Source organism: Phalacrocorax aristotelis, chromosome 3, assembly GCF_949628215.1.
Source record: "Phalacrocorax aristotelis chromosome 3, bGulAri2.1, whole genome shotgun sequence".
NCBI lineage: Eukaryota > Metazoa > Chordata > Aves > Suliformes > Phalacrocoracidae > Phalacrocorax > Phalacrocorax aristotelis.
The window spans coordinates 66,521,371-66,583,220 of record NC_134278.1 but is presented as its reverse complement, the minus strand read 5'-3'; the positions used below and the strand labels follow the sequence as shown (position 1 = coordinate 66,583,220).

The 61,850-nt window shown below is 39.8% G+C and overlaps 1 protein-coding gene across 1 annotated transcript; it reads left to right on the top strand.

Moving 5' to 3' along the window:
• The first annotated feature begins 6,317 nt into the window (after positions 1-6,317).
• Positions 6,318-29,167, top strand: NMBR (neuromedin B receptor). The gene is made up of 3 exons (XM_075087786.1): positions 6,318-7,169; positions 21,973-22,321; positions 25,363-29,167. Exons 1-3 carry the CDS (start codon positions 6,754-6,756, stop codon positions 25,762-25,764), a joined length of 1,167 nt encoding a protein of 388 aa, XP_074943887.1. The 5' UTR covers positions 6,318-6,753; the 3' UTR covers positions 25,765-29,167.
• The last annotated feature ends 32,683 nt before the right edge of the window (positions 29,168-61,850 follow it).

Here is a 61,850-nt window from a genome sequence, read left to right as displayed (position 1 = left end):
CATTGGTATTTCTTATGATCTCTTTAAGCAGAAATGTTTAAAAAAGCAATAATCAGAAAACTGAAAAACTCCTAGTTTCTAAATTGAGATAGATCTTTCAATGCTTTTTATTATGCTTGGTATAGTAATGATTATTTTGGCAGTAATGGATGAACATAAACCCACAATAATCATTCAGTTTGGTCAGGAAGCATTTGATTTCACTATATAGAGAAAAAATGTTTAAGAACACATTTTATGTAAAAAGCTGCACTATACTGATGCTACTTTGTATCTTTTTATTGTTAGGTGGGGATAACATGATTACTTACCTGACCAGATTGTCTAATCTAAGACAATCAAATCATTCTCTGTATGACCTCATTAACATTATGGAAACTTGAATTTCTGTCCTGTGATAAAGATGCTAAAAGAAGAGTTAGCTGGCAACACTCGGCTTTAGTTCTGGGAACACATAAGGAGTACAGCTGCGCTGAAATAAAAAATGAATTCTGGAGAGGTTGTCAAATAAACCCAGTACAAACCCCATGGATGCCTGCACTCAAACCCCACTGAATGTGATGAATGGGCCCACAATAAAACTGTCCGTTTCTTTGAAGTGGCTCAATACATGTCATCTGAGCCGAAGCACAGGAAGCCCATTATCTTCGCACTAGGAGGAGCTAATAGCAATGTTTTTCTTTTGTCACGTGTGTTCAATGATGTGCTTCGTAACACAGCATTAAGAGGATGACTTGAGATGGGAGTAGAGTGTGCTGACATTGTGCAGTCCTTTTGAATGCAGTCTGCCAAGGCAACTCAAGTCGTTCCTTGGGACTTTCTTGACAGAAAATCATTATTTGTTTTGAATCTGCAGGAGCAGCTGTCTGTTGGTTGTCTATCATGCACAAATGGGTTGGAAGATGTTGATATCACACTTGTTTCTAACTAGTCCTAAGCCTGGCTTTCAGCTCAAGGTTGCAACTCAGTAGTGTGCTCTTTAACCTTTTAATGAGTTGAAGTCCTACTGAATAATCACAGTTAAACAAGTGGAAATGAAATGCATGCATAAAGCTGCACTTGTGCTTAGAGGGATGAACTGCGTGTTTAATATTAAGCACCTAGTTCATTGCTTTATTAGTGTAGTTAAATGTAATGGAACCTATTATACTTGTGCCATGAAAAACTGGCACCGTGAAAATGGCACAAAATGAAATAGTGTCAGTAAGATAAGTTTGTGTCTGCCAAAAGAGATCTTGCATGCCTAAATCTTGAACAACAGCCCCTTCTGCCAGCTTGCCAGCTTAGCATAGTGCTGGAAGCACCTGAATTTCCATCTTGGTTTACAGAGTTCCCCTCATTGAAGGTTGGGCCCAGTGGAGGCCTCTACTAGCTGCAGACTGGTACCTCCACTGCAGTTCGGACCTGTGATGGAGGCTGCCTCACCTTCAGCTAGGGCAGGAGGCTTAGGAGGTAGGTGACTTCCTCAGATCCTCCTGACTGCCTGATGGTTTATGCTTAGCATGAAGAATAGTGAGTGGGATGCAAAGTCTGGGCATTGAGAAGGATGGACTAAAGAGAGTCTGGGTTTATTGCTCAGGGGTATGGACTCAGCCATGGCATTCAGTCTGGGGAGATGTGTGTCATACATAAAGCTTCTTAGTCAATTTTTCTTTAATTGATGGAAAGTCTGTTTAAACTAAAAAGCATATTTTGAAAAATTAAGAAATAGGCATGATGAATCACTCTAGCATTCTTTTCAACGGTCACTGTGTACAGTCATGCAAACTTAACAATGAGGAATTGCAGCCCAGTGCTCCAAGGACATAGTACTGCTGGTGACACAGCTTGGCTCTGGTCACAGAGTGTAGCTACTTCTTCTGTTATCTGGAGTCTTGAAAGGGAGAGGACTGCATGGCACACATCTGACATCTTTTCTATTAGTTAGCTGCTTCTTAGAGCTTACCCCTGAGCAGCCATAGTTGAACTCAGCATTTTTCTTTTGAACATACCTTGTTGCCTAGCTTATGCCATTTGTGACATTCTCTGCACAAATCCATAAAAATTCTTCCTTTTAGAGTAATTCTTCTCATACCCATTTCTCCCAGGGAATACACTGGCACTGCCTATGAGATCATTAACTTTCAGTGCTATTTTACTAGTAAAAAAGTCTGAAAGGTTTGATGTTGAGATGTCTAACCTTAGAGTTTGAGGTCTGGCCTGAGAGATGTGACCTTAGAAGCTAAATGTTTGTCCTCCTTGGAGGCTCCACAACACGGAGTGTTTCATACCCAGGTAAAGAGCCCTTGTCTCCATCCCCTCCTTTCTCCAACTCTGCCTACTCTTCCCAGCTGCTTCTTGGACCCACTTCCAGCGACCCACATAGCAGCAGTAGCAAACCCTGTTATCTATGCTGAAACCAGGGGATAGGGGAAGTGATCGGTTTCTGTATCCTCTTGTCCCTTAAATGGAGCCCTTGACTCAAGAATCATAGAATCATAGAATCATTAAGGTTGGAAAAGACCTCTAGGAACATCGAGTCCAACCGTCAACACAACACTACCACGCCTCCTAAACCATGCCCTGAAGTGCCACGTCTACATATCTTTTAAATACCCCCAGGGATGGCAGCTCTACCACCTCACTGGGCAGCCTGTGCCAATGCCTGACCACTCTTTCAGTGAAGAACCTTTTCCTAATATCCAATCTAAACCTCCCCTGATGCAGCTAGAAGCTGTTTCCTCTCGTTCTATCGCTAGGGACCTGGGAGAAGAGACCAACACCCACCTCACTACAACCTCCTTTCAGGTAGTTTTAGAGACCAATAAGGTCTCCTCTCAGCCTCCTCTTCTCCAGCCTAAACAAACCCAGTTCCCTCAATGTCTCCTCACAAGACCTGCTCTCCAGACCCTTCACCAGCTTCATTGCCCTTCTCTGGACACGCTTCAGCAACTCAATGACCTTCTTGTACTGAGGGGCCCAAAACTGAACACAATATTCAAGGTACGGCCTCACCAGTGCCAAGTACAGGGGCTGAAAGGTAATGGAAGTCTCTGCCAAAAATACCCTCCACCAAATTAAGAAAGCCTGTATTTAATTACCAAGAAAGAAGATGGGACTTACTTAAGGTTATTGTACATCTGACTGTCTGGGTGAAGTCACTGTCTGCTACAATACATGTCTACTTTTTCCAGCTGTATCTGCTGGTCTAATGCATGGTAGCACAAAAAATTTGCTGAGGTTTGGTTCCTAATTCTCAACGTTTAAAATAAAATAGTATTTGTTCCTTGTTTGTTGCCTTGTTTCTTATTAATGCATGACTGATAATCAGGGCTTCACATATCGTCACTTCCAGGGCTGCATTTGAACACAGTTCTTATTTAGTTTGCAGGCATGCATACTTAAAGGCTACTTACTGCAGGTAGTTTTGGTGGCAGATATGCCTGGCACTTCATGGGACTACACAAAGCTTGTTGCGATGCACAAATCTGGAATTATCCCTGGAATTATCGATGCCTTGAGCTGCACAAACACATGAAAGGAGCCTTTTTCCCTGTCAGAAGCAGTTCTTGATAGAGGGTGTTTGAGAGATGCGTGGAGTTCGTCATTCCTACACGGGCTGGTAGTGCATCCCTACAGTTGGGAATTACTGATGAAGCAGATTTGCCTCCCAAGTTTCCAGGTTGTTGCAGTCCCTGCCCTGTGGTGTTGCACTCTCAGATAGGGTCTGTCTGCACTGCCTGAACTCAGCCTATGCACAGTTTCTTTCCCGCTAAGGAGACTTACCTGCGCTGCTTGGTCTCTCTCCTTTGCTTTTGTGCTAAGTAGTGTGTCACAGCTGCATGATGACATTGTCTCTGGTCTATAATCTGAAATAACATCCAAAGAGTCAGATGTCTTCTTTTGTTTGAAAAGAAAATTATGAACAGTTTGTACGTGGGGATCTGAATTCCGGCTGGTTTATGTCAGGGTCTGTGGAACTTTTCCCACTCCTTTTCACCTCTGCAGGAAATTGTATTCGTGCTGTTTGAGTATATTTCCTTGTCATCCATTAAATGACAGTAGAAGCATAATCTAACTTTCTGTTTCCTTTGAGCTGGAGGCACTCACAGTCTCCAAAACCGTTTTCCTTGCTGTTCAGGGTTCTGAAAATAGAGAATAGATAAAACTGAGTAATGACAAAAATCAGGAACATAAATTCCCACTGAATATGTTCCTAATTCCTCAACCTTAGGAATTCCATCCTTTGGACTAAAGGACAGGTAAAAAATATTACGATAGAAGAAATTCTCCTGGAGGGCAGCAGTAGGAGTGGTGATGTGCAACAAAAAGCAAGAGGTCTTACCTCTCGCCACACAAACTGCAAGAAGTTCATGCCAATAGAAGCTTTTAAATTCTTCTGTTGATATTCATGCAAGAAGACTCAGCTTCTTGATGTGTCAGGTACATCAATATTAAAGACACGTTGATTTTAAACTATTCTCCCAATGGGAATCATAATAATTGTTCACATACAAACCCATTTTCAAATAAATTAGTGAAAGGACCATACTCTGAGCTCACAGTGTTAAAGACACATACTGGATCCAACCAGTGGGAACCAAAAAGACTGATTCAGATTGTTTGCAGAAACCCGAGTATTGATGGTCTTAGAAAAGTTTGTGTACACTCAGCAAAGTAGAGGGTACCAGCAATTGTGATAAATATCCAAGCTGACAGTCAGGCTGCCTCAGAGGGAGTGTGGTTGAATTTAACACTGTGTGGAGGAAACTTGATCTGTAACAAGAATCACTTACAGAGGAGCTCTGTGACAAATCCTATCAGCTGCCTAGTGGTAAAGGTGAAGTCTTTAGCCTGATCATTTCTGAGGGCTAGCACTGGCTGGGATTTCTAACAAACTAACCAGCATTATACAAATCAGTAACTTATACAACTGTAACACATTTATATATTTGGGGAAGTGAGAAGGGTCACAAAGGTCAATCAATAGATACAGAGAGGTAAGTTTTAAGAAGCAACTTTTAATAACCTTGTTTGATAATCTTAGTAAAAGGTTATTTAAGATAAATCACTGATGTCTTTTAAGTTTAATCCCTACACTGGACAGCATGCCATGGACAGGCTATTTGTTACTGCATACCTGACATGCTTTGCTTGTGGTACTTCAGCAGTCAGACTCTTTCTCCCACTTCAGCAAGTCCCCTGTGCGTTCATTTGCTTTCTCCATACACCTATCACAAACCCATAGGGCTTCAAGAGGTATGTTGTAAAGTATGAACAAGCAAGTTCACTGCAAGCTGCAAGCTCATACATCTTCCTTTCTGAGAAGAGGAAGAGGAAGAATCAGGCTGCAGAGAATGTTACTGGCAAATGCTGTTATTCCTCTGCCTTAGTCCTTTCTCTTGAAAACTTCAGTCCAGCAGGTCTGTCTCTCTTTCAGCATATTTGCACTGCTACCTACATTCATGGCTTCTGCTGGAAACAGATGTTTGGAAAGCCTATACATGTGCAGACACTAGGAAGTAAGCGATAACTACCTCACTGAAAAGCAAGAAACACTGGGGAGAAATGCTGCGCTTTGAAGAGGCAAACAACGTTTATTCTCCACTGTGTCATACCATTTGCATAGTAAGTCATGGATGAAACACATCACCTGCCTCCATTTCCACAGTCAAGACTAATGCGAAATGCAACTTTGCAAATCAGACCCTAAAACTTTGAAGGTGGTGGACGTCTTTGAGTAGGGTCTATTCTCAGAATCACAGGATCACAGAATCACAGGCTGGCAGGGGTTGGAAGGGACCTCTGGAGATCATGTTGTCCAACCCCCCTGCTTGAGCAGGCACACCTAGAGTAGGGGAGCTATTCAGAACCTAGAACGTATTCAGAACCTACGGCTGGATGACAGGAATAAAACCTCTTCGTCTCCAAGTCCCTCCCTCACTCCCCGTCACCCTGTATGTCAAAGCGCCGAGGTTTCACCTGAGTAAGAAGATGCTGGAAGACGGCTTTCCGTAGGCGATCCCGCCTTCCGCGCGACGTGGCGGACAGCTCTGCGGTTTGCCGGGAGTGCCTCTCGGGGGGCTGCTTGCGGAGGGCGGCGGAGGAGGGAGAGGACCCCCTCGTCCCCGCTCCCTCCCAACGGTCCCCATGGCGCTCAGGGACCGGGACCCCGCGGGACGGCGGCGGCCCCACGCTGCGCGTCTCCCCTCCTCCCGCCTCGCCGCCGGGGGGCTGGGGCGAGGGCACAGGCGCTTGCGGGAGGAGGGGCGGGGCGGCTCCTCCCAGCACCAGGTATAAATCGGGGCTCCGGCGCCAGCGGCCGCGGGGCGAGCAGCACCGGCGCCGCTGGACAGCGCCACCCGCGGGCCCGCCACCCGTGGGCGCGGGAGGCGGCCGGACCGTGCCTCCGCGGCGGCGGCGGCGGAGCCCCGAGGTCGCTCCCGAGGGCGAGGACGGGCTGCTGCCCTGATGGCGGTCGCCGCTCTCCAGGCTCAGGACGTCGCCCTCCCGCGCCCCCGGGAGAGGGTTTGCCCGAATTGCTGAAAGGGAGCGGCCGGGTTTTTTTTACACCCCCCCACCGCCACCCCTCCCCACCTGCGCCGGCGGACGGTGCTTCCTCGCATTCCTGCGGGAAGAAAACTCGGCTGAGAAAAAGGGGGAGGAAGAAAGGCAGGAGGGGAGAAAGTTTGTTGACTTGCAGAGAGGTGAAGCTTCCCAGTGATTCCCACCACACTTTGCACTGAAGACCTCCGGTCTGCCTGAAGGTGGAGGATGGAGGCAGAGCTGCCACCCGAGCTCACGGCAATGCCCCTCGGGGGGAATGGGAGCGCCCAGCTGGTGCCAGATACAGCCCTGCTGTCCCCATCTCAGGGCACAGCCATGTTCACCGTCCGCTGCGTGATCCCTTCGCTCTACCTGCTCATCATCACTGTGGGCTTGCTGGGCAACATCACCCTCATGAAGATCTTCATATCCAACAGTGCCATGAGGAGTGTGCCCAACATCTTCATCTCCAGCCTTGCTGCTGGTGATCTGCTGCTGCTGGTGACCTGTGTGCCTGTGGATGCCTCTCGGTACTTCTCTGAGGAGTGGCTCTTTGGGGAGGTGGGCTGCAAACTCATCCCTGCCATCCAGCTCACCTCCGTTGGCGTCTCTGTCTTCACCCTCACAGCCCTCAGTGCTGACAGGTAGGAAAGCTTGGCTGCCCCTTCTCAGCCCTCAGCAGCTTGGGCTAAGGCTAGCTGGAGCTGGTGTGAAAAATAAAGCACCCCTCTGATAAGGTATCCCTGGTTTGCAGTCCCGTCATTCCAACTTGTGAGGTGCCCATACTTCTTCCCTCACTGATGGCAAGGGTGGTACTAACTTAAGTTAGTAATAAGTACCTTAAGTACCAGGTTTCTGGAAATGGGTGCACCTGGGCCTCCAAATTCCAGGGTGCCAGCTGCAAGAACTGGTTTTAGTCCTGTCTTCTGCACCTCTGGGATGGTCCTGTAACAGCCCAGATATTAAAATCTTATTAATTATAGGAAGGTTTTAGACCCTAAGGATAATCCATGACAAGTCACAGTGATATGTTGACAGGCAGTGAGCGGCTCAAACCAAGTCAAGCACAGAAGTATTTTTAATAGACTTGTTTTTTTTCTGCTGAGAAAGTTTGTGTGTGTGTATTTGTGCCCTAACAGAAGAGCAAGTTACCAGAGGTGACTGCCAGAACTAGTTCAGCTCTGGGGATTTGGAGGCATCAAACTGTTCTATTGTAATTGTCAGTCTTAAACTTTTGGTTCAAACTATTAATTTTGGCTTCTTCTGAACTTATAGAAAAGGAAAAAAAAAGAAAGTCCTCCAAAAAAACCTAGAAAGTAACACTTCCATCTCCGGTACTTGTCAAATTAGGAAGAAACAAAGAGCTGGATCCCAAGTTTTTCCGCCCAGTTAATGTAAATGGATACTTCAGGGATTTATATCAACTGGGTGTCTGTTGGACTGTGCTTCAGGCTCTGAAAGACAAAATCTTGCAGTGTAATTGGCAATCTGAAATTAAATGAAACTATTGCTCTTTTTAGCCAGAAATGCAAATGTTTAATTTCTTCTCTGTGGGAATTACCCCATTTTCTTTTGTTAGATTTTAAGCTAAACAAATGCATTACATTGGTGCATGATGTAAAGCCTTGAGTTTAGTAGTCTGTCTTCACACTTAGAGTAAAGTTTCTTTAAAACTTGTAATCCTTTTTTTAATAGAGTATAACTCTAATTTATTTCTTGTATGTAGCCAGTTCAGTAAATCATTTGATTCCACCTGAGAGTAGCCTTCAATTTCAATGGTGTTTGAATCAGGATCTAAATAAAATACTTGTGTATAAAGACTTCGTAACTTATGAAAACTGATAATATTTTTTTGAAGAAGAGCTTGCAAAACATACCTTAAAGTGAACATCTCTAACTGTCTGATTATCTCAGTCAAAGAGTATGTCAAAAACTGTCCTCGGAGAGCCAAGCAAACCTTGCAGTTTTGCTGCTTTATTTCCACTCTATCTTATTTGAAAAGGGAGCAAGTTATTTGCAAAGGAGATCCTATCTTTAGTGAAATGTAATGTGAGGGAATGATCGTGTCTTCATGTTTAAGAATTCATGCATTTACTTTATATATTATCTTTGGAACATTCATTGTTTGCTTTTCCATATAACTTTATATCCTTCTTTTAATATCAGTAAAGATTGAAGAAGTAATAATGCCGAATCTGTTTACACTGAATACGTTTAGAGTTACGCATCCTAGAAACTGGCTACAGATGGTGTGTTGTGACCATATAAGCTCATAATAAACACGTTCATCCAGCATTTTGGAGTCCACAGTATGTACAGATATCAGAAATGTTTATGCTAAGAATTTAACAACCTTGTTTCTTTAACCTCTGCAGTTACATTTTCAGTTACTGTGAACAAAACCCATTTCTTTTTTCAGTCAGAAGAACAGCTACTGATTTCAGAAACTTATCTCCTAGGGGCCCAGGTCACCTCTGAGTGAAGCTGGCTGGACTGCCAATGGAGTTTGGGTTGGAATCAGGTCTACTTTTTTGTACGAAAGACACTTGTGTTGAACTAAAGGGGAGGCACTGGTGTGGAGCGGGGTTTTGTCGCCCCAGTTTGTAGCCAGATTCTAACGTCTGTCATCTTGACTAGATTTGGTTATGGGGAAACTGTGTGTATAATTATGTTGGCAGATCAGAAGTGGTGGCAGCATCCTGCACCAAAGAGGTGATGAGGAGGCGAGGCCTGGCTAGGGGCAGTGTTATCTCCAGATAAGCAAATCTATCATAGGGTATTAGCAGTTTGGAAGCCGTGATGTCACTAAAAAGGCTCCATTATAATCCAGTACATATTTGGTCTGGTATACAATGTCTTCTCAGTGACCCCTTCTTTCACAGATAATGCTCAAAGTACATTTTAATTTATGATCATTTAAGCCTTTCCTGCTTTTTATTCCCTATTACCACAGGACTGTTAGAACTGCAGACATTGATTACACTAGGAGCAGATTTATAAATATTTAGAGTTCTGTCACAGTGTGCCTGCGTGAATTAGGATAAGGGAGGTTGTCTTGGTTTCCACAGTGTGATTAGCACTTATTGTTTATGTGGAAATTCTGCATGGCAAATTGCATGTATGTGATACATTTAACAACAACAGCTACAGAAACAGTAAACTCTGAATGATCATTACCTACAAACTGAAGCTGTAAGGAAGAAAAAGTAGTATTCATTGCATATATATCTTTTCTAGACTTCCTTTATTTCATATGGCTTTTTGTCTCAGAAGTCTCTCTCAGGCTCACTTTGTGCTTTCAGTATGGCAAATGTGCACCTTCTATCTGGAAGCTTCATTATTTAGTAGTGAGATTATCTGAGGTTTGCTTTGGGGTTTTTTGTGTACAAACACGATATGTAATTTGTAACTGTGCTTCCCAGACTTCCCTAGAGCACACTTTCAGATTGAAATTGGCAGCATCCAGCTGATCTGCCCAAGGTTGCCCATCCCCATCCCAGGAATAACAGCTGGTCCCATCAACAGCCCTTCCCATCCTTGAGCTCCTGTGGGTCTGGCTGCCAGGGTGGGTGGTGGTGCCCTGCTGTGGCCCCACATATTTTGGGGTGGCGGGGTGTGGGAGGTCAGCAGCAGTGGTGGGGATGGTAGCAGCAGAGACAATGCAGTGGTGGCACTGGCAGTGGTGGTGCCAGAGGAGGGTGCAGTCTCCCTTTCCTCTGGGGTGCAGAAGGCAGCACAGAAGCAGTGCTGCTGAGCCAGCTCTCCCCTCTCACTTCTGCACAGGAGATGTGCAGGGACAGCACCCCTGCCCTGCATGGCCACTGCTCCTGTTGATTTTCCTCTATTGTGAAGAAACCAGACCACCTCTAGAAACCTTAATATTTCTCTGGTTAAAAAAAAAAAAACAACACCACAAAAAAACAACAACAAAAAAGAAAAAACCAGAGGGTGGATTACAGAAAGAGAAAACCTAATATAATTATAGTGGATGACAAATGGAAAAAAAGAAGGAAGGTGATTAAGGGACAATGTACAAACAAAAAAAAAAAAATAGGGAACTGAAGGGGCCATAGGGAAGACGACCTCCAATAGCACTCAGCATACCCTGAGAGTGCCCACAGAGATGGTACATGATGGCCAGGGGTCCATTTGCTAGAAATGTAGATGGACAAGGAAATAAAAATGGGTCCCCTGTCTAGCTTGCTTCTCCAGGGTCCATGGACTGCAGTTTTGGCCAGGGCTAATGGATGTTGATGCGAAAGTCCCAGGACTTGGTGTGGTCTTGGATGAGTAGGGTAAAAATAAAGAGGTGAGAGGTGTAGCCAGAGGGAATGCAGCATTGCACACATGAAGAAAAGTTGTGCCAGCATCTCCTGACTGCAAAAAAGACAAGCCAGGGATGAACCTGGCTTGACCTGTGGCTGACTTGAACCATCCCATGAACTTGTTCACTGCTTCAGGGAGTGCTTTTCAAATCTATGTCCATGGTGGGCCATGCAGTTGGCCCAGAGTGCAAACTGGGGCCATGGGGCTCCTTACTCTCTTCTCAGGGCTGTTTTGCGCCTGGGAAGGTCTCTAGGGTAAGGAAGCGGAGCACAAGTACAGAAAGATGTTTCCAGGATGCCTTTCAGAGCTAGAGAGCTGGGTGATGAGTAAGCCTCGGTGTGGAGAGGTGGCTGGAGAAACTCAGGGGCAGTGGATTAAGACTGAGTGCTACAGTGTGCACCTCTGGCCATCACTGCATTATTGTGTATGCTGATGAAAAGCAGTTGTATCCAAAAAATGCCAAGAGACCTGGGGTGAATAGACTTTGAAGGAATGAGTGGCAGCTCCTTACAACAGCTTTAGATTTGTCCCACATAGTCTTTCCTTTTCTCTTTGGCTGTCATTTATGCCTCATTTTTTATGTGATCTGTAAAAATAAGATCAAATTTAATTCTGCTACTTTTTCTAGATTGAATTTTCTTTCTAATGAAGGGTTTAAATGTGTTAGCTCAAATACAGTCCTGCTGCACTTTAATGAAGAGAGTGAAGCTGAACAGTGGAGCAACTGGCCCTACTGCAATTGAAATAGCATCTTCTTTGTAGTCTTCCTAAAAAATGTGACAGAAAGACACGTTTAATGAGACACATATTTGATTAGCCAGTTAACAAAGTTATTTTTCAATAGTGCCATGACTCCTTTCCCATATCTTAATTACAAAGGAGTTTGAAAATTTAAATTCACACATAAATAACAAAACAGTGCCTGACTGAGATGCTTAAAATGTATCCTATAGATTTGAATAGCTAAACTATTTGATCCTTTTTGTTTATTTGTTTTATTTCTTTATTTGTTTAATTTTTGGAAGACTGAAATCTGTATTTTTAAAAGTGTAGAGACTCAAAAATGTTTTGTGCAAGTTTAGTATCTTAGGTGCTGACTTCTGACAAAAGCCATTCTGGCTCAGTTTGCATGCCTACTGTCTCCTACTTTTTGGAGGACTCAGGCAATATTTTGAAGACATTCAGAAGTGTGAAAAGGTACCCTAGTAACTACTTTAGGATTTTTCATTAGTAAAATCATTCTTAATAAAAATTTATTTTTACTCTTCAGAATTTATTTGAAGTTTCTTCTTTTGTTATGTCAGGTGCTGGTTCAGGCTGAAATATAGTGATTTGAGACCTCTAAAATCCTCATTTCTTATTACATATAGTGAGCAGTTTTGAGCTCTAATAGTTGACATTCAGGGACAAAAGAGCCTTGACAAGGAAAGTATTAAATGACACCCTGAAAATTACCTATAATTAACCAAAGAATAAAGAAAAAATAATCAACTGTAAAATGAAAGCCTGTCTGTACAAGAGAAAAACAATGCCTTGACTGTATATAGTAGATGGGAAAACAAAACTATGTGGGACCAGTAGAACTATAAAATCTATAAGTACATCTTGTAGAAACCCTAAGACTTGAGGTAAATGTATTGAATGAATGACTTACTGAAGCACATTAAAAGAAATGATGGTCCAGATACTCCTCTCACTGTAGGCTGTAGCAGTGTGGTTATAATTATGTGATAACAGGCAAAGCAAAAGAAATTTAAGAGAGATTTGGCAAGCTTTGTCTCTCACATTGTTTCAGCTCACCATTTAGTTTATATGTGCAAACTTGACTGACAAAATAAAGCTCACCAGAACATCATTGAGGAAATTCTGACATTTTTTTGTCAAGTTAAACAGTGAAGCCCATCCTCACCTACCCCCACCTCAAAATGTTTTAGTTAATTGATATCCTTTCTGTACAGCTAAAGGGAATATGAAGAAAAATATTCCAGAAAGAAAAAAGGGATGGGGAAAAAAGTCCACACAACAATGCAGGAGAAATTTTATATCCGGAGTAGATTAGGGAATTACCTTTTTTAGGGTAAGTTTGTCCAAGTCAGGCAATTCAAGTCAGCTGTTGGAGAAGTTCCTCTTGTGACCATCTTTACACAACTGAAAAATCACTTCTCAGAAAATAATATTTTCCTCCCAAGTTATGCAATTTTTTCTCAAGCTTCATACAGACACACACATCTGTTAAACTTGTGCCTTTCTGCCTGTGTCCTGTGTGTGCTCTTCAGCTAATACGGAAACTGCTTAGTCCTGAGGATGGCAAAGTGAGAAACGGCTGTGGTGTTTACCCTTGTCACTGATCAATGCAGTGCCTGTGTTGTGCTGGCGGCAGCCAATTTTGCTTTGATTAATGCAAATGCCAGTGTCCGATAGCCTTTTGTACGTTGCAGCCTAAACCCTGAGAAGGTGTTACGAACCCATTGTTTAATGGTTTGACAGTTACAAAGCTGTTTCCTGTTTCTTCGATCAGTTCAGTAAAAGCCTGTGCCTTTGGCAGACAAAATAGCTGCTGAACGGCAGATCTAGCTGAATTCCTACCAAGCAGGCCTGAATGTAAATCTTCATACATTTATTTCATTGTCTCTCCCCATAACATGGTACACAATTCCCTTATATGTTACATTGCAATGGGTTTATCCGAATTGGACTGTTGGAATCCTCAAGTCTGCATTCAGCAGGTCCTCAGAAGTAATGTCAAAGGTCAAATACGCTCTACTAATGCTCTCTCTGGGGGAAAAGATTTCACGTTTTCTGTTATGATAATTTTGTTAGAGAATAAATAATAAGTATCTTTTATATATGTGCAGAGTGATGGATCTCTCAAATATTCTTCCTAAAAGGGACAATTTCATTGAATGCTGATTTTAAATAGTTTAATTATAGAAGAACTGGTATATTTCTCATATAGGTTTTGCTGCAGGACCATTCTTCCAGACTATATATTCCTAGCGCTAGGTTCTTTTTGTCTTTTTATATGTACTAATGAAACAAGGCATATGCAGTGACAATCTCTGTGTACCTCCACTAGTAACTACTAAACCCATGCCGAGATTCAGCTCAATTTGATAGTGTGATTACAAATAGCAGGTAAGTTCTGACAAGTTCATGAAATTTGTGGAAGGTAAGAGGAAACCTACTTTGGTGTCCATTGAAGAGAAGCGTGTTTTGGAATTAACTTGGCACAACTTGTTAGATGTCAGAGAGAACAATACGTACAAACCTTGGCATAATTAGATCAGCTGCATGTAGATTTAATTGTATATTTCCAGCTTTGTATGAGCATATGTACAAATAAAATTGTGGTCTGTGTATGAATATGAAAGAAATTAATTATTCTGATATGTTATCATTCTGTCTCATATGACTGTCTTTTGTCCTTCACATGACTATCCAAATATTGTTTCATTTTTTTCCAACTTATTTTCACAATATTTTTTTTAACATAGTGTCATGTTTGTGCTTTGGCTCTAAGTTTGTTTGATTGTTTGTATTTTAAGATGCTACATTAACTTTTTCCTCTATGGTTTTTTAATGTTTCTTTTTTTTACTGTGGTGAGTAATTGTTTCTTTTTCCATCTACATTGATTTACATGTAAAGTTACAACAGAAGTTGCAAATGAAATTTAACTGGAATCAAGTTTAAAAGTGACAGAGTGGAGCCTTCCAAATTATGATACTGGAGCAAATAAATTAAGTTGCAGCTTTCTGAATTTAGAAATTAGAGATTTGGGGTCTAGGTTCTCAACTGGTAAGATCTAAGTCTGTTCCAAATAAATTAATAGAGGTCTGGTTATTAATTCTTCCTGGCTTCTAACATTTCTGAAAATCATCTGACCGTGTAATGTTCTCCTCAATAGTTATGTTGTCTGCCATGGCATGGACTATTACTGAACTCATCATGGAAATGGGAGGAATGATTTTGTGACAGCAACAATTTTACGAAGGTAAACAGGCACTGAGCATATTTACACTAGGGATTTCTCCTTCCAGGCATTTTAGTTTCTGTAACTGATATTTTTATTGACCTTCTGCTCCAGCAGTGATGATGTTATGAGATCTTTATTCAAGTATGTGTGAATATCATTGATGGGAGTCATGCAGTAAGCATATGGTAGATATGCAGATAAACATGCATCTCATGTCATCAATCTAAAGGCAGGGGTAGCAATGGGGTTTGGGTGAAGCCCATTTGGCAAAATGTTTCTCTTTCCTCAAACTCCTTTGACCCTTCAGGATTCAGAATATAAATTCTGAAAGAATAAGACGAGGTTAGGTATGGTTTTCTAAGATTATTTTTTCTTACAATAGATTATATTGAGGAAAAATGTGATATGACTAGATGGAGAACAGAGCACTAGGGGACAAAGCCAATCAGTATGTAAGCTTGTCTGGGCTAATATTGCAATGCCTACTCTCTAACCTAACTGTTGATCTTCCCCTCCTCCTGTCCAACCCTTGTGAGCAGCATCCAAAATCCATAATTCCAAATTAGTGTTGGAATGAGGTAAATGCTCCAGAAAGTCACTAAATGCCAAGAGAATACACACGCTAAGCTGTCTTGTACTTCCCAGTCGGAAATGCTAAGTCCAGGGGTTTGTGTGATACAGCCTGGTAAGAATAAGGTTCTGTTGTCATTGGGAAAATGTTAATTTTGAGCCACTGTCTAGCAGGCCTGAGTAAAGACTCCTGGGCACCCTGGCTGAATGAATGCTCTATTTTGTTCTTGGAGAGGCAGGTACCAGAGCTGCCTTTGCCACAGCTATTTTGTGAAGCCTAATGACTTCAATGTACTCCAGCCATTATTTAGACCCAACTTTGAGATCAGACTCCTCAGCTTTACTGTGCTTAGTTTCAGGATCCTAATGAAGCTTAGATGCAAACCGAGTAGGTCTGGTCAGGGAAGTTCCTGGCACGCGCAGCAGGGGAAGTACAGCTACTTGCATAATTTGAAAGTCAAGAAAGGAGTGCCATGGCAGGCTGGAGCAGGCCAGCCATCATGCGAGGCTTCTGGGTGGTGTTCCTGGGACTAGGCACCTGAAAGTGTGTGTTTTCTCTATGTGCATATGTTTGTATGCAAAGATATATGTGTGTATATATTAATATATGTATATATATATGCACAAAAACATGTTCAACAGTGCCAAAACATAGGCCTGAGCACTGGAAGTCAACTGCTTGTCAAACTGCTAGAGTAGCCCATGGTGTGGTTTTGACCTGGGTCAATCAATATTCTCCTAAACATTTCCTAGGCACGATTCAGGATTAAACACAAGCCCAGGGGTCATTTCCAACAGAACTGTAAACTGCCTATCTTGTTTGGATGTGGTGGTCTCATATTGGGAGATTAAAGAGTTTAATGGAATGGTCACGTGTGTCCAGCCAATGCCACGTGGCCTCCGAGAATTGGCCCTGCCACTCTTTAGTTTGCTAATGTTGATGTAGCATAAGTTTTTGTTATATATGGCTTCTGGTTGCCCTCTCCTCTCCTCTCCTCTCCTCTCCTCTCCTCTCCTCTCCTCTCCTCTCCTCTCCTCTCCTCTCCTCTCCTCTCCTCTCCTCTCCTCTCCTCTCCTCTCCTCTCCTCTCCTCTCCTCTCCTCCCCTCTCCTCTCCTCTCCTCTCCTCTCCTCTCCTCTCCTCTCCTCTCCTCTCCTCTCCTCTCCTCTCCTCTCCTCTCCTCTCCTCTCCTCTCCTCTCTTTTTTCACAATAGAAACTTATAAAAACTGCAACTCTGCTGAAGAAGTATTTGTCTATCTTAAGATATGTAAAAATATATTCATCCGTGACTTAGCAGTATCAAACTTAAATATAATTCTATTGGGAATATAGACATATGTGACCTCTTCTGAATAATAGTCAGTGTAACAATTTACTATTACTGCTCTGGGGAGGGGACTTGAACAAATTACTAATGGTACTTTTAACTAGTGCAGTTATATGTAAATGGGCTTAGACAAGTAAGACCAAAAAGCCAGACTGCAGGCAGTGAGCTAGCATTGCAAGGTTTGTACTAGCTTGTAAGAAATGTATTTAGCTAATGTGAGGGGAATAACAAGAGAAAGAAGTTGCAAGAGAAGAAAAAATGAAAAGGAAAAAGAAAATTTATCCTCTGAAATGCTGGGTGGAAAGGACAGGTAATGTATTTCATGCAGAAAAAAAAAGCCCAACCTGGGAAACTTTTATTTTGATTCTTTTCAGGGTGGAGAAATCATCATCCAAAAGACTGAATCAGACTTTGTTGTTGAAGCAATATTGATAGTTTTTGGCTCAATAGAGCATATTTCTCTAGAGGGGAAAACTTTTTCCACTTAGGAAAATCTTGGGATTTTCCTCCTGAGAAACACAGAACACATGCCACTGACATTCATTTGAACTGTGTTTACACATGGTCTGCTAGTCTTCATGTCAAACACTATTCATTATATTCAGCTATCAGACCTCTGAGATCCTCATTGCTGGTCAATGCAATTCTCTGCACTTAGATAAGATCAGAACAAAAATATTAGCACTAACTATAAAAAACTTTAAGAAATCTACTTTAAATTGCAAGGTTTTAAGAGAATTAAATCACATAAATGCAAACCTCAGACTGTGCATTGTGAAAGAAGTTCCTATGACACTGGACTTCAAATGATTCCACATTATCTTTAGCTAGATAAATCATTCTCCTCTTAATGATGCAACTGGAGTTGAGACAACAGAACTTCCCACACAAGGAAAAGGGATTTGGCCTCATCTAAAATTTCATTCTACTTTAGTGGAGCGGACTACAACTGGACATGATGTTTTCAACAAATATTGAACTATTCAGATATATTTATATCCTTTTATATTGTTAGGCTAAATGCTGTCTTTTTGCATTTGAAATCTTCATGCAATGACACAATCAAATGCTAACTTAGAAAGGTTTTGGTAAACAACAAACAGTTTTCAGGAAATGCAATACTATGACACAGCAACATCACTTAAAACAGAAGCTATATAATAAAGCTGATGATACCAACCCCTCCAGCTCCAGGATTAAAATGGAAATTAAATCAAAGTAGTATGGATCTGCCCTGCCTGAATTAGGTTTCTGCTTGGTTTATGACACTTCATTATTAAATTTATTTATTTGCATTGGGATGGTTTGTAGGAAACTGCACGAAAAATTAGGGTCCTGTTTGTGGTAGGTGCTATATGAACAGGAACAAGAAGGAAGTCTCTGACTTGAAGGGGTTTTAAGTAGCGACAACACAAGATAGAGAAACAAAAGGGCAAGGAAATATTGAGGCATTTCTGGTTAGAATGGTAGGCTTTAATCACAGTCCCGTGGCTGCCTAAATATTGTCCTTTTTTTTTGTTTTTCTTTTTAATTTGTTTTTGAAGGGGATCACAACAAAACACTCTAGAAAGATGGGTAGCACTGCAATGGAGGGACAGTTTAGGACTAGTCATGAAGCAGCTTCTTTTGAAGTCAAATGTGTGGGAGGGGAATAGCATTGTGGACACAGCAGAGACAGGAATAGAGCTTCCCATACTAGTTGGGAGCTGAGAAATACCTTTGTGAAGGCCTTTGAAAACAAAAATGGGGAGGAATAGATAAGCTATGCTGGAGTTTAGAAGGTAGCAATATGTTTTAACTCTGGAGGAAGAGGTTATTCTTTCTTTCACCAATTTTTTGTGGGTTGTGTGGAAGGGAGGAGATTGCTTTATAATGAAAATAACACTATACAAACAAAACCAGTGTCTGCAGAATGGGCGAGTTAGTGCTTGTGTCTGTTGGCAGAAACCACAGCTCCAAAGAAAGGAAGCTTATTATAAAAGTATTTCCTGAGTTGGAATGCCTTTGTCAGCAGTGATAATGATAGAGGATGTAGGAAGACAGAATTTACATGACGGCTTTTAATTAAAACCAAATGCATATTTATAATTATTTCCTGATCTTTGTGGCAACCTATGATTTTCTTTTTTCATCAGTGAAGTAAAGGGAAAGATGGATTTTGCTTACTAATGTGACTAGATAATTGGCACCCTTACCCTGATTTACTAGTGTTGTTTTATCGATAGAAGATATGAACTTTGTAATTTGAATGGATGGTGGTATGTTTTAGACTTACACTGGTTTTACACAAAGGAAAAGGCTAGGTATTCATTTTGGGAACACTTCTAATTTCTCTCAGTTTATATTTGATTTTATCTGTAATCTGTCTCTTTCTACTCTATGTCTTTTCAGAGATATAAGCAAGATGACAGATTTTTTTAAAGCACTTAGTGCCTTTTCCTTCCCATTGACACTGACTAACTGCAGGGCTGAGTCCTGGGAAGAAGAGTGCCATCTTCAGCTGAAGTAGCAAGCAGAATTTTGATAGGATTAAAGAGGAAGCTTTCTGGGCTGAACCCAGCTGTTTTTGTGAAAAGCGGTGCTCTCCTCCAATGCCTTCCAACTTGGAGTCAGTTGTTCCTCAGGGAAAGGCATGCTATTTGCTGAAGCAGCAATATATGTCAAGGCACAAATATATGCCACATTTTCTGCTAATGTAAAGGCTCCCAAAGAGGTTTCCTGTTTAGATATTAACCAGACCAAATGCTGCTAAAACAATTAATTGTGCACGGTCACTGTCTTGGGGACAGGACTGTAGTCAAAATAGTTGCAATAGGAGAAGAGAGGAAAAAACCCCCTGCAGTATGAAACATGATTTTTATCCAACATCCTCCCCCCTACAAAGTCCCCAAGCTAGCTCTTCCCCAGCAATGTAAAATTTTAAAGAAATGAGCAGATGTAAAGACTTGACGTCACCTCAGTTGAATGAAATGAAACAGAAGGTCTGTCTTTATGTAATTAAATCAAGGCAAACAGCAAGAGGAAGGAAATTATTGAATAATAAGGTCACAATTTGTACTGGAGAGCATTAATGCTTTGTGCAGAAGCTTCTATCCTTCCCGTGGCAGTATAAAGGATTTCTTTACACCTTGGTGTCCAGGGAGTTTCTCATTGTGTGTTAGAAGAAATGGTAAACATGAATTAACAGACACAGTTTACCGAGTTTAATTTTCTATTCCATAATAAGGCTGAAGACATAGTAGAAATCAGCATTTTGAATTCAGAGAGGATACGAACATAAACAGCCGCTATTTGTGATCATTTAGTGATAAGTCAATTTATCACAGTCCTGAGAAAGAGGAATCCAAAGCACATTTTGACTCATATATTCTCTGAAGAAAAATTTGCTAGGGTACCAAGATAGTTCTCTGCTGCAGACATTTTCGTGGCATAGCCATTTCCACTGTTGGTTTCCAGCAAGATCACAGCTTGCTGCATGGGGATAACTTTTATCTGCAGTTCCTCAAACACCTGCTCAAGGTTTTGAGGGGTTATGACGTACCTGTCAGGACCTGCAAATCAGCCATAAAGGGTATTTGGGATCATAACTGCATTTCTCAGCATTCCCTTCAGCAACTGTTATATTTAGCCATAACCTGACCCAGGGTGTGTATTTAGACACCTGTTCCTACCCATACATATTTATATTTCTATATGCATGTATATATGTCTACATGCACAGATAAGGAGCTTTATCACCACGTAGAGATATCTAAGTTACAGTTCTTCTCACTCTTAGCTATAAAATGAGCTTGGAGGGAGAAGGTGATTCAATGCACCTAACCCTGATTCACCCTTTGAAAGTACATCTCCACTCACTAGAAAGACCTTAACATGAGTAAAGTTATGTACTTAGAGTATGAAGCTCTCCCGAGTTCCTTCTACCTGTTAAACTTTGATTTAGATGTTAAAGAAAAATAATTTTTCCATTTCTCAAAACACCTGCAATTTCAAAAATAACCCTCACCCATCCCAAATCAAATCAAAATGAGAAACAAAAAATTGAAGAAACAAACAAAAAAAATCAGATAAAGCAAGCTTCCAAACTACCACTGCTTAGACAAACTGAAATGTTTTGTTCAATGCTCAGTTTTTAATAAAAACATTAATCTATAATCTGCTTATATTTTGAAAAGATTTGTTTTCAAAATAAATGTTTGGAAAATAAATGTTTTCAAAATAAATTAAAAATCTGAGCAAAGCGTTAAGGTATCCTTGAAATATTTTCCTCAAAGTATATTTGGCCTTCTAAACCTGACCTTTTTTTGTGGTAAGTTTCAATCTATATCACCTTCAGCAACGAGTTTTTTTTAAGAAACGAATTCCTGACCAGAGTCTACTTCTATTCGTTTATTTTACTTTGCTGTAGTGTGATATTTTCATTCTCTGCAATAGTTTCTCTTTTCATTGTAATGTTTATGAAATTATCAATTCTGCAAAGGGTTATGTGTAATCATATATTGTGAGACAGTTTCCCAAAACGTGGTATAGAGCAACAGCCTCCAATTTTTTATGTGGAAATGTTTACTTTCTTCAAGAGTTTAATACTTCTGCACGGGCCGTTGGGAGTCATTCCTGCCTGACTTTATGAAGATGCTTATATTCCAGGCATTACAGTCAGGACAGTATATCTGTGTGCAGAAAGGTGCAGTGCTGGGGTGGAAAGGCGAGAGCCACCACAGCAGCGGTTGTTGCTGGTCTGGCAAGAGGTGGTGAACGCTGATTATTGTCCGGCGCTCTCAAGGGGGCTGGTGGAGTCCGAGAGTGGGAAAGCTGTGGTGGCAGACAGGAGGGAGTCCTGGGCTGCGGGAGCTGAGGAAGGAAACAAACTGCAGTGTGCATGAGCTGGTACAAGAGCGAGGTGGAAGTATGGAGGGAGGTAGGCTGTGCATTTGTGGGTTTGCTGAGAGGATGTGGCCAAAGAAAGAGCAGAGTCATGGCTGCTTCCGCGCTTTCACCAGGCTGGCACAGAATGGGCATCTACAGCCACAGGTTGTATCCAGGGGTCCTTTTGCCACTTCTGGTGGGCTTCTGATGAAGCTGGAGGTTTAGAGAATGCAAATTTAAGAAAGATTACAAACCCGTTGACATTATAAATAAGACCAAAACATAGCATTATTTTAATCAAAGGTATAAAGTAGCCTTATGAATCACACGTTGAATTTAAAACAATAACTTGTAATTTGCATCTGCATTTTGATCAATTTCAGGTACAAAGCAATTGTAAATCCCATGGACATCCAGACCTCCAGTGCAGTGCTATGGACCTGTGTTAAAGCCATTGCCATCTGGGTAATCTCCATGCTCCTAGCAGTTCCTGAAGTGGTGTTCTCTGAACTGGCCCACATCAATGACACGAATAATGCCACTTTCACAGCATGCATACCATACCCCATGACAGATGATACACACCCAAAGATCCATTCTGTGCTGATTTTCCTTGTGTATTTCCTTATCCCTCTTGCCATTATTAGTATCTACTACTATCATATTGCAAAGAGTTTAATAAAAAGTGCTCACAACATCCCTGGAGAATACAGTGAGCATTCCAAAAGACAGGTAAGCAATTTCCTTTTTACATCCCGATGAAAGATTTTTGTGCTGTATACACTTATAAATTAATGTACCGGAACTATAACATCCAAACTGTTGGATTTCACAGATTATTAGTTCAATTTCCACATGCAGGCACTCACTAAGCTGAGGATTATCTGAAAAATCTCCTTGTTTTTACAATGACTCAGTGTTAAGCCCAGTATATAAATGAATCTGAGCAAGGGAAAATATGAGTTCAATGTCATCAACGCATATTAATAACAAGAAATAGGATTCAGATACGTGTTTGTATGTGGTGTTAGTGTAACAGTTACTTGTGTCCATACTGAGGAACAATGTGTTTGTATTTAATGCTAGTGGCTTTGATATCCTGAAGAAAACGGAACTTTTGGAATTTTCCGCTAAGCCGTAACAATGAACTCCGCCAGCCTGGCAAAACAGAAGTTGAAGGCCAGAGCCAGGAACTGAGAGACAGGGAAGCACTTGTTCTATGATTCTATCCTTGGCGAGAGCTGAGAGACTGATCAAAGCAAACATCCCGCCTCAGGAGCCGCTGAGAACGGGGTGATAAAGTATAGAGTCAAGGAGAACAACTAATTGGGATGTTGATAAGAACTAAAACAAAGTGCCCAGTAGGGGAAATATCCTCATTAGAATATTAAAAATCAGGCCCATAGGCCAGGAACCACCCCCCCAGCAATAAGTCCTTTACTCTCTGAGCATGCATGGTAAATCAGAAGTGATCTGTACTGTTACATCCAAGTGAGAAAGAAATTAACCAATTATTAGCTGAGGCGTGTGAATATTAGCTGTGACTGACATGTTTAACTGTATAAATGCCTTGTAGTTTGTCAGTGCGGTGTGCTGGCTTTGTGGGTTTACCACCTAGCACCAGCCTTTGCACAAAAATGAATTAAATAAAATGCCTCCACTCTGTGTGCTGTTTGGCATTTTGCACACAGGGCGAATGAACCCACTTTTCAGGATAACAGCTTCACCTATTTCTATGGGCAGCCATTTTGGGAAAAAGTCTTATATGAACTTTTTGAAAATTCTCCCAGATTTATTTGTGCTTGGAAATGAAAAAACTGACATAGGTGGGGAAAATTTTTCTTAGGGGATCTAAGGTTCTTCTCAGTCCAAGGAGTGCTGAAAGTATGAACACAGGGAATGAACTGATCCTTTTTTGGCTTTCTTAGTAGATCTTTCTTGGATACAATCCTGAACCCGCACTTTTCTAATACCCTTTCTATTATAGATGCCATAAAATTTTCAGTATAGGTTCTTTATACCTTTGAGACAAAGCATTTTAAAATGCTGGACAAAGCCAACTTCCCTGTAAGTCACGGGAAGCAATAAGATAGCAACAGTCTGTTCATTAGGAGGAACATTTATATATACAAACAGCTTTTGCAGTGAAAATGCCTCAACCACTTTACAAAAGCATTAGTATTGATAGAGAAAAATACTTATGCCCATTAAAACAATTTGGATGGGTTTTCTCTGCCAATATTTTAGAAAATACCTTTATACTCACTGAAATATCTTTGCATATATAGCATATACATATTCTTTTTTAAAAAAAGACCACATTCCCTTATGCCCTTTTTGCTCAGCATTTCATTTCTACTATAGCCTGTTTCTTGTCAAAAATACATACATATTAGCACTTCATGTATTATTTTATTTCCCTGAGAAATGTAGAGAGCCTTTTGGCTGAACCCTCAGGATGGAAACAATATTTAATTTATATCACATTTCTGAACCCACATGTATTTTCAAAGTAAGAGCATATTTTTTCATTCTACTTAGGTTTTTTATTTTTCTGTTAATCTATGACACTCAGAAGAATTGAAAATTCTGGTGTACTTGCATATCTCCCAGCAAGAGGAAGTACATTCAGACTATTGCTATCAACTCACGTTTCTTTAGGCCATAACACAGAAATGTAATGTTCACCCTATACCTCTGTACCTTTTAGTCTGCCTTTGCAAGCTGTCTGAGTGCAAATCCTACCAAACTGGAATGGTAGACTTTTCCTATCTTTTGTGAATTCCCCACTGGTTTTGGTTTAGACAGAGCCAAGAATACTACTTAAAGATTTATTTCACAGATTTTGAAACACTGTTAAAATAAATTCACTTGAATTTTTCAGGTTGCAATTGATAGAAAATTGAGCAAAGCCAGAAAACTTTCCTGTCTCTGCAAAACTTTGGTATCTGGCATACATAATAGATCTTTTATGAGGAATATGTAGAAAGTTGCTGCCTCCCTTTGGTGCCTTTTACCTGGCCAGTTTCCGTCCCTCTCTTAGCTTGGAACCACTGTGTAGGCTCATTTTCTGTCAACTTTTCAGCCACTTTTAATATCTGTCTTGTAACCCAGTTATACTTCAGCACTGCAATTAAGGTACATTAAGGTACATTTCTTTCATGTTATTATTGAAGATTAACTGAACCTTTCACCTTACCCTAGAATTAAGGTGCTTCAGGCTGTGCAATGCAGTTTTGGTGGTTTGTCTAGGAGAGAGGTGCAAGCTGAGGCATTTCAGGCAAAATAATGGGATGCAAGTGCCATCATACAGTTAACAACCTAGCAATGTCTCTACGTTTAGTTCACAATGTCTCTACATTTCAAAGCCAATTGTTTCTAAATAACTTTTTAAGTAAAGCTAAGTTTCAAGCCAAGCACTGAGATCTCATCAGAAAAAGGTTATGTTTCATGACATCCTTTGGTGCGTGCTTTCAGTCTAAAAGCCAATGTTTACTTGGATCATGAATCACTCTTGCTGTGTGTATCATATAGAAAGAGCAACCTTCTGTAACAGCAAACAGCTCAGGTCTGTCACTGAAAGTAAACTGAAAGTGAAAAAGGAAAGTAAATGAGATAGAAAAAGTAAATCAGCCCCTGAAAGAAGCATTTTTACTGGCCTTATGATAATTGTTAAAGTTAATATAAAGCAAAATGCTACATGTTTTAATTAAGTTTGTTATGTGGAGTAGTTCTATTCGTTGTTGTTCATTGGGTTCTCTTCATCTTTTTAGATGGAAACTCGGAAACGTCTGGCAAAAATTGTCCTAGTTTTTGTTGGCTTCTTTGCTATCTGCTGGTTTCCTAACCACGTGCTATACATGTACCGATCTTTTAATTACAATGAGATTGATCCATCGACAGGACATATGGTTGTTACCTTAGTGGCCCGAGTGCTAAGCTTCTGCAACTCTTGTGTCAACCCATTTGCACTGTATTTTCTCAGTGAGAGCTTTAGAAGACATTTCAACAACCAGCTTCGCTGCAGGAGGAAAGATCAGCAAGAGAGATCCGCCAGCTACTTGCGCAACTCTTCTGCCATTCAAATGACTTCCCTGAAAAGCAATACCAGGAACACAGTGACTAGCATGACACAGTTGAATGGGCACAACTTGAAACAAGAAATGTCATTATGATTTAATAGGTGTGATTTTTGACTGTGGAACAAACTTGAACTTTTTCTTTGCAGTTTGTAACTTACTTTTGGCTCTCATGTGCTTAGACTGTCTGAGTCCTCAGCAGAGAGGATCTGCTGAAGTCTGGTCAACCTGAGGTTATTTCACACCTAGTCTTACTTTTAGATAGAAGTGAAGAGTATGTTTTATTGAGAAAACAAAACTGACTGGCTTCATATTGTACTTTAAAGGAGATGCTATTTGTTTAACCTGTAAGAAAAGAAAATAATATTAATGTAGCTGATCTAACATTGCTTTAAAAAGTATAGATTTTGTGATCTGAAAAGTATGTATTTTTAAATGAATATTGATCCAAGCTTATGTCTTACTGTAATAGTTTTTGCATGATTTTAGCTGTGCTGTGTGTACAAGCATTGCTCATTAAGACTGGTAGGCATTTTTTTTAACCAATTAAGGAGCCATTGCAATGCATAGGCTCTAGTTTCAGATTAAAAAAAATATTCAAGTATCTAGTGCCAGATCTTTATCTCATTTAAAACTGCCTTGTTTTTTCACTTTGGCAGACATAAAGATGAGAATTTACTTTTTTGGGGTTCTGTTTGCGGTTGAGGTTAGAAGTTGATCTGCTAAAATTACATTCCTTTTGCGATTTTCATCTCAAAAGAAAAATGTGTGTGCAACATGCAGATTTTCTAGAACTCAGTGTCTGAAAGCTCATTTCTCTGATTTGTTAAGTCATTGTTTTAGAGTGTCTACATGCGTTATATTTGCTACTACTAACTGATCTTGCTGATATCAGTACATAGCTAAGAAGGACACTAAGTGTAATGGGATGGCTGAACATTCAAAGAGGTAAAGTTCTGAGTGGGCTTTTCCAAGAGGGTCTGTGGCAAGGATTCCTACACCTCAGAGCAGTCTCAGAGTGCAGAACCCAGTTTACTAGCAGACAAAACCAAGCTGATATATGCCCTACAGGAACACACCTAACATACGCTGGTCACTAATGGTTGTCCAGCCCACGGGACCAGACAAGTTCTAGTCTGAAATAACCCCCAAGTGATGAAACATGGGTAGCTGGCATTGGTTTCTCAATACCAGCTGGTTGCTGTCTCCTCTTGCACACAGCTTACTAGTTTAAACATAGCCTAATTACTGTTGAAAATCTCAGCTTTAAAAGACACTTTTTCTTTTCCTGAAAGCCCTTGTGCATAAATTGTCAATGCACTTCTGAAAATCGTAGCAGGGCTGCCTAAAAGAAGGATTTTCAAGTGTTTTTTTGTGAGTCATCCCAGTGCCATGGACAGTGCACAGGTATTTGTCAGTATTCCCAGGAGGAAATATTCAAGGTACATGATCAGTGCAGATCTGGGATTAAACCAGCTGGAATGGTGGGTGAGGCTGTAGTTAGCAATTCAGGTCCTGTCCAGAATAAATTTGCTAGGAGGGCTTACTGCTCTCTCTCGTCATTCACACTCTTCTGCTGGGGATACCTTATGCAAGGCTTGCAAAGCTGCCCTTCAGACCACAAGAAAGCAAGTAGTTCAGCTTTAAAATGCGTCTTTTTATTTGTCTCTTTTTTTTTCTTTTTTTTTTTTCTTTTTTAAAATCGGTTCACATGTCAACACAAGTAGTTAAATAGACACAATGACTGAAGCTTGTTGCGGCAAAAATTCATGTAAGGCTACTCATGTAAAAGTTTTTAGTCTGTCTCAGGGCTGTACCAGCTCTTGCTGAAAGAGCTGGTGGAGTAGGAGCTGATTCCCCCATTATACAGCTGCATGCTGCTGGAGTAATGACCATTCCCCAAGCCAGGTGAGAGGTCTGGGGCATGGTCTGTTCTGTGCCTGAGCTGCAGAGAGGAGATGCTCACAATGTCCTTCTTAGGAGAAGAAGCAGTAGTGACAGATGATGACACCTTGTGGAAGTAGTTTTTATGGCCAGTTCATGAGCCAAATGTAATTTTAAATAGTGTTTTCTTTCAAATTGGGTGGAACTGCTCCAGGACAGATCTCTGTCACAACACTGTAGCCTGTACTTCTGCAGTGACTTCTCTAAGGTGAACAGTAGAAAGTACACTAGAAATTTAGATTGGATTTCAGAATTAGTTGCTAGTCTTATAATTTAAAAAGCTGAAGTGCTAATACAGTGTAGCAACTTATAGGTCCTTTTGTCCTTATTAATGCACTTGCTGTTAATTTACTTCTATTTGTAACTGTGCAACCAGCTGAGGTTCAAAATGTCTTTCCCAATTCCCGTAGCTTCAAGGCTAGTTATCCTCCTACCCCAATTACAAACTTGTGTGCAGCATTCAAAAGGCAAAATTTTATAAAGTTCGGTGTGGACCAGCTCCATACTGCCTGCCCTAGCTGACTGCAGTGGCCCTGTGGCTTCAGTGGCTCCTTGGAAGACTGTACATGAAGGAGCAGATTGACATGATCATGTAAATCTATCTATAATAGTTTAGGAAGTGTCATCCATAACTGCCTTAACACTGCCTCAACACTGCCTCATCCTCCTTTTTTTCCATTTCACCTCTACTCCTCTCTCTCCATGCCTTAATTCTGTGTGAGCACACATGTTCTCAGAACTCCTCTTTAATTTTATGCCACTAATTTTTCCTGGATGCCAGCCAGAGTTTTGAATCCCTCTGCTCTGATCAGTCTTGAATCATTTTTACTCCCGGATATTTTACACCCACAAAACACAAAAGCTTAAAACCTTCCTTTCTCAGTTCTGAATGGTGATCATTGACTCTGATCAATTTCCCTTTTGTTTCTGCAATTTTTTTTTCTGGTTCCCTGCTTCTCATTTTGTTTGGCAATCTCTCTACACAGCATAACATTTAATAGGACTTCTAAATCCATTGTGTTCTTTATTTCCTGAAGGCATTTGTCTGATGTGGACATTACCAGATGATACAGGTACCCTACAGGAAAAATAGTAATCTGATTTATAGCAGATTTGATGCTTATGTTTGATTTATACTCTTCACTCAGTGTCTTAAATTTCTATGTGTGTGGAATGGACAGCAGGAGTCTGCCTTCTAGCAGAACAGCAAGCTCTAGACTCTTGTTTTTCATTGTGCAGGGAAGGTATTCCCAGGTAGACTGTAACTTCTTCTTGTCAGGAAATCAGCACAATTTTCGTTCATTATTTCCCAGGCCTAATACTCAAAGCCTGTTTTGAGTAAGTAACCTAAATTGCATATGCCTCCCCTCAAATTCTTGTAGCGTGGTGTGGAGGAATTAGTTCTGGAGCTTTACTAGGCATATTGCTAACCCAATATGCATTTTGGAAGTGTCTGTTACAGTGCTTTTGTACGCATTGTATACAAGTACATCTGTACGTATGATGTTATTTCCAGACAACACTGCTTGCCAAGAATTAAAAAATTGTTTGTAGAGTGAATTATATGAAGTATTTCTTCTAACTCTGTAGTCAAAGAAACAAAGGAAATCTGTAAATGAGATGATGTCAACTTTTCAGATGCTACATTGAGATCTATGCCAAAATGCTTGTTAAAATACCATTTAATTCTTTTTTTTCTGTTGTGAAAACTTTCTTATTTCAGAAACATCAGTTAATTTCTATCTTCCTCTCCTGGATTTTGAGTTGGTTTCTTTCAATAATATTTTTGCAATGATTGAGAAAACTACCACCTATTCTCAGTCTCTGAAAAATGAGAGAATAAGGGTAATTACTGCTTCCTCTGTGTAAAGCTTTTTTCCCCTAGACTAGAACTAGCACCAAATAAGCCTGATAGCACCTTGTCACCCCACCCTGCCTGTAATAGAAACATTACAATGCTGAATCCTGAAGTGTCAGTACAGTTGGATTCTCAACAGACTTGAGGTACCTCGTTTAGTGTTACACTGTGAAGGGATAATTGTCTTCAACAAAGCCACTTTGGTTACCAAACAGAACAATGTCTACTTTTCACAACACACCTGCCCCACAGGTATTTTTCTTAAGTCAGTCAAAACAGATTCACAGAAATATAAACACAGGAAGAGTTAATCTGGGACTAAGAGAAAAAAATCCTTTGACGTAATTTAAACAGATCCATATTAAGCTGAAGATTTGCAGAGTTGATTTCCAGTAACATTTCTTTCTTCGCTTATTTCTAAAATATGAGTCTGTTGCACGATAGTCAGCCTTTCAATGAAATCGCAACTCAACCTCACAAAATCACTGGATACTTTTGAAAATCCACCTCCATATTTGTAGTACTTGTAACAATCACAGGGCTCTACATGGGGTGCTCAAAGTTACCTGCTACTGGCTTCTGCCTTCTTTCTGGTACCATGATGAGTCTTATCCTGCCCATGTAAGGCTACAGGGGCCCCATTCACTGTGCCAGAAGAAGGTATGAGAGGAGGAGGAACGAGAACGAGGATAGATCAAAAATATATGTCTTCAAATGGTCTTTGCTGGCTCAAAGATTGCCAGCATGGCTGCATTTTGTCAAACACAGTCTGAAAACATAAAAGTTTTAATAGGGGAAGGGTCCTTTGGGAACTGGATGGAAGAGAAAGACATCTGAAAATGTGCGTGCTATAGCTCAAGAGCTGTACCTTCCCAAAGAGGTTTTGTATTTCAAGCTACGGAAATATACGACAAAGTAGAACCAAGTACAATTCACGAGTACATTCAGACACTTGCGGGATTGGTCCTGGTCTAGCGGTGGGAAGGGGGAAATCTGACTGAAGAACTTGACTCCATGCTTTACATTCCAGCACATTGTGCAGCCACTAAACTGGTAGGTTGGGACCAGAAGTATATTGCTTAGCCAGATTTGCTTTTGATTTGCCATTTAATTTAGACAATTGTCTAATTCAGTTTTGAGAAGTTGCCTTAATTTCTCATTTTTTCTGACTTATTTCTGACTCCCAATACCACCACATTCTTGGTGACTAGCAACAATGTAAAAGAATTGAATTTGCTTTTAACAAACATCCATTAATGACTTTTATGACCTAAGTCAACAGGGAAATGACAATATGCTCATTTTTCATTTAGGGGGTATAGTTGAGGATTGTCAGTGTATAAGGTAAATTAAAGTTTTCATTTTGTATTACAACATGATACAGTTAGTAAATTTCTATAGCATTAATTTGGAACAGAAAAGGGATAATATGTGCCCATGCTTAACTAATCTGGTGAACTGTTTTAATCTATCAGGAGATGGATTTCATTACTTCATTTTTTAAACAAGGGGCGCAATTTGTGAGTCAGAAACTTTGTGTCATTGCTGGCTCTGTGCACTGCGGATTCACCTTGTAGTGCATATTTGATTCAGAAAAGACACTTCTATTGAGTGAACACAAGAAGATATCAATACCGTCTGTCTCCCAAGAGAGACGGTACCATAGTGTGGCTGTTTTTAACCCTTCCTGATTCTCAGCTGCTCCATGAACCAATCTGTATTACTGCTGCCCGATGCCTACAGACTGCTTTTCTCATGCATCTCCAGCAGCCTACCTCCAGCAGACCCACTGTGTGGAGGTGGGCTGCAACTTTCTACCTTAGCTCCCATAAAGCTGGAGGGTCCCATCTACATGGCATCTGAGACAAGATATCCTTGTTGACATTACCAATTTTTCAAGACCTTTCTCTATAGCAGACAGCACCTGCAGCATTCGTACCATGTGATACATGTAAGGTCCTTCTCATTTCAGTCCTCTCGGCATCTTCTCATTTCATGCCCAAGGGATGTAGCAGCCAGATTCTCACAGCAGCTGGGGATTGGAAAGGGAGAACAGGAAAAGGATGAGAAGGAGGTGTTTCAGATGTATTCTATACATGCTTGTCCCCTCCCTATATGCAAAGGGGAACACCTTTGGAAAACTAGCTCTGCTTAATGTAACTGACTGTGGTCCCTCTGAAAAAATATATATAATATATATACACACCATATATATTTTAGGCATAAAAGGCAAGTGCCTGAGAGCTCCGTGTGCCTTCTCTCTGTGCATTGTGAATGTCACTCCTCTCGCTGTAAATCCCAGACTTACGTGAAACCTATAAGCACGTCCCAGGATTTGTCTCCTGCTGCCAAAACTCTTGGCAGCACCTGGCCTGGATAACTAGCCCTTGTCTGAGTGCCATGACTGCTGTTGTCAGAGCACCCCTATTCCCAGTGGCACGTACTGCCTCTTCGCCTTTTTGTGGTGCTCTGCACATCTGTGAGCAGCCTTTTGCCTGGGCTGAGCTGGGGAGGGCATTCCAGCCTTAAGTTATGCACAGCCTAGGACTGTATATATTTCAAGAGTTAGAGTCTGGAGTTATACTTAGAGCTAAGGGTAGATGATCTCAAGACAATGAAATAAAATCAATATAATCCAAAAGCCCTGCCAGTTCTAAAATGACAAAGTACCCTTACCTTAGAGCATCCCAATGTCTGCAACAAAATGCTGCCAAGCCCCCACCAGCTTTGCTGGTCTGAGAGCAGAGTTACTTAACTTCTGTAACAGTGCAGCATTACAGAAAAGCACAGCACATCTTTGGGTGGGCTTGTGAGTTTACAGCAACTTCCCCAATCTGATCCTGTAGCTGCGGAGAATGGAGCTGTCAGCAGCAGGGAAAGCATCCATAGGAGAGAATGCCAGCAACAGCAAATGTTATAGGCTTTTACTGTGCACCAGCCTCAATTAAATGCTTCTCCCATGTCTAGACACTGTTTGCTTTCATTTCCTCTCTAGGCAAAGACAGATGTATTCGCCATGTTTCATCACCACTTTCCTACAGATTCAGTGAAGAAAATGGAAGGGCTGTAGCAGTGGTCACTCAGTGAAGGAATGCACTGTTTTAAACCACCTTTGTGGTGGAGCTGCATGGGCTCCTGTGCCTCAGTTTAACATTATGTCCATGGTGGCTCTAATGGCCTGGCTCAGGTGTTGGACCTGAGCATTGACAAAGAAGGAAAACCTAAAATCACTGGTGCCTCTTGCTTGTCTTTGAGGAAGACATCAGTGAGGTTGTTGTTGCTTCTAGGACCACAAACTCTTCCACTCCTGCAGGACTTCTCTTTATTCACTGCATAGGGCAGGAGCTGAAGATAGCAAGGGTCACTGTAAATCCAGCATTTCCTAATTTTGGAGAGCTTTGCTTTACTACTTAAATAGTGACATTTTACTATGATTTTCTTGAATGTTCTGTGTGACATTCACAGAACAAAACCGGTTTTGTGGGTTTGGCCTTTATTGAAACAAAGTGGCTGGATCACCCTGACAGTTTGTATCATAAGAAGTCAGGCTTCATTTTCCAGGATACCGGACAATATTAACAACAGGCTTCAGAACACATTTCAATTAAACATCAGAGCTTCAATCAGCTTGTACCTGAACAGGATTTATCAGTGCCTGACCGGAAAAGCAACTAATACAGATGTATTTCCAAATAATATTATTAAAACCTGAGCAGATGCAAATTCGCCATTTGACTCTTTTGCCTACAAATGCGATAGAGAACAGAGGCTAGGTGTAGAAGAGAGGAAATGGTTACCTTACACAGTATGTACGGCAGGGCCAGTGTGCGGATGGTCACATCCTGCGAGATTCCCAAATGAGCAAGTACGTGCTCGGAAGTTAACCCACTTCTCAACTGCTTTTCAAAGAAGAAAAGATGCTTTATGATGATTTTAGAATGACAGTAGCAGCCCGAATTGGGTTAAAAAAAAAAGGTATATTGCTATAGAGTTTTCTACCTGTTAACAGTGTGTAATCAAGCATTGAATGTTGCTTGATTGTTTTCATGGGAGATTGTAGAGTCCTGCCTCCTCTTTAGGAATACCCATTAGCTTTCTGTGGCAGTGCTTGGATGGTGGATGCAGGTGTGATCTGAGAAGTTACATGGCACTGTACAGTATCAGCATTCAGTAACATTTAGCGGCCAACAAGCAGAACTGTTGGCAATTGCCATGGTGTTGTCAGATCTGCAATCAGACTGAGTAGCTGACTGGGGAAAAACAGATACAATAAAAGTATTTTTAAGCCTCTTGTACATAAGAAAATGAGAGGAAGTAAGAGGATCTTTCTGTTACAGAAAAGAAAAGATTTTTTAGGTCTTAACAAAACACTTACTTAGTACACTAAGTTGGTATCTTAGTGCCATTTGGCTAGCCTGCAGAACCTGATCATCACATTGATCACATAGAAAACTGTTTTTTAAAACATAGCTTACTATCTTACAGAAGCCATTTTGAAAATACAAAATGATCTCTGGAGAAAATAATTTTAAAATAAAGTAATGGTTTTAAACTAAAGGAGAGTAGATTTAGACTGGATATAAGGGAAAAAATTTTTTACAGTGAGGCTGGTGAAACACTGCCACAGGTTGCCCAGAGGGGTGGTGGATGCCCCTGGAAACATTCAAGGTCAGGCTGGACGGGGCTCTGAGCAACCTGATCTAGCTGAAGATGTCCCTGCTCACTGCAGGGGGGTTGGATAGATGACCTCTAAAGGGCCCTTCCAACCCAAGCCATTCTATGATTCTATGAAAATAACTTGAGCTTAACAAGCTAGCCTAAGTCTACATCAAAATTATCTTGTGGGAAATGCCAACACTTTAAGTAACTGATTACCATTTAGTCATTAACATTCCCTGTTAGATATTAAAATGTAAGCAATTGCAGCTATTTCTGACTTGAAATGTGATCAAAAATTATTTAGTGCATGAGTCAAGAAGGGCCATTTCTGCAGACCAGCTGTTCCTTCACTGTTTTTTCCCCTGCCGATTCTCCATTGCCCTGTACCTTATGTTGTCCCTTATGTAGAGAGAGCATGAAGATGTTTTCTGCTCTAAGTTCTGATCATGTAATTAACTAGTAATCTCAGATACAAGCCCTTTAAAAGTGTCAGGAATTCCCTGAGATGGAGGGTAAGAAAATAGTCTGGCAAAATATCTCTGGGTGTTTTGGGATTTTTTTAAACTTTTATGTTATGTATCACCATATAGCTTAGAGACGTTCGTTAGACCTCATTTTAAGCCTGGAATAACTAGAAATCATGAGTTCAGAAACATTATTTTGGGCTCACAATGTTGTAAGTGGGTAAAAAATAGGACACCTTAGTCTGTATTTTCTAGGAAGGGTTTTCTGTACTAAAGAATTAAGGTGATACTGATGTTTCTAAAAGATTCACTTACTTTCCTCTTTACCATTGCAACAGAAATTTTAAGGTCCTAAAATTTAAGATTAATTTATCACAGAATCACAGAATGGTAGGGGTTGGAAGGCACCTCCGGAGATCATCTCATCCAGCCCCCTGCTTGAGCAGGGACACCCAGAGCAGCGGGCACAGGACCGTGTCCAGGTGGGGTTTGAATGTCTCCAGGGAAGGAGACTCCACAGTCTCCCTGGGCAGCCTGTGCCGCTGCTCTGTCACCCTCACAGGAAATAAGATTTTTCTCATGTTTAGGCAGAACTTCCCATGTTTCCGTTTGTGCCCATTGCCCCTTGTCTTGTCATTGGGCACCACTGAAAAGGGTCTGGCCCCATCCTCTTGACACCCGCCCTTCAGATATACATGTTTATTTTTGGCAGTGTTAAGCCATAGTAAATATATAGTAAAATAGATTCTTATATAACTTTGTTTAGAAATGTTCTCAGATATATACAAAGCAGCCATACGATTCTTATTGATATTAATAGGAAATTTATAAGAATATAGAAAGGATAATAAGGTAGTTCTTCAAAGTGCTTATGGATTATAAATCAGACCATATGGGACCGAGTATTCATTGCATTACCTCAGCAGTTACTTCAATTTCAGTATAATTGGGTTCTAATTAAATTTTACTTTTGAAGAAAGGCTGCTAAAAAATTAAATTTTAAATGCTTTATTTTTCAAGCTGAGAACATGTTGGCAAGTGTTCATTGTAATAAGCCTGTTAAAAATCCATTTAGTCATCTCATTTAGCCTCTATAATTCCCGTGGAAGCATAAAACTAACAAAGAACAACTGAAAACCAAACTCAGGTGTCCTGAGTGACAGTTTTCACTAGGATTGTCTGAAAATGGAAATTTTTCCCAAGAAAAGTAGTTATACAAAAAACCTCAACATTGTTTACTTTCAAGTGTCACATTTCATGTGAAAAAAAAGTAATTTCATATCTGTTAAGAAAAATGACAGTTCTGTTTGAATCTAAGCAAAAAGCAGAGAAAATTCGGATTTTATAGTTAACACCAGCGGTTTTCTGGTTTTGAGGAGCAGAAGAACCCAAACTGCCCAATTCAAACTCTCTGGCATTAGCTTTAAATCTAGGGACCTGTTTGACAGTCCCCATGCAGCAGTGATACGTGCAAGAGGTCAAGTTTTAAAGGACCTGTCCTGCCTACAGATAATTTTTACTAGGGAATCCCTTTTATATTTAGCTAAATTACATATGACTTTAATTTCCTGTGAAAGATATTGATATGAAAAAGCACAACATAGTGATTTGACTGAAAGGCAGAAAGTAAAAATGTCTATTCCATCAGTTTGTCAGGTGAAAATAAAGATATTTTCTGACAAAGTCTTATATCAGGCAACGCATAAGGGAAGCCATGGCACATCAGAACCCTTCAGCGTGTTCCCAGAGCTTGCACAATGGCAGAACCAAGATAAGGGTTTGATGCAAAAGCAGTTTCTCTTCTTACTGAAACAAAAATATGCACAGCAGATAGAGCCCTTGGGTACACCCTTGAGTCATGTCAAGTAGATTAAAATCTTTCCTTTTTTGTAAATTGTCTTTCATGAAATCTTGCTGGATCAATGACTGTGCACAATGCTTATAAAGAACAAGAGGAAATTTCAAGTCTATGACTTCTTAATTCTCCTGTGTTTTCAAAAATATGGTAAATAAAGTGTTACAAGTGAGCAGAAAATACTATGGGTGGTGTAAACAATGGGAATATGCTAATTTTGCAGTGCATTTGTTTTGTGCTTTCTTTGCTAAGAGGCAAATAGGTTTAGAAAGATACAAAACCATCACAAGCTGTAAATACCTAGCAGAGGACCAGAGTAATTCCCATAGCTGATACTGCTACACTCACATAGGCCTGCTGAGGGCTTCTGTACCCTTCAGAGATTGCGTTGCCTTATGGCATTGGTCAGAAGTGGGGATAGCTAACAGCACAGGACTCACTCATCAGGAAAATGGACTTGACAAAACCCCACAAAACCAGGACAAGATCAGTCTTTAGATAAATCAATGAATATATTAAATATTAATTTAATTTTAATAAAGTTAATGTAAATATTAAAGGTGCACTTCACCTGGGTGTAAGTATTTATCCAAATGTAGGCTAAACACATCTTCCAGAACTGTTGCTCATTTTAATTGCAATCCACTCCTCCTAACACAGCTGTGTAATTCACCTTCTACAGAGTGTGTTGCACTGTAGATGTCTCAGCTCTCATCCAGAGTAATGCACTGACTGAATGCCTGGATGTTAATACTGTCCTGCAACTAAAAAGAAGGTGTTTGCTGGGTAGTCACAAATGAGCACACTCTGGCTTATGTATGCAGTCCTCCTTTTTCATCATAATCATCATAACTGTTGCAAAAAAAAAAAAAAAAAGTGGAAATCCTTCCTGGTTTTCAAGACTTGATAACAGAAGAACGCCATAATATGCAAATAATGGTGTTCTGCCAGGAGAGAAAGGCATTACCTCTCTAAGGCCGGTGATGAAAGCAGTGGGTGAGTATCTCACAGAACACTGTACCATGACCATAGTGCCTGCTTCGCTGACTGGTCTAAACGGTAGCCCCACTTCTGTGGCTAGAAAAGATAGCTTGATCAGTCCTGCAGACTTTCCTGCACATTCAATAGCTACTTAGCACACAAGTTGGGCATTATTACACATACTCTTACCTGGGTGCTACGGTGGCAGGCTCACCCAGAAGGAGGAGTTCCTCTGGGGTGGGATGGGGAAATAACAGGGAAGACGACAATACGAAGGTACCAGAGAAGAAGCTCCTAAGGTTTCCCAAAACAGAAGACATTACTCTGGAAGCCTGACTTGGTTTCATCCTAGTCCAAGAGGAAGCGGACACGTAATTCAAGTACCTCATCGTATTTTCTCAGGGTATGGGGGACCAGAACAGGTCAATGCCATATAGGTATTTGTACATCTTCCTGGTAGGGGAGCCCTTGCTATAGGAAGATACATGGGTACAGTGTGGCATGAAGACAGAATAGAAATCTGGAAATACATCCGTTGTCAGGGATTTTGGACAGAGATGGAGCTTGTCTTGCTCTCTTTCACTGAGCACTTCTAATTGTGTATTACAATGTCATATACACACAAGGATTTTCCATTCTCTCAGGTATTCTGATAGTTCGCACCATGGGAAACATCTGGACAGTTTCATATGCTGCAGTTTCTGCTACAGCAGTTGAGAGATATTTTTTCTTTTCCTATTTAAATTCAGTGAGTTTTTCAGCTCCACAAGAGAAAGAAAAAACCCCAAAGCCAGAAATTAATCTTTCATATAGTAATATCATGATAGAAATGCCTTAAAAGAAAAAAAAAGGAGGAATATGATATTCTGAGTCTGTTTTTATGCCCCCAGGCTATGGTGATAAATAGCATTTTGCTTTTCTTCTCCTTCCCCATTCCTGTGGCAGTGTTAGTGTTGTTCCTTGTGGAAAAACTCCATGGTGCAAATAACAAGATAAAACCACTTTCTCCATGGTGGGAGTTGAAGATGGAACATTAACTTGAAAAATCAATGGTCCTCATAAGATTATAGTTTTATAGAGTGGGGAAAGGAGACATCTGAGACCAGCCTTTAAGTCTTAAAAGGTAATATATGAGTCTTCACAGACTATGCAGTACTAACTTTACCTACAGAAAGTTTATGGTGCTTAGGAAGGCAAATTACTGAAGCTGCCTACAGACCACTGCCTATGATGTGCCGGGGAATGTAGCATGTGCCAGGTCTTGTGTCGATATGAAGCGGGGATGTAGGTAAGGCATTCACCCAGACCTGAAAGCTGGAAAGTGTCTAGTAATACAGACTTATCCTTACAGAACCAGTATGCCTTTCAGGAAGAAAGAACGCAGCATTGCTGAGGTTAGTCTCTAAACCAATTACCACATATACAGAGTTTTAGTAAAAAGGAAACTTCTCTTTCTTGTGATTATCTTAAAAAAGAATGGTAGGTCTTTGTGGTAGGACCCTTACTGTGATTTGCGTGAGCACTTTATTAGAAGTACAGCAGAGAGAGAGGAAAATAGCTGAGAAGGTAGGTAAAAGGACCATAAAATACTATTATTTACTTTTAAAAGTAAATCCCAGCATCCTGTATCGACAGAAGAGATCTTGTGTTTGTTTTAAAAGCCTTACTGAAGGACACTGCTACCTCACCCCAAGCAGATAAAGGAAATTTCAAGGGGATCATGTCCGGGAATAATGCTCAAAATATTGTGGAGAGCAAAAGCTATCTCAATATCTTCTTTCCAGTCTGTACATTCAAAAACTGCCTGGTACTGAGGCCCCACAACAGACTGAGAAGCATCAGACTCCTGGTGTATGAATGTGTCTTTTGAGCTGACCAGCCTGACCTTGCTCTGAAAAAAACAGCCTTGGGAGCATCGGTAACCAGAGTATGTGCCCCATCGTGGCCACCAGCTGAGAACTCCAGCGTGAGGGGCAGCTTGTGCTCAGGACACTCCAGCATGCAAGATTTGAAGGCAGCAATGTGCTGGTTCTCTGGGCCCTCCAGGGCTGAGTGGGCAGGCTGAGTAGATCTTACACTCCCTACAAACTTCTTCTATATCTTGACTTATGCACAGATTGGAAACTGCTGATGGATATGCTACACCTCCCTTAAATCCCTTATAAATGGACACCTGACTGTGATGGGCTTCCTTTTCTATCTCTGCATGTAGAGCAGGAAAACAAAATCATGGTCCATGACAAGAATCTGAACACGCCTGTAACACACACATGCCCATGTATGCACACAAAAAAATACTCATAAGAGCTAATACTAAATGGATAGTCCTTGTGAAATTTATGATCACCAGCAAATCTAATAAGAGATGTTAATTTAAAATATTTTTACTTTGGTTCTATGTGCTTGTATAAGTGCACTCTCCTAGTCATTATCCAGTCTCAGGCAGGTTTAGGTGCATTACAGTGTAGGTCACCGCTAAGATGTTGCACTGGTCCAGCGTGATGAACACGGACATGACAATCACAGTGGTGAAGTCTTTTCCTGGCCACATTGTAAGATAAGTGGTCCTCCATTTAGTTTGCTCTTCTTTCACTGGCTTGTCTATTTATCCTGTAAACATGTGTATATACAGCACCTTTGAAGGTGCCCAGTCTTTATTGGTGTTTTAAGCATTAGCATAATGAAACCAATGCTAATAAAAATAATGTCGTGCTATCTGTTTCTGAAGTCTAGGTGTAATGTTAGACACATGTTTTCATTATATCCTACTCAAAATATCTACTTCACAACTCTTATTCTTCACTGTAAATGCTGATGTATAAAGTATTTGCTTTTTGTATACTCTGTGACACTCAGCAGTTTACCATTTGGGACAATAACAAGGCAAGCTTTGAGAGCCTGAATTTTACAGGTCTTATGGTTTATTTCTAAAAGAACATTTTATAAACTCAGACTTACTGTCTCCTGTACTCAGCAGACAAGTAGATGTATCATTAAATTATATAGACATTAGTTTACTTTTATTTTCTGGTGTGAAATATTTTCTTTTCTTCTTTTCCCTGTCTTGGCATGATAAATACAATCTCGCTTAGAATGGACAATGTTGGTCTGAACTATGCATCTTAGCTCTCATTTGAAAGTATTTTTCATAAAACTGACATAAAGTGTGTTGCTTGTTTCCTCATTCCCTCTCACTAACACTGTTTCATCCAGCTGTTAAAAAAGGTAAGAACAATATTGCACAAAGGTGGTTATTACGTGAAAAAGAAGGGGAAAAAGCAGAAGCCTAATCACTAGTCTCAGTCCAATACTGTGCCTCTCCGCTAATGAGAAGATTCACTACCTAGAACATATAATAAATATTTTGTCTCAGGTGGACCTCCTGTTTCCAAAAACTGTCAGCAGCTGCCTGGTTCCCAGACTTTGTGTTCATTCAGCTGTCGGCGTATCTGTAATGACTGCCAAGAAAAGGGTTGATTGGTACATACTGTGGTAGCTTTTCTAATTAAGGCTTTTCTCTCCAAGGGTGTGAATTTCACATTTTGGTAGTAAACCAGAATGGATTAGACTCCTTGTTGACATGGTTTGAATGGAAATTGAGGTTTCTTAATCCTGTAATGACTGGCCCCTCAAACTTTTGCCAGTTTGCTTCCCCAGAAGAGTATTTCATAATATGCAACCTCAAACCTCATTTGTTCAGAAGTTTTCAACATAGTACTTTTAAGCAGAGTTGTTACTTTGTACTAGTTCTTGGCAGATATTCTGTCTCTGCAGAAAATGTAATCTATTTTGATGCAGGGTTTCCAAAGGATTCATGTACTCAGAACTGGCCAAATAGGTATTCAAATATATATTTCTGCCTGAAATAGTTAATCCTCTAGCTGTTTGCTTAAAGCCAACTATTTTTTTTTTTTGTGCTGACGATGTTTCATCAATATAAACATAGAGAAGACTTAAGCTTCTTAGGAGGTAAAAAATGAAGCCGAAGAGTCAAACTTGCAAAAAGAGAAAATTATCTCCTTGGGCAAAGGGATGCTCTTTTGGTGTGTCCACAGCAACATGACTGAGTGTAAGTAGCAATGGATCAGTCTACCACTCATGAAGTGGCTGCAATTCTGGAATCCACACACAAAAGCATGGCCTTACTTGAGAGGAATTGTTCACTGAATGCCATATTTGGGGTTTTAAAAATCAGGAAACCATCAGAATGAGTACTAATGAGGTAAGTAGATGAGGAGTTGAAACCTATGAGGTGAGTTTCAACATCTAAACATTGTTCACTAGTATACCCTACCAACCCACCACTTTCTCTGGGGATTCACAATGAGTTTAAGTCTGGTAATTCTCCAGTTAGATTTCTGATTGACATGCATAGGATATACAAGTATCCTATCTTCCATCTGAGTCCCATCTGGTTTACCTTTTCTAAGGCATGTGTTCCAGTAAGACTGCCAGGGAAGCCAGTAATCCTAGCACAGGGTGGGCCACTGGCAGTTTCCACACACTACTGAATGGTGGATCCTAAATCTGAAATGAGGCTTATCTGCTGGAATGAAGACGACGATCTGCTCATGCGCACCTTGGCCTTTGAGTAAATGACAGGAGCAAATGGGAGGAGAAGGAGAGGGAGAAAGTGATTAATTTGCCAGTGTTACCCAGAGCAGAGCAGTTGTTAGAAGACAGGCTAGCTGTGGAGAGTAGGGAGATGCCAAGAGACTGTCATACAGTAATGTGGATGTGACAGGACACGCAGGAAAGGCTGATGTAGGCACACTAGACCAAGTGGTGGCTCGGGATCAGTTAGCTTGGAGGTAAGGCACTGCAGGGGGAGGAGGCAGCAGGGAGCTGGGAAGCAGCGAGCTGGGTTAGGGGAAGCTGAAGCTACTCAGTGTGTTTGCCAGTAGGCTGCTGTCACACATGCCTTTGGCCGTGCAGAAGCTCTCAATGCTTCAAGGAAGACAGCTGCACTAAGAGATCACGGCTCAGTGATAAAACCGTGCAGCACGTGTGGGACTTCTGGCAGCTGCTGTAACAGCTTGATTTGTTTCCAGTTCACTGTATGTTTTCTGCGAAAAAGGTCTAGCTGAGCAGCAAGGAGGAAGGTTGCTTATTTCTGGGTGATGCTGTCTGGCTCCTGTGGCACTCTCTGGAGGCTTCCTCTCCTGAAAGCCACTGGATAACATGAGGAAATAAAATGTTTTGCGTGATGGGATGCGTCAGTCAAGCAGCCTGCAGTTAGAAAGTAACTCTTGGTGGGAGTGAGGGGAGCTTTTATGGTAGAAAGACACATAAGTGTCAAAGAGAAAGAAATCCAAGCGACCAGAGGGAAATGATGGAAATTACTGGATAAAAGATCTTGTCCTTTAAGGAAAGAGTAGGAATGGAGGAAACTTGCAGGTTGAGCCCAAATCACATGATTCCTTAATTACTCTAAGGTAACTAAGAATGTTGATTCTAACGTCAGGGATGTTGGCTTCTCTCAGTACGTGGCCAATGAAAACCAGCCAGTCCAAATCCTCCAAGATCCATACTCCAGGGACCGTTCAGGTATTTTCTGCAACAGCTTCCATGGCACAGACAGAGGAAAGTACACCTGAGAATACCCTTTGGAGAGGCAGGTTCAAATAGCAAATTGGAAGGAAGCCTTTGCTGAAAGCTCCAGATCCTGGCTCGCTGGCAGCTACTCACTATCTCTGCAAGTTGCAAAGTCACTAGTTATTTAGATAGAACAAAGTGTTTGGACTTGTACATGTGTCTACCTAAAAAACACTTGCCAGGCAGCTAGCTAATAGCTAGCTAATAATCTTTGGACAGTATGTTGCAGGGTCTCTTTTCCATTTCAGCTCATTTTTTGAGGCAGTCCAAGTTAACAGAAAGCTGCTTCAAATTAAAAACTAGTTTAAAGCCACTCTGGGTAGCATCCCTGTCATTGTCAGTTGCAGTGAAGGAAGGGTCTGGCACAGAAAGGCAGTGTAGTTGTGTCCTCCCAGTTCTTACCTGGTATAGCCTTAAGGACAGCAGAGATCAGCTCACAGCAGCAAGGAAGCCATAAATGATACCTTATAGTTTCTAGTCACCCTTCCCTGAATAAACACTTTTCTGTGCAAAAGGAAAAAATCGTGCTAAACGTAAGTGTCAGGAAATGATTATGACTAAATTATGTAGCACATACTAGCAACAACGCAGCCACAGTTGTTTCCTGTTGCCTAAGCTAAGAGTACGATAAGGACAGCATTATTTTTTAAAGTTCAGCAAAATTCAGTTGACTAATTAAATGCCAGGTTACACAAATGACGGTATAAATATGTGATAATGAAAGTTTCTAGCTACCAGATTCCTAAGTGTCAATAGGAGATTGTTTTCTGTGTATCCACTGTGTTGAAATAATTCAGTCCAAAGCTGGTGGGTGGTGTCATCTGTGACCGTGACAGTCTCATAAAGACAATATGGGGTACAAAATGATCTAACAAGTTAGTTTAATTGTCAGTGCATTGATGTTGATATCTCAGACTTCATTATTTCAGTTTTGAAATTGTAACACTTCAGACAAAGCTTCAAATGAAAAAAAAAATCACAGTATCAAAACTTAGAGAAGCAGTGTGAAGAGAAGATAGGTAGCTTGTTGACAGAAATAAGGCCACTTATTTACTCATCCCAGAGGTGTATTAATGATTTTGCAAGGAAGTCTTTCTGCCTTCATGGGAGATGGACTACATTTTTGAGTAACAGAAAAAATACATTTTCTTGCTCTATTTCACTCTTGCTATTTTATTTATTTATTACGGCAGACACTTAGTTGTGACCTAAGGCAAAACCTCCAGTTAATGATGGCCACTGAAAAACGTGGGATAATATAGGTGTAACATGAGTAGTTCTTACCAGGATATCAGCTCAGGGTATATGCTTAGTTTCCTATCAGTCTTTACTACAGTCTGCTAACTCACATGACAGCTACAAGGCCACTTTTCCTTCACTAGGATTAGTTGCTGTATTTCAGCTGCCACACTGTGAAAATGCCTTTTTCTCTTCATGAAAACAAAGCTCAAGGAACCAGTAAGACAAACAAGAGAACTTAGGTGTTCTCTCCTCCCCGAATTGCTGCAAATAATGATAGAAAGGTGGACAAACTCATTTTCAGTAATGTGATAAGAAAGAGCTAAATTAATGGATATGCAATTAGAGAAAAAAGAGGATGATTATAAATGAAATATCTTTAATTTAGATCTGAATATATAGGTCCGCTTTGATCGGCTAACAAAATGTATTGCCTTTTCAACACAATATTGGTTCTTAATTGTATTAAAGGCATTTGATGTCTTTGACTGGGAAGAAGGCCAGTCCTAATCGCAGGCATCATAAATACTTGTCTAATCCCTTTCTCTGTTTCATCTCCCACATATTAGTTCAACAATATTTTTGCATGTCTGGTCATTTATTTGCGTTGCTAATACAACACAGTGTTCTCGAAGGTATGCTATTTCGTTCTACAAATGCTCAAAAAAGGTTGCTGCAATCACCTTATTAATCGCATGGACACCACGGGGTTTCTGAAAGAGCATGAGTTACTATTATTCACTACAATTATTGTAACCAAGAGTGAACAGAAAAAGAAGGGGAAGAATAGCCAGAAAAAGGATAGAAAGTGACATAGAGAATCATCATAATAAAAGGAAAACAAAATAAATTTTTAAAATTTGTTTTATCTATTTTATTTATTCACCATGTATTCACAGGTAATCGACTTACATAATTTTATGGGAATTCAGGCATAAGGTTAAATCATAAGGAAGAATGGTTTGCTAAAAATACATTTAATGAACTTTGCTAACTTGCAGAATGATTTGTACTATCAGAAAACCTCAAATGCAGATTTCTCCGAGGCTGAAATAATGCTGTTTATCTTTCGGGGTGAAAGGAGAGGTGGATAGAAGAAGCCTGAAATAACATGAATTTAAAAGAATTTTAAAGGCCTGCTCAGCCGGTTCTCTATAACAGCAAGTTTAACCACTGATATTTTGTCTCCAATAAAGAGATATGAAGTGTAGCTTGAAATAAAAGGATAATTACAGTCGCTGTGGTTCCATAGCCTGCCTTACCAATGAGCACCTTTGACCTGATGTTTGATACACTGGCATTATCGAGCGTCCCTTCTAATATTTAATCTTAATATTTCTTCTGTATATTTAAGAGGACAGTAACTTATTTTCTCCTCTGAAGTGACTAGAGTAGCTCATTCCTGTCCTACAGTGCTGATTTACATGACCTTTGTCAGAACTGTTTCTCATTCCCTTTTTTCTCTAATCAAGTATTAAGTCAGAGAAGTGTCACTAAAAAGCCCTCTGATCCCTTTGTCACTGTTGTGGTTTAACCCCAGCCGGCAACTCAGCACCACACAGCCACTCACTCACTCCCTCCAGTAGGATCAGAGAGAGAATCGAAAGGGTTAAAGAGAAAACTAATGGTTTGAGATAAAGACAGTTTAACAGGTATAGCAAAAGCCGCGCACACAAGCAAAGCAAAACAAGGAATTCATTCACCACTTCCCATGGGCAGGCAGGTGTTCAGCCATCTCCAGGAAAGCAGGGCTCCATCACACGTAACGGTTACTTGGGAAGACAAACACCATCACTCCAAACGTCCCCCTCCCTTCCTTCTTCTTCCCCCAGCTTCATATGCTGAGCATGATGCCATATGGTGTGGGATGTCCCTTGGGTCAGCTGTCCCAGCCGTGTCCCCTCCCAGCTTCTTGTGCACCCCCAGCCTGCTCGCTGGTGGGGTGGGGTGAGAGGCAGAAACGGCCTTGATGCTTTGTAAGCACTGCTCAGCAGTAACGAAAACATCCCTGTATTATCACCAGTGTTTTCAGCACAAACCCAAAACACAGCCCCATACTGGCTACTATGAAGAAAATTTACTCTCTCCCAGCCAAAACCAGCACAGTCACTCCTTAGGAAATTATTCTTAACCTTCTGAATTCATTAGTGAAAAAGTTGGCTTAGACAACTCCTCTGTCTTATTGAATTTAACTTAAAAAAAAGAAGGCAGTTCAGAGGAAATTAAAAAAATAATCTTATCATGATATAGTTTGGCTTTCACACTAGAAGATCCCAAAGTGGTTTTCATTTTAATTTCCTAGAAGTCACTCTTATGAGTAGCTGAAGTGCTGCTAGGAGCACAGTCTAAGCCATTAAACATTTCTACACGCCATGGAAAATGCATCACCCCGTGCCACAGCCTCAGCAGGTCTACCAGAGGAGATATACCTTAGCAACGAAAAAAGCTTTAAACTGGAAACACCTTACTGCGCTGACAGAGGAGTGTCTTTTTTAATGTCCTTCTATTCCCCAGGGCTTCTTTCACTGTAGTTACAGATACACTTGTATCCTGTAAAACCTTATATCATCTTGTACAAATCTGCTGCTGGCTGTTTGTGCAAGAAATACAAAATCATGAAAATGGGATACTAAGGAGCTGCATGTTCAGGAGGAAGTAAAATTAAGGCACAGGAAGTTACCTGAGTTAATAATTATTTTATGTCTCTTGGACAGTAAAAGGGAAGTCATCATGGACTTAACACACATTTGTCATCTCATGTTAAACCTAAACAACATTTGGGAGGATCCAAACGGTAACTGCACAGGAAATAACTGCATCCGGTGATGCCCATCCATGATGGCACACATCTAATACCACCCAAATGAGATGGGAAATGAAGGTTTTTGTACTAGTACTTACATTATATTAAAACAAAATATAAATATTCTGCCTGCTTAGCTAGGAAAGGGAAAACTATTTACCATGGTTTTTTTAAGGGATATGGCTTATCTTCTTTTATTCTGAAGGTTTGTTGACTTTTAAAAAGCAAGCTTTGCTCATATCACCATGTTAAATACAAAGACAGAACAAATTATTTAGGTGCTTTTTCTGCTCTGATCTTAAAACCTGTGACTTTCTGAGACGCATGCTAGAATATGGTGCAAAGGAAATAGACTAACTTTTCTTACACCAATACATTCAGCATTTGTGTTTTTCTTTGTAATGAAAACAACTGTTTTTTATCTCACTAGGGGTCAGCACCTCCAGCAGTGAAACACCTTCTAATCTTTTTTAGAAAATACATTTGCGTGGAGCTTCTTACAAAATGAAACTGTGAATAATACCTAATGCCAACCAGTCTGCAAGTCTGAATGCTGGATTACACTTAATTACATTAATCAATGCAGTTCTATTACTGTCTCCACTAACAACAAAATCTTGACTTATCTGCTTGAATAATTGATGGCTGTGATCAGGCATCTGGCTGAGCTTTTGAAGAAGAATGCCCTTTTACAAGAAGCTAAAGTGGATGTTTGCTCTTACTGATGCTTGTGTAAAGTTCAGCTCATGAACACATGCTCTCTGATTTGCTTCCTGAGAATTAGTCTTATGCACAGTCTAGCAATGCTTTCTAATACTGTAGGGCTTGCAGGTGTTATGAGTCTAAGTCTAGCACTGGAAATTAATTTCAGTACCTCACATGGCTGATTTAGTTATCAGCTGTTCTCATTTTGTGTCTGAAGATAGCACCATCTTCTGATGGCTAGGTCTGAAATAATAAGCAGGCTAGGCAGATACTATAAAGGATTATTTTAAACCTTTTGAACATTTTGGAATGCACTATTATCTCCCAAATTATGTTTAGATTTGGTTCATTTATCCCTAGGTAATAGTAATCTCCCTTAGAAATATAGTCCTTCCTTTCTGGAGATCCCTGCGGCATCCTGTCTACTTTCTTCTGCATGGTGGCCTGTAGGAAATAACTTTTCTCTCCTCTTCTGACAAAAGTTGCAGCTCCGCATGCTAGCATTAGGACTTGTTATCACCAGCAACAGCACTAACATTTTACCTTGTGAGTACTCATCCGGTCCTTGCTTCACTCCCCCCAGGGAGGAAGGAGGAGGGCAGGGAAGTGCAGTGGAACTGGGCTCCTATCCTTCCAAAGTCCATGTTTCATTAAGACAGGGAGTTTAAACTCTTCCCTTCTGCTTTGAAAAGCAAAAGAGACTGGTTATCTCATGTTTTCTTCCTCCTACTGTTACTCGCAGTACTTTTAGGTGCAATTGCAGTATGTGCTAGTGCATTTGAGGGATTAAAGTGTGAATGGAAAAAACACAGCTTGAAATCTGTAGTTTTAAAGGTGTGCTTCATTTATGGGGCCAGTGTTCCAGGCCAATACAGTAGTGGAGCTGTATATGTATGAAACATACTAACAAAATGTTCCCTGCAGTATCATTTTTGACAAATGTAATTCCTTCTTTGAGAGTAAGTTGTTACAAACTAAACCTAATATTTGCTAGAGTGCAGGTGTATTAATTTGCACAGTCAAAATATGATTAAACATCAAAAAGTGAATGCAACCCCTTAGTGTGTGTCAATCAATGCTTTTATTTCCATGTCTGAATATCTATAAATCTATAGTTGGCTCTTGTCTTAGATCGCACAAAAAGGAGAAGCTGTCCTTTTATTCAACGTGTACACACAGCCACAGTTATTTCCTATTTATGACTAAGTTCCCATATGATGAAAGGCCCCAAAACTGAAGACAGTATTTGAGGTGTGGCCTTGCCAGTGTCAAGTACAGGGGCACGATCACGGCCCTGCTCCTGCTGGCCACACTATTCCTGATACAAGCCAGGATGCTGTTGGCCTTCTTGGCCACCTGGGCACACTGCTGGCTCATGTTCAGCCGGCTGCCAACCAGCACGCCCAGGTCCTTCTCCACTGGGCACCTTTCCAGCCACCCTTCCCCAAGCCTGTAGCATTGCATGGGGTTGTTGTGACCCAAGTGCAGGATCTGACACTTGTTGAACCTCATACAGTTGGCCTCGGTCCATCGATCCAGCCTGTCCAAATCCCTCTGCAAATCACACTGGCCCAACTTGGTGTTGTCTGCAAACTTACTGAGGGCGCACTCGATCCCCTCATCCAGATCATTGGTAAAGATATTAAACAGAACTGGCCCCAGTACTGAGCCCTGGCTAACCCCGCTTGTGACTGGCCGACAGCTGGATTTAACTGCATTCACCACCTCTCTTTGGGCCTGGCCATCCAGCCAGCTTTTTACCCAGCGAAGCATACGCCCATCCAAGATATGAGCAGCCAAATAATGGTACATCCATTGATTAACAGGAATGAATCCTGAACAATGTAAAGCTCAACGCTGGTCCAGCTCAAAGACATTTAGTCCCATTTGCATCTCTACCATTACTGGAATTATTAGCATATCAAGCTGACATTTGCCATAGCTTTGTGTCTGTAAATTGCCTTAAGTTATGCTAGCAACAGCACTCAAATATGTGGGGCTGGATGAATAGAAACCCCGGAACTGGAGTCCAGTTCCAGATTTCCTCATCTCTCCACCAGCTGAAAGAAGGAACAAATGATATACCCTCAACATATATAGATGCTTATGCATCTTCACCTGGATTCTGTCAATGAGCATAATTTAGACTCCTGGGGTATAGCCTTTTTATTCTAGGCTGATGCACAGTGGTCTGTAGCAAAATAGTATCCCTGTATTTTTAATGGAACAACAACTTTTTGCAATTGCAGTATTTTTGTTTAAATGCTATCAATTCAGGAGATGTAGATATTTTGTAAGTGTTATTCCCTAATCCATGAATTAAGTACTTTGGTTATATCAGATTATATCAGTATTAAGTACATCAGACAGTAATGCAGTGTTGGCTTACAAAATTTCTGTAGAAACAATAGCCTATTTTTGCTTTTTGCTCAGTTATGGGGTGGAAACCTAGAATATTTGAAGGTTTTCTTTGATATCTGACTGTTATGTTTTTTTTCTAATAGTGAAATATGAAAATAAAAGCAATTAAAATGTTACTGTATTTTACTGCACCTACTCCAATACCTTAGTTCTTTTCTTCTTGGTTCTATCTGCAAAGAAAATAAAAGGAGAAAACTAAGTTTGAGGTGTTCTTTTCATATGCACCTTTATAATAAACTGTTAAGTACAGTGTCCTGAGTTCTGTTTGATTCTTCTTGTTTTTCTTAACTTGATGAAATAATCTTTGTTACATTCCAACACAGCATTTTGATAAAGAATAGTACTTGTTTTAAGGATAACCACACGTATTTGTAGTTATCATCACCACACATAAAGCTATAATTCTCTGCGATTTTAAGGCAATATGTTCTCAGCAAGAGACTGAAATATCGCAAAGAATAATCTCCTGGTGAGAAGCAGCAAAAGACAGATTTCTCTCAGCAAAATGCAAATTCTTTTAATGGGGCTTTGCTCAGCATAACAAAGGGAACCATAGCAACATAAGTAAGCATATACATACAAAAGCTGTAATTGACTGATAGGGTCGAGACAAAATTAAAGAGCAGAATGACTAGTGTTCAAAGTTTGCAAGCAAAGATGCAATGATACTTTAAGTTTTGTGTTTGGATTCAGAGTTCATACAAATTCAGGGATAAAGATCACGTATAAGTAAATTTGAAATCTCTGGGTTGCATTTCTACTGACGTAACAAATTTTAGTAACTAGAAGGTTGCCTTGTGAAATGCAAGGGTTTGTGCAGTGTGTAGGATGCTTGGTGATAACCTTCCCAGTTACTGGAGGTTCAGTGAATCAGAAAGATAATCTGCCATGCTGACTCCTATTGCTTGTATTACATCGACCAACAATCCTGATTTTTTTCTGTAGACAGTCTCTCATGACTCCAGCACCAAATGCTGTTTTACTCCTGCAGATTAGGTATTATTTTGCTTGGAGATTCATAGTCTTCTTGGGAGCAATAACAGAAAAAACCAAACTGGATTGAATCCATAAAGAAGTAGAGAGAATATTATTAATGGCAGCCACTGTAGCTTCCTGTGGGGGGTAAAAACCCAACAACCCCACCCTCCCCAAAACTGAAAAAACCCGCAACAACACAGAGCACAGCTGTTTTACAATATATATCATCATATTAAATTGAGATAATGACGTTGACTGATGAAGGCTCTGTAAAACGTAATGTCTTTGGTAAGCAGTTTGATTTGTACTTTATGACCTTCAGATGGAAAACTGGTATTTATGCACCTGATAAGGAGATGATAGCCAACCTGGAGCTCTTAAGCCTTGTCATTAATAAAAAATAACAGATGAATGGAGTTTCTAGTGCTGAAGTTTCCACTGAGGATTTTTCAAGGAGTGACCCAATATTTTCATCAGTAATCAAGAACTAGATTAAAAAATATTAATACCAATGTACACATTAAACAAAGATGCCACTGATTGGCAAATAATGAAGGGCAGGTAGTCATACTTACAAGTTTTGTTAAATAATTTCCAAAGAAAAGGATGCATGAACATCACCAGACCCAAATATAGAAGTTGCTGCTACACTTCTGTAATGGCAGAATGCATTTTCCAAAGAGCTACATAACTAAGGATAAAATCACAATGTTGCATTGTAGCAAAAAGTCTAGCGTAACCTTTATAGAGGGAGGGAATTAGCAAATAGAAACATGGCTTTACCTCTGTAAATGGATTTTTTCCTATGGAAAAAACATACTGAATCCCGTGGCTCTCCACATTTTTAAAAGGATGATGAAAAATTGCACATAGGGAATTGCAAAGACTAGAAGTGATGAAAGTTCTGTAACATGTGGATTTCTTTTAAAGAATAAAAGGATTCACTTTGTTTAGTATAGCAAAAGGAAGAGACACAGGCAATGTGAATCAGTTATGGGAGCACCTTCAGGAGGAGAAAAGGCTAGGTTTATTAAAAATTTTTTCAGCTCTCTAGAAAGTAAAATGTGATGAAAGTCAATGATCTGGAATTAAAGCTGAATAATTTAGATAAGAAATTAAGTACATTTTTACAAAAGCCATAATCACTCAATTATTCAAACTACCAAGATAAGCAGTAAATATTATAACAAGAACAGTATTTTTATTATCACAGTTATTATTAAGTTCTTCAAATGAAGTTTGAATTATTTCTGGAAAACATGTTGACCACATTAAAATTACTGAGGATAATATGAGAATAACTGAGAGAAATTCAAGGCACACCAGCAGTCAAAGAAATTGCTAGTTCTTCCCAGCTTTCAGGTTTTGCACCAGCATTTCCAGGTATATCTTTTAAACCAACATACTGTGTATATGGTAGCAATGCACAGAACAGACATAAGGGGGGTGTGTGTGGAGAGGAGTAGTGGCGGGGAAGGGAAATCTACTTCTGTACATTTCCTGCAATACTTTGCTTTCTCCATCTCTTTCTCCCAATCTCTCAGGGTAGTTTCCTAACAGTAAGCTTGCATAGAGAAGGATTTATCTTAGGATAAGAAAGCTCCATGGAGATAATACTTAGCAAAACACTTTTATGTCAGAACTGCCAATAGCACTTGCCAGTACAGCTGATAAATTCATAAAACATATTGGAGGAGATGGGGCGAGGCTGATTCACATATCCATTCAAAACCAGCTGAGATAACGAATATAATCTGGAGAGTGGTAATAAACCTCACTACTTCTAATATGTGCTCCAAAGTGCAGTAAAATGTAATTTTTAGAACCCAAAATTGAGCAGATGGATAGTCAGAACATCACTGTAACTGACATCAGGACCTTGCTTATAGCACCAGAACTCTGTGACCGTGACTTGCTAATCAAAATATTTGCAATGCAGAGTTAGCCTCTATTCCCACAGATAATGCTTCTAGATCAGCCTTGACATTTTTTCTTTTTTTTTTTTAACCAAAATTGCAGCATTCTAAGGTGCTGATTTTCAGAACAACAGCCTAGGTTTAGAAAACAATCCTAGTCAACCAAATACTACTTCATGTAGAAAGTTACCTAATTCCTTTAGTTAGGGAGGAAGAAGGCTTAGCCCAAGGAGAAGGGCAGTCATTTTGCAATGGGCAAGCCTCCTCAGCAGACTGGGAGCAGATGGAGACGCTTGGCACGTTTGTGTGGTTGTGATGAAACCTTCTGATTAATTTAACATCTTCAGAAGCAGCAGATATCATGGGATATTGATGTTTGGGATGCCTGAGAGCATGCTCGCAGTACAAATGGAGGCCATGGCAGAGACCCTATAATTTGACACTGGACACCAGTTCACACTGTGTGGCAGAAATGCCTTGCAGGTGTAGCAGGTCAGATCCAGGTATGGTCAGGAGGTGCTCCTTCCAGGCAGGGCGTGTTAGCTTAGAGGCAGTCTTAGGTGAACACAGCTTCCAGGATTAGCTTTGGTGCATTGAGTAATAATAGCAATAGTCTGAGGGGTCTGTTGGCACTGAAGTCTTTGGGAAAATTTTACCTCAGCAGTGTACTACACCGAAGCATCAGCTTCAGTAACATACTACCTACAATCTTAATAATTATGCTGAAATTTCCCTCTTAAATGCCCATGCACGTAAAATGGATTTTTTATGGTGCATGAGAATGCCTTGTCTTTATCACAAACTGTGTAATATATATGTTTTTTCTTTTTAGATCAGTACCAACATTATTTTTGTAACCTAGTTTTCCTTGCTCACCTTATTTTTCCTCCTTGTTTTTCCATGACAGAGCCAATCCCAGGCTGTTTGAAGTCAGCAGAGGGACAACTACAGACTTCAAAGGAACCTGAATGTATTTAAGTACATTTCAGAATGAGCCTTCTCCTGTGCTGAAGGATCATTTAACTAAGAGGATGTGAAGGGCAAGCAGAGCCAGTACCAGGCTCTGTCATACCCCATAGAAAAGGATAGTTCTTCTAAGAAGAGCAGCTCATTTGTGCAGATTACCTGTCATGTTTGGGGAGATATGTTGAGGACGGTATTGAGCAGTCTAAGAAGACAGAAACCATTTTCATTTGTGACTGGTGACAAGGCAAGAACAGTTTATGAAATTAAAAATCGGCTGGTGGAAATGCCTATGCATCTTGTTCCTAACACACCTTTGCAATAAAAGGTGTCCTGGTTTAAATCTGATTTGATCTGATTTCAGCAAATCTGATAGTGTTAACTTGCTTATTCCAGAGCCCCACACTTCCTCCCATACAGCCTGGCTGATTTCTAAGGCAAACATAATGCATTTCTCTTTCCCACTGACCCATTTCGTATGCCAACATGATGTCTTAAACAACGTGAAATTTTTACTAAGCAGAGGTTCTGATTGCCACATCTGGAATGGAAGGAATCATTGCCAAACCAGGTTTACTCTTTTCTTTTAAATTTACCATACCATGAATGATGGCTACTTATGTTTATTTGCTTTATGTTTTGCTAAAGTGTCCAGATATATCAGCTATTTTTCTCTTGTACAAGGGAAAATGCTCTATCAGTCTGCTCTGCAAAATGCATATAGATTAATCTTCCCTGCAAGGCTAAAATTGATGAACTTATTGGTTTTGGTTGATTGTCAGCAAAACCAACTAAATGTATCCATGCTTCTTCTGTTCTTATTGTCCTATCAGTTGTGACTCATATAATTATCTTTGCACTTTTTGCACTGCAACTGCCTTATCACTTGCCATTTATCCTGTCTCATGCAGTAGAATACATTTGCTGCTTAGATTTGCAAATGGTTTATGAAGCAAGATCCCATTAAATCTGTGTGCATACTGGTGTCCTCCTTCATTCTTATCATGCCTCCATCTCATGATAAAAGGGCACAGACACTGCTGAGGGGATGACCGCTGCAATTACAGACACCTGAAGATAAATAAAACCTTTCTTTAACCACATGGGAGAAACTTCCCTCTTTTAAGTGTGCATAGGAACTTCTGCTGAAAGGATAGCTTAGGCCAAGTTAGTAATTATTTATGTTGTGAGCTGAAATAGGATCCAAATGATACATTGCAGAAGTACAACTATTTGCTTGAGCAATTAGCCTGAGGCTAACGTGTTTCCCTGACTGGTGATGTGACTCCATAATCTCTGTGTTTTAAATAATGTTATCCATATAATTAATATATATTGAGGAGATGTCCAGAATTCTAATTAATATGGTAACTCTTGAGCTAAGCAGATAATTATATCAGAAGGAAAGAATTAGCCAAATTGTGCTGGGTTTTGGCAGACACTAACATTGGATAACTGTATTCAGCTTCATCTGTCCCCAGCTGATACAGGCAATCCAGTCTCCAGAGATGAACAGATGTACACAGTTCACTCTGTCACCTGTTCACCATCTTATGTGTTGTGTTCTCTCTATGGCAACAAGCTGCTGCTGGTAGAAATTTGGCACAGAGACTTGGGAGTGAAGCATTTATGCATCTATCTGAACACAGAGAAAGCTTTTGAATTACTGCAATATTTTTCAAAGTTCCTTTTTTTTGCCCCTTACTTTATGTGTTTTAATAAATCAAAGGACTCTGAAGTCAAAGGCTTAAGGCTCAGTGGAAGCTCATTATTCTGGATTCAGCTACAATTTTAGCCTCTTGGAAACAGTTAAAATTACTGTAAGTGCTCTTAATTTGGAAGCCTTTTGATGCCAGTAGTCTGCCTGGTGTCTCTCACTTTGGTCTTGGCAGTTTCAAAGTACACACCAGTTTAGTACTTGCTTGTAGTGCACACCAAGTAACTAAAGATTATCACCAGCAATAATGTTAGTTAAAATTATTTTTTAAAACTTTGCCAAAAATATTCCTTATTTGGCAAAGACAATGTGCATACATTTTATGAAAATATAAAGGTCTCTTCCAATATTTTAAAATCCCCAGAAACAGGGACTTCCACAGAGGCAAGTCTTTTCTAAAGAAAAGTCTTTGATCAAAATTTCATAGATGCTCAAACCAAAATGAAGGCCAAGATGTCAAATGTTACAAATGCAGTATATATATATGTGTGTCTCTCTCTCTTTCTCTTCCTGTATATTATAGCATATTATTTTTTTTGTGGTTTGTTAGAGATCATGTAATATAATCAAATTATATGTGTATGTCTGTATAAACATGTACATGCTTGTCTATGTTATATGTGTACACTTTATGTATAAAAATATAATATGTATAATATAGAAAAATACAAATATACCCATGTATAATATTATGAACAAAGCACTAGGCCCTGAATATTTTTAAGATTTCCTAAGTTTATTGACTGCTTACTTCTTACTTCTATTGTTTCCTACCTTTATTCAGAATCACCTATGAAGCTACTTGTTCCACGAAACCTAATGAACATCTATTTTATTGTCATTACTGCCACTACATGACCTCTTCAGGTACTTGTGCATTTCAAAAAAAGATGTTGATTTTGGGCTGCAAATACAGGCTTGGAAAAAATATTTGTGTTCTATTTACCTTAGTTTTCTCCTGTTTCTACTTTCACACCTTGTTTGGTAAATTAAAGGACAACTTTCATGGTGCTAATTTTCCCATAAGTGCTTTTGTATCTTCCCTTGTAATGACTCACAACTTTCTTTGTAGTGTGAGATGAAATGTCCTACAACTTCCTCACTCCAGGGAATTGCTTTTTTTTGTGGATTCATAGAACTCACCCCAGTAGTGCCTAACTAAAAAGGGCAGAGATACTATGACTGAAAATAAAAACAAAAGTAAAAGAATTTTGCATTTGGTGTGTGCAGAGTCATTCTTCCTTGGCAGTTGTTAATAGGATATGTATGATACAGACCTTAAACATGAGCCTCCCTTCTGGCATCTTCTGTTTTTGTCAGGTTTCTATCAAGTGGTGTATATTTACTTTCTGTAGCAGAAACAATGTGAACTCTACTTTTTCCTGAAGAGTCTTCATTTTATTAAAGTTATGCAAAGAGAAAAAAGAGACAGTTTTCAGTCTTTTCATATTCAAGGAATATTAGGAGTTATTCAGAACAATAAATAAAGATTTATTCAACCTTTTTTCTCAACTAAAATTACTTCATCAAGTTATCAACACTTTTTATATTTAATACTGTTCTGACATCTCTCACTTTTATTTTCTGACTAGCATTCCAAGTAAGGGAGAGTCGTGATTTAAACCACCACGTAGGCCAAAGAGTACTCTCTTTTAGGAAAGTACTACAGGGCTCTTACTGAGCATTAATGCTACTGAACGTTGTGTCTTAGGGATTTAAATTCTGTGCTTTCAGATAATCTATGTGATCCAGGTAACAAAAGGTTCAATTTTGCTTTTTAAATGGAAAGCACCTGTGTATAAATGATGCTTGCTAGGTATAATTCAGTAGTTAGGAATTTTCTGCAACATGAACGTAGATAATACCATGAAGTCATAGACGGGTCATTCAATTTTTATTTTCCATTTTATTACGTGGGTAATATATTATATGACATTAACCACATAAAACAGATTTTATAATAATAATTTTTTAAATTTGTAGAACAAAATACTCTATTCCTTACTGCTCATAAAAAGGATCTTTTATATGTCACAAACTTTGAAGTGAAGTCTTGTAAATTATACTTACCTTTCTCATATGAATATCTTTTCTATTGCTGAGAAATGGTATCACTTTTCTGTTTACAGTAACTGTATAATCAATATAAAGAAGTAGATGTCAAGTCCAGACTGAATATACATTTACAAAAATCTGTAAAGCAGTTGTCTATATCCTCAGATTTAATCTGCTTACTTAGATGATGTAAGAGTTCCGGTTTTCTTTATACAGAACAGTATTTAATAAGTAACAGTTATAATTTTTTATGAACTGTCATCAGGCATAACATGTTCAAGTGCACACCTCAAGTTTCATGTCTGATATTCAGATAAAAATTCCCAGCACAGAAATTATTAAAAAGAAATTCTTGGGTTGACCACAGTTCTTCGGCAATTCTAGGCACCATGAACACAGCTTAACTACATAGTTAAAGTGAGTTTGCATCATCGATAGATCATAATGGAGCATGAGTAGATAGAATTTAATCTACAGTGAGTCTTTGTCTATTAAGAAAGGCATGAACCTTAATCAAAATGTAGGAGTACTGCGTTCAGACACACTCATGAAGATATTGTTTTTTTGCAGTCTTTACAAACACACTTAGCATGAAAAGTGTGAGAAAAGGATGGTTTCTAAAAAAATAATTTGTGCAATAGAGATCGTGTCTGCACAGGACTGAAAACTAGTTTGATTGTTTCCAAATCACACTTTTTCAAATTTAACAATGGAAGATCTAAAAGTATATGCATTTAAAACTAAAGACAGGAAGGGGATTGAACATTGTGATTCAGGTTCTCAATACTAGGAAAATATTTGAACCCACCACAGAGATCGGAAAATTTGTAACACTCATATTTCTATTAATATGTTTTATGTCCTTAAACCTGAACACCTTTGAATCAAAGGTTAGCTCTAGTCTCTTTCAGCAGCTTGTGGCATGGTGGGGTCTACTACACTAACTCCCACTTTGACTTCCCTCCTGGACAGCACTGACTCTCCCACAGAACAGGGAAGTTGGGGAATTGAAACAATTGCATATATTCGGTGGTTTGGTACCCAAATCCATTTAACCTTCATACTGTCACTTGCTCTTAAACCATGACACCCATGAAAGCTTTCTACTGATTTTAATGACATTTGAGTCAAACCCCTGGAGTTCTACTGGCTTTGAATTTGATTCACTACCACTGTTTCAGAGTCTTTTTGGCAAACAAAACCAAACCCTCAAAGACACAGGAAATTCCCAGTAAGGTTCTCCATTAGGAGGTGAAATTTATATATAGTCTACCAGTTTAACAACTCCATGACTCATGGAATGACATGCATGATGAGTTTATAAAATTAAACTTGTAGCAAAGAGGCCAAATGGGAGGTTTAATTAGTAAGCCAAATAACTGTAATCCCTACACATCGTTCTGTCTGTGCAAAGTATTTGTGTCATCTTTCCATTACATAATTATGCTAAGCAGAATTTTTAGCTTAATGAACTCCCAGAGTATCTCATTGACTTCCAATGGCTTTCACTACTGGCGATGTTCAAATATCCTCAGAGATGGTAGTTAAATAAATATTGCAAAAACCTAGAAACTTTGCAGTTACATCAATAAAAACCTTTAGCGGATACAGTGTTCTACAGAAAACCACTAATGCTTGAACTCCTTGTCTTGTTATCTTTATGAAGTAAACTCAGGCAGCTGCTGGGACTGAGTGGTGGTCTACACTAAAATCCACAATATTCTTTGGGACGGATTGTTTGGTCCTGTTATGAACTTCTTGTAGTATTACATGTGCATTTAGACTAAAGTATTCCAGACAGGGTGAGTCTAGGACCAACACATCCTTTGAAGGTGAGGGCTCAGTGCAATTATGGTGTAAACTGTATAAGACATAGATGGCTCCCTTATATCCCAGGCAAACAGAAAATTGTCATCTATATGTTCTTTATTCTATGTTCTTTATTCCCTTTAAACAGATTTTTTTTTCAATTTCTTTTTTAAAAGAAAATCAACCATAGACAAAAATTCAGTATTATGTCAGTTACAAACCATAGTTTGTAACTAAGTAGAAGAATTTCGGCCTCTCATCCTTCTTTTCTTCCATACACATTGCAATCACTATCACCTTTCCCTCATTTTCATGTCAAAATATTAGGAGAAATGAAGCAGAAGAAACTCATCATGTCTTGCTTGTCAGGCATGACTACTGCGAGATTCTATAGTCTATATGAATTATCTGCCATTTTGCTCTAGTCTGGAAATTAATTTGCAACTGCTTTTAAAATTTCTAGTTGTTCATCAAAATAAGTTAACATTCAGAAGTACTGAAATACAATAAAACAGAAAAAGCAACAATACACTTCCTATCCTCTTTCGCACTAGTTGCAGTCTGATCTCTGGTATGGTCCTAGCAAGCAGAAATACTGATTTTAGCTGATACTAACTGAATACTGAGTTCTTTAATATTGAGCGTCTTTTGTCAGTTTTCCAGTGGTGTCAGAGAATTAAAATCTGAAACCAGAACAAACTGCCTGCCTTGAGTCTCTGCTCCGCTGACAGAGCCTCTGAGTCTCTGTACTGGCCATTTACTGTGACCCTAAACTCAAAGCCAAGAGCTGTAAGATGTGTTTTTTATGGGTTCTGCACAGCATGCCTGGAGGTCCCTTTGGGCATCAAGGCAGTCACTGATATCAGACTCATTGGCCTGTGCTTGGCTCAGCTGCTCCCAAAGCGGAGAATCTGTACTGCTTGGCAATCTTCAGACACCAAAATCTCATTGCTAATTTTGTGACTTTGCCCTGGAGTGGGAGGTGCTCTGGAGCTGCTTGCAAGCTGCAGGAGATTAAAGGCCTACAGATCAGCTGTCTTGCACCATATCACTCAGTTGCCCTAAATTGTATCTACATCTGCTCGGTGACTATTAATGGGAAAAGGAAGTGTTTCATTCCCAGCCCTCACCTAATGTACATCGGTGTCACCGATGTGAGAAGAGCTGTAGCAGCGTATGCTGGCCCATGCTGTGTTCTGCTCCTCAGAGTCTATTTTTCTCTACATTAAATTTTAGGGACTCTCACCCCAACAAATTATTGTTATACTCTACATTACCAAAATCATGTTTTATTCATGTGTTAATAAAGTCCTAGATAATTTAATATAACATATCCTTAACTTGCTGTTTAATGCAAATAACATAACTATCATAAAGAAGCACACATAATTTTATGCAAAGAGCATTCCAGCTGTCTATTCTTAGTATCCACATGAAAAGCTGCTACTATGATGTATCTTCTGGGCTAAATGTTCATTTAGAGCCACTTAACTGTATAAAAAAAAGAACAAGGAAATGTATTTGCTAAATTTAGCCCAATCACAAAGCTTTTTCTAAAAATGGTTTCTTTCAGAACATACAGAGAATTTGTGCTTTTGGTATTTCAGGAAGAAAGAATGGTCTCTAGAAACTTTCTCCCTTTGTTGTTTTCATTTGTAAACCTATTTTGTATCTTGAAAACATTGTTCTGGTTGTACAGGAAACTATTAATTTCCTGTCTGTTTCCATTTCTCATATGCTTGGTCTGTGATTTTCAGGCTCTGTTGCTTCCTTTTAGTTGCACTACCGTTTGCAGGGGAGAGGGGAAAAACGCTGCCTCTTTTTATTATATACTTCACTTCCATTATCTCTGCCCTGTTACATTTGTGCAACTCGTGTCTCACCTGTTTCATACTATTTTCTCTCAGAATTTCATTGATATGAAATTTAATAGAGTATTTTCATTTTTTTTTCTTAAAAGAGATTTATTGTATTGTTAAAAATTTACTAGTGAAGTAACAGATTTATCCAACAGGATCTAGTCTTCAAACATATTTTCTAATTAAAGGATTAGACTGAAGGCAACATCCTCTGGGGAAAGCCGTAATGTTGACCTGCACTTGCATTTCCCTACTATTGCAGAAGAATGGGGAGGGGCAGGATAGTTTAATGTATTTCCACTTACTCATTCCCAGTTTCTGCTACAGAGGTGCCGTGGGGTGGATCTTCAGAAAAGCGATG

What these genes read in the sequence shown, in the direction of transcription:
- NMBR (XM_075087786.1), top strand. Translation starts at nt 6,754, where the DNA reads ATGGAGGCAGAGCTGCCACCCGAGCTCACGGCAATGCCCCTCGGGGGG. An exon ending in ACAGCCCTCAGTGCTGACAG is followed by an intron (nt 7,170 to 21,972) that starts GTAGGAAAGCTT and finishes GATCAATTTCAG; the next exon opens with GTACAAAGCAATTGTAAATC. An exon ending in GTGAGCATTCCAAAAGACAG is followed by an intron (nt 22,322 to 25,362) that starts GTAAGCAATTTC and finishes TCATCTTTTTAG; the next exon opens with ATGGAAACTCGGAAACGTCT.